The sequence below is a fragment of the Taudactylus pleione genome, unplaced genomic scaffold (assembly GCF_031769625.1).
Source record: "Taudactylus pleione unplaced genomic scaffold, aTauple2 ptg000760l, whole genome shotgun sequence".
NCBI classification, from domain to species: Eukaryota; Metazoa; Chordata; class Amphibia; order Anura; family Myobatrachidae; genus Taudactylus; species Taudactylus pleione.
This window is the reverse complement of record NW_028285162.1, coordinates 3,533,020-3,605,108: the sequence shown is the minus strand read 5'-3', so window position 1 is coordinate 3,605,108 and position 72,089 is coordinate 3,533,020.

The window sequence follows — 72,089 nt, the reverse complement described above, 5'->3', positions numbered from 1 at the left end:
TTTTATGAAGATTGATTTGATGAATATAAAAGGATTTTACTTATAACATTTTGTGTGCATCGTTATCTTTATGAAAGGAAATTATCCAAATGATTTAAAAGGTATATAATTCTGGTTAACACTTTGCGAAGTTTATATATTTATGTTACTTATAACCTGATAGTTATTATATGAAAAATAGAATAATTTGCTTCAGATATATTTGGATTAAACAAGCTGGCAATGGCCTGTGTGTACAAGTAGAAAAAAAGGAAAAACACCCCTCATCACTAACATTAAAAATTTTTAAATAGTCCTCAACCATTCTTTGAATGGTGACAATATCAGATGGAGTCACTGTAGAGGTGTCATTAATTGTAGGCAATTCTGACCTGGCCAGAAGTCAAAACTTGGTTTTGTTGACTCAACTGCATCACCAGTGGCTGTTTTGAAAGCTTAGTTTTTTCTCAGCAGATGCACTTGCTGGAGAAACTGAAGAAGAAGCCATCACTGCATCACGTGCCACTTGAGCTGACAATTTGCTTATCAACAGCTCTTTACATCTCTTCAGATAAGAGCATGGTGCTCAAGGATTCTCAAGAAAGACACAATGTAAGACTTAAACCTTAAATCTGAAATCTTGCATTTGCTCTGTCCATCTGTGCTGGTAAAGTGGACAGTGGGTACAACAGCAGTTTGAAGGCCACTGACTATGTTTTTTTTAATGTCCCTGTATAGGTTGGGAAAAAGTTTAAAGTGGAATCTTTGCAAAGGATTATTTCACAGTCAATTGTGTTTGGAAAGCACTCTTCCTGGTCCCCTTCTGGGATGAAAATCCACTCCTAGCAGCAGAAGCAGGTGCAGGATTCTCAAGAAAGACACAACGTAAGACCTTAAATCTGAAATCTTGTATTTGCTCTGTTCAACTTGTCCATCTGTGCTGGTTAAGTGGACAGTGGGTACAATGGCAGTTTGGAGGCTATTAACTTTTTTTTTTTTTAATGTCTCTGTACAAGTTGGGAAATGCTTTTCAAGTGGAATCTTTGCAAAGGATTATTTAACAGTCAATTGTTTTGGAAAGCACTACTAAAAAAGTCTTCCTGTTACCCTTCTGGGATGAAAATGCACTCCCAGCAGCAGCAGGCTCAAGGATTCTTCTGGGGCAAGGACTGATGTGAATGAGTAAAATATTTTTTGTAAATGCCTCCCCCTTCTGCCTCATAAATTTACTTCGGAATAAAAAAATGAAATTAAATTTACTACCAATCAACCCTTCCTGTTCTTGCCTTCAACTACATACTCCAACTCTCTCAGGCCTCTTGAATAATAAAAACATTAGTCTCCTGATGTGCCATGTTGGAATTTGAACTGCCACGTGTTTGTGCCGCCCACTGCTGCCGCTTAGCTCAGTCAGCCAGCTAGCTTGGTGCTAATTTTTTAGCGTAAACTGGATGAAAACAATATTATGAGCTGTGAGGTGGTCAAAATTGACTGGAAATTAGTGGAAATAAATGTAGGAACAAAAACAGGCCCAAATTATGTGATTTTAGCTGTTTTATGATTTTTTAGAAAAAAAATCCAGATCCAAAAACAAAGCACAAAACACGCAAGGGCGGTTTTGGCAAAAACAATCCAGATCCAAAACAAGAGGAGATCCAGATCCAGAACCAAAACCAAAACACGGGGGTCGGCACTAGAGATGAGCGGTTCAGATTCTGAGGAATCCGAACCGCTCCAAACAGGTGGAATCCGAGTCCACCCGAACACAAGTTCGGGTGTTCCTGCCTGACTCGGATTCCACCTCAAAGCCGAACGTCACTCGGCTGGCGTCGGATTCTCGCGAGACTCGAGTGACGTTCGGCCTCTATAAAAGGAACGGCGCCCGGGACTCGGCGCCATTTCGCAGACAGTGAGACAGAGGACGGATGTAGTTAAAGTATTAGTAGTCCTAGACTAGTTCTTACTGGGCATAAACCCACTGTGTGTACACAAGCTCTGTGACTGGGCATAAGCCCACTGTGTGTACACAAGCTCCATGACAGGGCATAAGCCCACTGTGTGTATACAAGCTCTGTGACTGGGCATAAGCCCACTGTGTGTACACAAGCTCTGTGACTGGGCATAAGCCCACTGTGTGTACACAAGCTCTGTGACTGGGCATAAGCCCACTGTGTGTATACAAGCTCCGTGACCTTACTGTGTGTATACAAACTCTGTGACAGGGCATAAGCCCACTGTGTGTATACAAGCTCCGTGACTGGGCATTAGCCCACTGTGTGTATACAAGCTCCATGACTTTACTGGGCATAGCCCACTGTGTGTATACAAACTCTGTGACTGGGCATAAGCCCACTGTGTGTATACAAGCTCTGTGACCTTACTGGGCATAGCCCACTGTGTATATACAAGCTCCGTGACCTTACTGGGCATAGCCCACTGTGTGTATACAAACTTCGTGACAGGGCATAAGTCCACTGTGTGTATACAAGCTCCGTGACAGGGCATAAGCCCACTGTGTGTACACAAGCTCTGTGACTGGGCATAAGCCCACTGTGTGTATACAAGCTCCATGACTGGGCATAAGCCCACTGTGTGTATACAAGCTCTTTGACCTTACTTTGTATAGCCCACTGTGTGTATACAAACTCTGTGACAGGGCATAAACCCACTGTGTGTATACAAGCTCCGTGACTTTACACACAAGCTCTGTGACTGGGCATAAGCCCACTGTGTGTATACAAGCTCTGTGACCTTACTGGGCATAGCCCACTGTGTGTATACAAACTCTGTGACAGGGCATAGCCCACTGTGTGTATACAAGCTCCATGACCTTACTGGGCATAGCCCACTGTGTGTATACAAACTCTGTGACAGGGCATAAGCCCACTGTGTGTATACAAGCTCCGTGACTTTACTGGGCATAAGCCCACTGTGTGTATACAAGCTCCGTGACTGGGCATAAGCCCACTGTGTGTATACAAGCTCTGTGACTTTACTGGGCATAAGCCCACTGTGTATACAAGAATTTAGACTCTGCTAGCCGTTCCCCACTGGGTGGGTGAGAGGGCCCAAGGACAATTCCTTCTTGCACTACCTTTCATTTCTGCCGCTGCTGTGTGGCAATGTTTCATAGATGTGCTTTAAACTGTGGTGTCTGTGCCACTGCGCCGCTCCTCTGACGCTTGGGAACCAATCAGCTCACTGCAACCTTTTGCCAATAATGGTGAAAACTATAATTTAAGGTGTGAGGTGGTCTAAATTGACTGTAAATGACTGGAAATTAATGTTATTAAGGTTAATAACACTCTAGGGGGGAAATAAGCCCAATTTATGTGATTTTAGCTTTTTTTGTAAATTTTTGTAAAAAATCCAAATTCAAATCCAAAGCCAGTTACCGCAGTTTGGCAAATCCAAAGCCGGACGACGAATTACAACCAAACCCAAATCCGGCAAAAATGGTCTGGCGCACATCTAGCCTAGGGCATCTGGAATGCCTAGGGGCATCCAAGCCTGCCTAGAGCCAGCAGAGGTTTGGGCAAGCATGACCAGGAAACCTGCTGACACTGTGCTGGGAGAGGGGGAGATGTGCTGGGAGAGGGGTGATGGATGGTGTGCTGTGTTGGTGATGAGTGTTGTGATCTGTTCTGTGCTGTGAGAGATTTAAGGAGTGCTGTGATCTGTGCTGGGAGAGGGGTGCTGTGATCTGTGCTGTGCGCTATGATCTGTGATGAAAGAGGGGTGCTGTGCTGGCTCCCACACAATGGGGGGAAGGAGCCACATAACTGAGGCCATGCCCCTTCTGTGAGGCCACACCCTCTTTTCAGGATCCCATGGGGGGGGCACACAAAACCTTGCCTAGGGCACTAATTAGGGCCGTCTCTGCACTTATCTTTCTGCGTTATGTGACGATGAGATGCATGACATGACTTAGATGCTTAGCTTTGTGTGGTGATTTCCAAACTTTCACAAGGTTATGATTTGTAAACCTTACTCTAAAATGACATTTAAAATAGCAGATCCTTAATAATAGAGACGAGCGTATATAAGCTCATTTGGGCCAAGCTCTCTTTACCTTTTGCTTCATGCCATTGTATGTAATTTATTGGTGTTTTACTCAATGTTCACCACTTTATAAATCTATATAACAAGTGAGAAAGCATGTCTGTCTGTCTTTTTGTCCTTTATGCATAGACCTAGCTCCATCAAATTTGGCATATTGGTGTAGTTTGACCAGGATTAGGATTTTGCGTAGGTTTGAACTTTGTCAGGGCCACACACTGTCACACAATCGCTAAAAATGGGGACATTCTTGAATTACACAGGTTCTGGGGCTGGCTCCAGTGGAAATTGGCAGTCTGCCAAAAACATCTGAAAAACCTACAAAAGTATACTTTTATCCTCATTCTGAGCAAACTTGATGACTCATTCAAGTTAATGGTAAATCCAGAGCCTCTGTGTTTGCATTCAAAGATGTAACTAGAACTTTGTGGGCCATATAGCAAGATCTTAAAAGGACCCCCCCAGAGGTAAAAAACACATACATTTGCCCTCGCACAGAGGGCCTGATTCAGACCCGCTCGCGAGCGCAGGACGCTCCCAAGCGGGTCGAAGGTGCCCTACTGCGCATGTGCACAATGGAGGTCCGTCGTGCGCATGTGCAAGACCCGGCTAGCGACGGGGTAGCCGTCGCTCCGGGTCTCGCACCAAAGGGGGCGTGCTGTCGATGTTGATTGACAGCACGCCCCCTTTGGTGGGTGTGCCGGGGGCGTGGCTGCCAGACGGAGGCGTTCCCATGGGAACGCCTACCGTCTGAAGCCGGCCCCACTGACATCAGTAGTGATGTCAGTGGGAGTGATTTTGGCTCTGTTAGAGCCAAAATCACTCCAGGGCTTGCATCAGCGAGACCCTACCACAGGGTCTCCATCGCAAGCCAGATGGTCGCGATGGTCTTGACCATCGCGACCATCATCATGGACGCTCGCTATAGCTGTGGGTGGTCACCCACAGCTATGCGAGCATCCAAGAGGCCGCTCCATTTTCATGTAGGAGGGCCCTGATTCAGAGCGAGCGCTCTGGTCAGAGCGTCCGACTCTGAATCAGGCCCTGAGCCCATTCATGTTATGCCACACAGACCCCATTCAGATTATGCCACACAGAGCCCATTTAGGTTATGCCACACATTAGTACTCCTTAAACACATTATGCCACACAGTAGTAGTGCCTTTTATACATTATGTTATACAGTAATGCCCCTTACACTACACAGTAATGCCCCTTACACATTATACCACACAGTAATGCCCTTTAGATATTATGCCACATAGTAGTAGTGCCCCATATAGCACATTATTCCATACAATAGTAGTGCCCCTTACACATGCCCCCCCAGCAATTTACCTGCCGTGTCCATCAAGCAGCCTCTTGCCTCTCCCTGTGTGCCATCAGTAGCCTGCAGTTGTCTATTTGGGGCCAGGGCGCCAGCTAATTACAGCTGGTGCACCAACAGGTGGCGGCAGACATGGACAGACTGCTCTGTCGCAATTTTAATCTGGCACTGGTCACAAGCCAATCGAAGCTCGTGGTCTGGCAGACAATCAGGAGCCACCACTGCTGATTGGCTGCCAGTCAGTAAGCTCTGATTGCCTCATGACTGGCGGCGCTGTCTCTCCATGACTGCCTGCCACTGCGCCAGCTGCAATCAGCTGGCGGGCTCGCACCAGATCAACATTGCTGACACCCATGCCCACCTCGACGGCCCTGACTGGACCGGCCCAATTTGTGTGCATTACTGGGTACAGAGGAGTGGTGAGTCACATAGGCAGCTTGGGCACCATAGCAGCCACACCCCTTGCACCCATGGTGGTTACGCCACTGCAAGCTTGTTAGCAAACAGTGGGGTCCTTTTCGGGATCAATGGAATGGGGTTATAGGCGAAGACAATGTAAACAAAGGCTACAGGTGTACTTCATGGTCCATTCTTCACACCGGGCAATGCCAAGAATCGCAGCTATAATATATAAAATGATTGTATATAAATTAAATTGCTATACAGTATCTGGACTAGAATTTTTCAGTGAGAGAAATAGAGTTTTTGCATCAGTGTGATTTATGACATTAAGTTGGGAATCTAATTACCGGCATTGGGAGATTCAATTTAGCCCCCACGTTAATCCACAAAGGTGGACTCAGCGAGAAAAGGAATGAGCGGAGGGTTGATGTGTGGAGAAAATCCATGGATTTTGCCATTTAAGCAGAATCAGTGGATTAACGTGCGTTAACCCCTGGTTTACTGCGTGCAGAAAATGCTATTTAATTGAATAACAAACCTGCAGCTAATTGGATTCCCCCTAAGAGCATGTGCCCAGAATACTTTAGTTGTAGGTGATAATTAGGGGTGAGCGGGTTCGGATTTCTGAAATCCGAACCCCCCCGAGCCCCCCCGATCCGAGTCCGATCCGAGTCAGGCTCGACTTTTCCCGCCTGACTCGGATCTGACATCGAGGCAAAACGTCATCATCCCGCCTTCCGAGTCTCGCGGGTTTTGGATCCTATATAAGGTACCCGCGTCGGCGCCATTTTCTCACTCGGCTGTGGACAGTGAAGAGGGAGGGTGGGAGTTAGTGCTGTGTAGTGTAGTGTAGTGTAGTGCTGCTGTTGTCCACTACTTCAAAGTCCATAGGGGCTGGCTGTGTTGTGCTGTGCTGCTGTTGTTAATAGGGGCTGTGTCCACTACTTCAAAGTCCATAGGGGCTGGCTGGACTGTGTTGTGCAGTCAGTTCCAAAGTCCTGTGCAGTGTCCCAGTCCTAAAGGGGTGCTGTAGTGTTGTCCAGGGGGTGCTCTGTCCATCAGGGGTGCTCCCCCCAAGTGCTAAAAAAATAATATATTTTCTGTGTTTGTGAATTGTGTGCGCAGTAGCCGCACGTGCATCAACAAAGTAGTGCCAAGCGTGCGCCTGTGTCATAAGTAAAGGGCCGGCTGGCTTGACCGTTAAGGGTGCTGTAACCCCCGAAAGTACACTCCAGTCCAAACCAAAAAAAAAATTATTTTCTGTGTTTGTGAATTGTGTGCGCAGTAGCCGCACGTGCATCAACAAAGTAGTGCCAAGCGTGCGCCTGTGTCATAAGTAAAGGGCCGGCTGGCTTGACCGTTAAGGGTGCTGTAACTCCCGAAAGTACACTCCAGTCCAAACCAAAAAAAAAATTATTTTCTGTGTTTGTGAATTGTGTGCGCAGTAGCCGCACGTGCATCAACAAAGTAGTGCCAAGCGTGCGCCTGTGTCATAAGTAAAGGGCCGGCTGGCTTGACCGTTAAGGGTGCTGTAACTCCCGAAAGTACACTCCAGTCCAAACCAAAAAAAAAATTATTTTCTGTGTTTGTGAATTGTGTGCGCAGTAGCCGCACGTGCATCAACAAAGTAGTGCCAAGCGTGCGCCTGTGTCATAAGTAAAGGGCCGGCTGGCTTGACCGTTAAGGGTGCTGTAACTCCCGAAAGTACACTCCAGTCCAAACCAAAAAAAAAATTATTTTCTGTGTTTGTGAATTGTGTGCGCAGTAGCCGCACGTGCATCAACAAAGTAGTGCCAAGCGTGCGCCTGTGTCATAAGTAAAGGGCCGGCTGGCTTGACCGTTAAGGGTGCTGTAACTCCCGAAAGTACACTCCAGTCCAAACCAAAAAAAAAATTATTTTCTGTGTTTGTGAATTGTGTGCGCAGTAGCCGCACGTGCATCAACAAAGTAGTGCCAAGCGTGCGCCTGTGTCATAAGTAAAGGGCCGGCTGGCTTGACCGTTAAGGGTGCTGTAACCCCCGAAAGTACACTCCAGTCCAAACCAAAAAAAAAATTATTTTCTGTGTTTGTGAATTGTGTGCGCAGTAGCCGCACGTGCATCAACAAAGTAGTGCCAAGCGTGCGCCTGTGTCATAAGTAAAGGGCCGGCTGGCTTGACCGTTAAGGGTGCTGTAACTCCCGAAAGTACACTCCAGTCCAAACCAAAAAAAAAATTATTTTCTGTGTTTGTGAATTGTGTGCGCAGTAGCCGCACGTGCATCAACAAAGTAGTGCCAAGCGTGCGCCTGTGTCATAAGTAAAGGGCCGGCTGGCTTGACCGTTAAGGGTGCTGTAACTCCCGAAAGTACACTCCAGTCCAAACCAAAAAAAAAATTATTTTCTGTGTTTGTGAATTGTGTGCGCAGTAGCCGCACGTGCATCAACAAAGTAGTGCCAAGCGTGCGCCTGTGTCATAAGTAAAGGGCCGGCTGGCTTGACCGTTAAGGGTGCTGTAACCCCCGAAAGTACACTCCAGTCCAAACCAAAAAAAAAATTATTTTCTGTGTTTGTGAATTGTGTGCGCAGTAGCCGCACGTGCATCAACAAAGTAGTGCCAAGCGTGCGCCTGTGTCATAAGTAAAGGGCCGGCTGGCTTGACCGTTAAGGGTGCTGTAACCCCCGAAAGTACACTCCAGTCCAAACCTAAAAAAAAATTATTTTCTGTGTTTGTGAATTGTGTGCGCAGTAGCCGCACGTGCATCAACAAAGTAGTGCCAAGCGTGCGCCTGTGTCATAAGTAAAGGGCCGGCTGGCTTGACCGTTAAAGGGTGCTGTAACCCCCGAAAGTACACTCCAGTCCAAACCAAAAAAAAATTATTTTCTGTGTTTGTGAATTGTGTGCGCAGTAGCCGCACGTGCATCAACAAAGTAGTGCCAAGCGTGCGCCTGTGTCATAAGTAAAGGGCCGGCTGGCTTGACCGTTAAAGGGTGCTGTAACCCCCAAAGTACACTCCAGTCCAAACCAAAAAAAAATTATTTTCTGTGTTTGTGAATTGTGTGCGCAGTAGCCGCACGTGCATCAACAAAGTAGTGCCAAGAGTGCGCCTGTGTCATAAGTAAAGGGCCGGCTGGCTTGACCGTTAAAGGGTGCTGTAACCCACAAAGTACACTCCAGTCCGAACCAAAAAAAAAATTATTTTCTGTGTTTAGCCGCACGTATATATCAAATCGATATAACATAAATGGAGGACCAAACTTTCTCCGATAAAAATAAAATAGAGAAAGATCAAGAACCACTTCCTCCTAGTGCTGAAGCTGCTGCCACTAGTCATGACATAGACGATAACATGCCATCAACGTCGTCTGCCAAGGCCGATGCCCAATGTCATAGTAGAGGGCACATACAATCCCAAATGGCAAAGTTCAGGAAAATGACCTTGAAAAAGACATTTAAATCAGCTGAAGAGAAACGTAAACTTGCCAATATGCCATTTACGACACGGAGTGGCAAGGAACGGCTAAGGTCGATCCCTAGTATGTTCATGACTAGTGGTTCAGCTTCACATGACGATGGAAGCACTCCTCCCACTAAAAAAATCAAAAGAGTTAAGCTGGCAAAAGCACAGCGAAGAACTGTGCTTTCTAAGAAGATATCACAAATCCCCAAAGAGAGTCCAAGTGTGGTGGTGGTTGCGATGCCTGACCTTCCCAGCACTGGACGGGAAGAGGTGGCTCTTTCCACCATTTGCACGCCCCCTGCAAGTGCTGAAAGGAGCACCCACAGTCCACTTGCTGATATGCAAATTGAAGATGTCACTGTTGAAGTACAACAGGATGAGGATACTGGTGTAGCTGGCGCTGAGGAGGAAGTTGGCGAGGAGGATTCTGATGGTGATGTGGTTTGTTTAAATCAGGCTCCGGGGGAGACAGTTGTTGTCCGTGGGATGAAAAAGCCCATCACGGTCATGCCTGGGCAGAAGACCAAACATTCCACCTCTTTGGTCTGGCAATATTTCTATCCAAATCCGGACAACAACTGTCTTGCCATATGTACCATATGTAAAGGTGAAATAAGTAGGGGTAGGGACGTCAACCACCTAGGAACATCCTCCCTTATACGGCACCTGCAGCGCGTTCATAAAAAGTTACTGTCAAGTTCAGAAACTTTGGCTCAGACCGTAAGCAGTCCAGGGACACCTAAATCCCGTTGTCCTGTTGTATCCAAGCGCCTGCAAACCACACCGTCAACTCCCTCCTCGTCAATTTCCTCCTTAGTCAGGATCGGAAGTAGTCCTGCAGGCCATATCACTGGCATGACTGACTCTCCTATCCGGGATTCCTCCGGAGGATCCTGCATTGCTACGCCTACTGCTGCCGCTGCTGCTGTTGCTGCTGCTGCTGGGAGTCGTTCATCATCCCAGAGAGGAAGTAGGAACACCACTACTTTTACTAAACAATTGACCCTCCAACAGTCCTTAGCGAGGAGGATGAAGTACGACAGCAGTCATCCTGAAGCAAAACGTATAACTGAGGCCTTGACTGCTATGTTGGTGTTAGACGTGCGTCCGGTATCCGCCATTAGTGCAGTGGGATTTAGACAATTGATGGAGGTAGTGTGTCCCCGGTTCCAAATCCCGTCTAGATTCCACTTCACTAGGCAGGCGATACCGAGACTGTACAGAAACGTCAGAAAAAGTGTCCTCAGTGTCCTGAAAAATGCCGTTGTACACAATGTCCACTTAACCACGGACATGTGGACAAGTGGAACAGGGCAGACTAAGGACTATATGACTGTGACAGCCCACTGGGTAGATGTATCACCTTACGCAGCAACAGCAGCAGCGTCACCAGTAGCAGCATCTCAGAAACGCCAGCTCGTTACAAGGCAGGCTACGCTGTGTATCACCGGTTTCAGTAAGAGGCACACCGCCGACAACCTCTTAGAGAAACTGAGGGAAATCATCGCCCAGTGGCTTACCCCACTTAGACTCTCCTGGGGATTTGTGATATCTGACAACGCCACCAATATTGTGCGGGCATTACATCTGGGCAAATTCCAGCACGTCCCATGTTTTGCTCACACAATAAACTTGGTGGTGCAGAATTTTCTGAAAAGCGACAGGGGCGTGCAGGAGACGCTTTGGGTGGCCCGAAAAATTTCTGGCCACTTTCGCCATTCAGCGACTGCGTGCCGAAGACTGGAGCGCCAGCAAACACTCTTGAACCTGCCCCGCCATCACCTGAAGCAAGAGGTTGTGACGCGGTGGAACTCAACCCTCTATATGCTTCAGAGGATGGAGGAGCAGCAAAAGGCCATACAAGCCTATACATCCACCTATGACATAGGCAAAGGAGGGGTATGCACCTGACTCAAGCGCAGTGGAGAATGATTTCCGTGTTGTGCAAGGTTCTTCAGCCCTTCGAACTTGCCACACGTGAAGTCAGTTCAGACACTGCCAGCTTGAGTCAGGTCATTCCCCTCATCAGGCTTTGCAGAAGCAGCTGGAGAAAGTGAAGGAGGAGCTAAGACGGAGCGATTCCGCTCGGCATGTGGGACTTGTGGATGAAGCCCTTCATTCGCTTTGCCAGGATTCCAGGGTGGTCAATCTGTTGAAATCAGACCACTACATTTTGGCCACCGTGCTCGATCCTAGGTTTAAAGCCTATGTGGTGTCTCTCTTTCCGGCCGACACAAGCCTGCAGAGGTGCAAAGACCTGCTGGTGAACACACTGTCAGCTGAAGCGGAACGTGACACGTCAACGGCTCCTTCTTCATTTTCTCCCGCAACTGGGGCTGCCAGGAAAAAACTTAGGTATCCTAAGCAACCCGCTGGCGGTGATGCAGGGCAGGCAGGACCAAGTTTGGACATCTGGTCCGGACTGAAGGACCTGGCAACAATTTCTGACATGTCTACTGTCACTGCATATGATACTGTCACCATTGACAGAATGGTGGAGGATTACATCGGTGACAGCATCCAAGTAGGCATGGCAGACAGTCCATACCTGTACTGGCAGGAAAAAGAGGCAATTTGGAGGCCCCTGTACAAACTGGCTCTATTTTACCTGAGTTGCCCCCCCTCCAGTGTGTACTCCGAAAGAGTGTTTAGTGCAGCCGGGAACCTTGTCAGCGAAAGGCGTAGGAGGTTGCTTCCACAGAATGTGGAGAAGATGATGTTCATCAAAATGAATTATCAGCTCTTCCAGGGAGACCAGCCTCCAGAAGGTACAGAGGGACCTGTGGTGGTGGATTCAAGTGGGGACGAGTTAATACTTTGTGAGGATGAGGATGTACACACTGAAGAGGGTGAGGAATCGGTGGATGAGGAGGATGAGGATGACATCTTGCCTCCGTAGAGCCAGTTTGTGCAGGGACACATTAATTGCCAGCTTGTTTTGTGGGGGCCCAAACGAACCAATCATTTCAGCCACAGTTGTGTGGCAGACCCTGGCGCTGAAATGATTGATTTGTTAAAGTGTGCATGTCCTGTTTATACAACATAAGGGTGGGTGGGAGGGCCCAAGGACAATTCCATCTTGCACCTCTTTTTTTCTTTGCATTATGTACAGTTTGGGGCCTAGTTTTTCTAACTGCCATCCTGCCTGCCACTGCAGTGTCACTCCTAGATGGGTCACGTGTTTGTGCCGCCCACTCGTGTCGCTTAGCATAGTCATCCAGCTACCTCGGTGCAACCTTTTGGACATAAAAACACTATTGTGAGGTGTGAGGTGTTCAGAATAGACTGGAAATGAGTGGAAATTAAGGTTATTGAGGTTAATAATAGCATAGGAGCAGAAAAACCTACAAATTCTGTGATTTTAGCTGTTTTTATGCTTTTTTTCAAAAAAATACAGATCCAAAACACAAAACCCAGAACCCAAAACACGGAAGGGTGGTTTTGGCAAAACCAATCCAGATCCAAAACACGAAGAAAGATCCAGATCCAAAACCAAAACACAAAACACGAAAAGTGGCCGGTGCACACCCCTAGTGATAATACAACACCATGCTAGACACTTTTCAACCACTTTCTCCTCCTTAGTTATAATTAATATCTGACTAGCATAGTCTACCTGGTTTAGTTGCATGACTTCAAAGAAGACACTGAGATAGAGGTCATCGCAGTAACATGGGTCAGTGCAACAGGTCCATGATGTCATGGGGCCAAAGTCTATACTAGTAATGATTCTAATGTTAGAAACCTGGAGATAGCAGTAAACAGATAAAACACTAAATATGGGTACACACTATACAATATTTTGTTTCGTTGTATAGCTTGTAATCCCGATCCATCGTTCACAGCAGTAATTCATTGAATCATCCCATCTGCTGTGCTGTGCAGTATGTAACAACACATCGCGCCATCGTACACCACATTGTGCAGTGTGTACGTCGTGTGCGATGTATCGTTACATCACTCGCTGCTTTCCTGGGTCACACCATCGTTTGAGGCTGTCCAAATCGAGATAATCGAGTTAATATACCAGCGAACAGGATGCCGGTCGCCGATATACCGCTGCCGGAAGCCCGCTGCCCAGCAAAATGCTGACGCTGTTTTCCCGAAGGAAATCAGGATATCGGCATCGGCATCACAAGCGTCGGAATCTCAAAAGTTAGGATCTGGGTCATTATTACAGTTTCCCTGGGGATGGGGGGGTTATGTTTAGGCACCCCTGGGGGGAGATTAGGGATAGGCACCACCCGGGGAAGGTTAGGGTTAGGCTACGGGGGGGGGGGGTGTTAGAGTTAGGCACCACCATGGGAGGTTAGGGTCAGGCACCCTCCTGGGAGAGTTAAGTTTAGGGTAGGGGGGTTTAGGGTTAGGCACCACCAGGGGTTAGTGTTAGGCACCACCAGGAGAGGTTAGGGTTAGACACCACCAAGGGAGGGTTAGGCACCACCTGTCAGGATCTTAACTGATCGGGCTTCCAGCGTCGGGATTTGAAACTATTCAGCCACCGGCATATCATACCCATCCCGTCCAAATCATATGTGTATGCATGGATTTTTTTTTTGTTGCCATTAAAAGGTAAAGTAATGAATATTTATACTAGATATGGATATAGGATTCTCGTGTTTAGCCTGATATAATATCTGTATTCCAGTTTGCTGAATATTTAGATTTTAAGCAGTGGCTGAACTTTATCCATGTTGCCCGAATGCATTATCTCCTCCTCCCAGTTCCCAATATATTTTTATATTTTGCCAGTGGCGTATCTACCCATTGGCCAGGATGGCACTCGCCAGGGGCGCCAACCAAAGGGGGTGGACAAGTCCCCAGCAGCCAAGGGGTGGACAAGTCCCCCGGCCCCGCAAGTGTAGGGCAGACCGGTAGTGAGAGCGGTCTGCCCTAAACAGTTTACAAACACACAGCTGCCAGCGCAGGGGCATCTTAACAGAGGAGGGGGCCCATGTGCACTCCCTGTGCGGGGCCCCCTCCTCTCTCCGCGGTGGCCGGCAGCCGACTGATGCAGCTGGCCAGCCACCAGAGCGTTGGTAGACTCCGGGCACTAGAGTGTGCCCGGAGTCTACTGCGCTTGCGCAGAACACCAGAAAAATGGCAGTGGCACCCATTTACCAGTGTTCTAAGCAACGCTGAGACCCGCCGCGGGACCACGGACAGGTAAGTTTAAAATAATATGGGTGCTGGGTGTGCGGTGTGGGGCCCCCCTAGACCCGGGGGCCCGTGTGCCCCGCACACACTGCACCCATTATAGATACGCCACTGCGTCAGCAGCGGCTGTGTGTTTGTAATAGCAACCAGCCAATAAGAGTCAGACAGACTCTCATTTGCTGCTGCGTCATCCGCGGAGGGAGCCAGCTGGAGCTCCATGTTCCGGTTCCCCCCACAGCATGTGATGGGAGAGACATCATACGTCATGACATCTCTCCCATGCAGGAGGAGAGCGGACCGGGACTCAGAACGGACAGCAGCGGTCGCGTCAGGAGCGGGGATCAGGTAAGCTGCGTTTTCTTTTTTCCCTTTGTGTGTGTGCAAGCCTGGCGGGGGGGATGGGGGGGCACTGAAATAGGGAGTGGCCGCTACTGAGTACACTGAAATAAGGGGTGGCCACTACTGGGGGCACTTTATGGGTCGGTGCCCACTACTGGAGGCACTGTATAGGGGTGGTTACTACTGGGGCAATTTAGGGGGGCTGGCCACTACTGGGGGCACTGTATAGTGGGGACTGCTACTGGGATCTACTACTGGGGGCACTGTATAGGGGTGGCCACTACTGGGGGCAATTTAGGGGGGGTGGCCACTACTGGGGGCACTGTATAGGGGGGACTACTACTGGGGTCACTGTATAGGGGGGACTACTACTGGGGTCTACTACTGGGGGCACTGTATAGGGGGGCTACTACTGGGGGCAAAGCAGCATAGGGGGGCGCCAGTCCATTACATTGCCAGGAGCGCTTGGACCCCTAGATACACCCCTGTATTTTGCTATGAAACAAACACGAGTACAGTGAAGCGTACTTACCTACTCTCCCAGAATATCCAGGAGACTCATGAGTGGGCATGATGGAGAGGAATTGTGGATCCATGGGGAAGGGATGAAACCAATATGATGTTATTCAATTGGAATCATGTCATTTTGGCCCCATCCCCTCATCACAAACCTGTTATTTGCGGCATTATGCCATGATGGGGGCTGGACTTAAGACATGGGGTGGGATGTACTAAGCATCGCATTCGAGATGCGGTACATCCCGCCTGACTTCGGGTATATACCGCAATAAATTACCGCAGTATGTATCTAGAATATCGCAAAGGACAGCTATCCTGATAAGAGCTGGCTTTTGCGATGGCTACGGAGAGAAGTCCCTCTGGTGTCCTTCTGTGCGGGCCATGGGGGGGTGATGGGCGGGATACAATTGGATCCCTCTCAAGAGAGGCGTCCTGAACAGAAGCCCATAAGCTTAGTACATAGGGAGTATGCGGTAAAACCCCCCAAAACTCCCTTTTTGGGGGGGTTTTACCGCATTTTCCCTTTTAGTATATCCCGCCCACGGAGCGCCTGCCCCCTCAGTGTTAAGTTGCTCCTCTCCAAGCTAGCCCTAGAGAGGAGTTGGAAAAAGCAAGCAAGCAAGCAAGTATGCAGTAAAAATTGGTTCACAATCAAAACTCCTGAAATAAAACTTTCTGTCAGTGTGACTTAAGACATTAAGTGGGGAATCTAATTAGCTGTGCCGAGAAATCTTTCCTGAAACAATGACTTTACTTGGGACTTATCTATAGTGCAAGTGTGTGTGTGTGTGTGTGTGTGTGTGTGTGTATCAACATTAGATTTATTCTTTATTTGAAGAAAAATAAATATAATACAATTAATAGAGAGCCTTTCAGAGATGTACTCTAATGCCATCACAGCAGCAATCCTGTGTGCAGCTGTTGTGTGAAAAAAATATGCAAATGTCGCAGCCGTTGAGGAATGTATTGAGATGCCCAACTGCGGCTTTGCAAATCCAGGCATCTGCATATAAAGATGCAGCATCGGTCGCAGTTCATTTGATTGACTGTTTGAATAATGGTCTTCTGAGTGGTCGAGCAGAAGAGGAGCATGTACTGAGACGCGGAGCAACTTTCACTACATATGGGATTGCAGATCTAGGCTGGAACATGGCTGCGGTCCTTGCTGCCACTGCCCGTTACCTCCCACAAACGCTCCATGACTGTAAATCACATTTTGAGTAAAAAGTCACTGCGAGCGCCTACACTTATTTTTATTCTATGTCAAGATATATATATATATATTATTATTATTATTATTATTATTACATATTATATTATTTTTTTTCTAATGTTATATGTGTCCTCATTTTCCACATATTTACTTCATTATCCCTATAGAAAGATAATTAAGCATTATTTTTTTCCTACTATTATTTTAGAATACTCCTTCATGTAGGACCCTAAAACACCTCTCCATCCACTTGTAGAGTGCTTCAAATATGCCCTAAAAATAAATGTTTCTTTGGACAGCACAGTATTTATATGTGAGAGGATCCATCTTGTGGTGATAAGCAGCAAATACTATATAAATGATCATAAATACTATATGTTCATAATAATAATGATTATTATTCGTGGCAAACACCAGCTAGAGAAGCAATTATTCACATACAGAGCATTAATGAATTTGCCTAACACTTTTCTAACTGTAATGAGGCCTCTCTTAGTTACATTAAAGATGTGACATTTGTGTATTAATTCTTAGTCCATGCTCCTTCCCCTATTAAGCATTGGGCACCCTGCTGGGGAAGACTTTACTGGGATGTATGTTAGGGCACTCAACTGGGAATCTCCTTCCTGAGAGTGGTAACCTCATCATCCCATTTGTAGTACATCCTTTGAAAGCATGAGTAGGGGGGAAAGGTAGAAGAAGATTGTGAAATTAGCAGGAAATGGATACAAGACCCTGTTGTTTTCCCACGCTATCTTATTCCCCTTCTTAACCTTTGAATAATTATTTATCTCTATGCCAAGCAGAACCATAATTGTTTAAATTAATTGGATTTAAAAAGGAAACTTTCATTGCTTAAAATGGACATGTCATGCAGATGTTCTCAGTTCAACTAAATGATTACATTTTACTCAATCTGATCAAATCATGATCACTTGCACAGTAGGCACCCAGGAAATGTTTTTGTGCACACCTAGGAGTACAGGACAATGCCGGTTTCTCAACCCCTTACTGTGCGTACATACGTAGCGATCATCCAGGGATACGATATCGCTGGCTGATCGTCATTCACCCACCCTGGTGTGCTTGATGATCTATATTGATCACCCAGCACACCACACTTACAGATGACTATATCGACCCACGATCACCGATCGCGGGTCCCTATAGTAACCTTCACGATATCAAGCAAGTTTTCATGCCTTCAGAATAGGGTTTGTTATGTTACATGAATTCATATTAGCAGCCCCACCTAGTGGTCAGGACAGTAGCAGTTTAAATCGGATCTATTTTGTCCCTCCTAACAAGCCTTATCAGTCTAGCAATGCTTTCTGGGCTAAAGAAGCTGTAAGCAGCCATTTCCTCCACACACATGGTCCCAAACAGTCATCACTTCATATGCTCAACCTGGTATAGCATCCGATGGTGAGTTTCTAAGCTTCAACTGTGCCATCATAGATCTGCTTTGTCAGTTATGTATGTTAGCTGTACTATGTCACACTGCAGCCTATACTTTGCTTACTGTATATTTCATGCTGTTTGCATATTCAATGTTATGTATATGTTTGCCTTGCATTTCCATGTATATATTATAATTGACTTTTATTGTTTACATTTACATCTGTGTACATTCATACAAGTTCCTCTATTGAATAATAAATTCCGTTCTACAGACCACATCTGACTGGATTATTGAAAGATAGAGTATTAGTTATGCTGTATGCTCCAAATCTGTCAGACACATAGTGAGGGGCAGAACAGTAAAACATTGGGCTCTCAGCGTGTGATGCATATATCTGACTTTGTCAGCAACATTTTCTGTCAGCAAGTGGGACACATACTGACTCACAGATCTGTTACACTGCCAGCCAGAGCTATCTGCATACGACAGCACAAGAGTTACTATACAGTCTAACCTTGACAGCTCAGCAATAGGAGTACCACCATTGACTACACAGGAATTTCACACTGTCAATACAGCCGCCTGTATATGGCAAGACAACAGTCCCTGCACAAACAGCCTAACAACAGTCCCAAGACCCTGACTACTCAGAGACCTGCTACAGTGTCAGCTCAGTTATCTGCACATTGCAATACAGCAGCCTCTACACAGTCAAGCATTTCCATTCCATCATCATGTCACAGTAAACGACATCTTCATACAAAACAAGGTCCCAAGTCTCTAGTACCTCCAAATCTTTATCTGTCATCAATGCAGCCATAATGGCACATGCAAAAGCGGAAGCTGCAAAAGTGCGGGCCACCTTTGCTGAACAAGAGATGCAATTGAAAATAGAAAGATCACGTCTGGATGCAGAAAAAGAAATGGAGAAAAATCTCCTAGAAGTAATTAGTGAGAATCTCACTGCCAAGAAGGAAGTGGCAGCCGCCATAGCTGAAGCAGATTTCTTAGAGTCTGTAGAACTCCCTGATATAAGGAATGTGCTTGACGCAGAGCTTGGATCTCAGAATTCATTGCAACGCACATCAGAATATGTCAATCAAGCATCCAAAATGGGCAGCAAACCTCAATCAGTACAAAACATGCATTCAGATTTCATCAGTGAAACAAGCCAAACACACTGTGCAGCACCCCCAATAGTCAACAGTGAACTGCAAACTTGCAAACAAGAGAATTCTAGACACAGGGGACCCATGAGGGACAACTCTTCCCACACCAGGTGTCTGAATCTGCAAACTACAACAAAGGCACAACTACCTGTACACAAAAGAGAAACTGAAAGATTGCATAAGAAAAGAGGTGTTTTAAACCTCTAGGATGGGGGCAGGCATGTATGCAAATTACTTGTGGGAGTTAGCCTATGGCAAGCAGGGGCGGGTTTGTAACAGGAACATTATATAGTGGGATAAAAGTGTGGGCCAAAGCCTCTTTGTTCCAGATTCCTCCAGGACAGGGAAGTGCATTTTGTCAGTTGTCATTTTCCTTAATAAAACTCTCTTAGTGCTTCTCCTTCTTCTCTCCTCCTTTTCCTTATTGTATTTAGTCTCTTTTCATTTACTTCATATCATTGCTTTTACTTTTCCTTTCTGTCCTCAATCACTGTCTTTTCTGATTTCTTGTTCTGCTGGGGGTGGGTGTAGCTATGTCCTGCCTAGTAATGAGCCTCCCCAGACCCTGGTCCCTGGCTCCACAGTGCCCCCATGTTATTAGGAGCTGCAGGTGTGGTTCCCCTATTGATAGTTCTATCCCCCCTCAGGCTGCTGCAGCAGCTTTGTGGAAGGTGTGCCAGTGCGGGGGAGGGGTGCTTCCCTTCAGTCCTTAATGCCCCTGGTCAATATCATCTTTGTGGCTGCAGTGGCCAGCACCATAGGCAAATGCAGGAGGGGTTTATGAGTGCCTTGCCTGAACCCCCCTCAGCCCACACCATGATGACTACAATAGAAATAGCATATAATACTAAAGTTGCATGTTTTTTAGGATCCCCTCAGTGTCACAAATGAAATAACTAGCACTACAGTCCCTGTTGATCTTTTAAATGTGTCAGCCAGTAGAAAAAGTTAAAAGCCAGTAATGAATATTGTTGTGCACCAACTAGATCTGGAAAACATGCACTGTACGGGGTGCACTGATATGGATCACCTATTGGATCAATTATTAATACTGGATAATACACCATCCAGTACATAAGGGGACCAATCTGTGCATCTATGTCCAGGACAGTGCATGGTTTCTTTTTCTGCCCTCTCCCAGATTCTCCAACTTGCTCATATGATCTGTAAAGGAGCCTGCACATGAAATAAAAAGATTCAGCTCAGACAGGATGGCTCTACTTCTACATATAATTGCTTACTGTGTTTGCTGGTCCTGTATATGCCAGAATTATATCATTCAGTACATTCGTATGATGTATTTTATAGCTGGTCTGTGCTGATTATGCCCTCTTAATGGTAGAAAACAGTTGCAGCAAACAGTGTCAGTATTATGCTGGGCATTGAGGTATCATTGGGGGAATAGAATGCTTTAGTGATGCGTTATCTGACAGTAAGGGGTAATGGCTTTGACACTGCTTTATTTATGTATGGCACCTTAGATCTAGCTTTTATCTCCTTTGAATCATATTATCAGTCAATAGAGGAGATTGTATTATATACTGTATTCTGAGCATTTAACTTACAAAATAGACAGAATACATGTGCTACAGTGAATTTCTACAGGGTGCACAGCTTATTATTGCAATCACTGCCCCAAGCAGCTATCACCGGGAAGCTCCATTCTCAGCTATGCTCCTACTTCGACAAATATACATTGCTGGAGGTCACGCAGCCTTCGCGTCCTGCCTATGAGGGGTACAACGCGAGCAAAGCAGCTAGTTCAGTTCGTCAGGGCTAACAGCAGGCGTCTGGGGAAAATGCTTCGCCTTTAATAATTCCACCTGTACGCAGGGACGAAAATGTCATTTTCGTCACCTCTGCTTGCGATGTGGTGGCAATCACCCAGTTGCCAAGTGTTTCAAGGGGGGTGCCCAGCAGCAGCCTGCACAGCCAGCAAAAGGCACAAGTGCTAAGTAAAGTTCCATCCCCTGTCCGTGTCACAGCGATAGCAAAATGGTTGAGTTGGTACCCGGTTCTGCAGGACGCAGAATTTTCGTTAAAAGGCTTCAGTTTTGGTTTTCGTTTACCTATTTGCAGGGATGTCGACACATATTCGCCTAGAAATTTGAAGTCTGCCTTTGAATTGCCTCACATTCTTAGGGAAAAAGTGTCTGGCGAGGTTAGCGTCAGGCGCATTGCAGGGCCTTTTGCAGAACCCCCATTAGGGATCTTGTGAATTCCCCGGTGGGAGTGGTTCCCAAGAAAATTCCAGGAAAATACAGGCTCATGCAACATCTGTCTTATCCGCCAGGCTCGTCAGTAAATTTTGCCATACCAGTTGAGGTTTCCTCGGTGGTGTACCAGTCTTTTGACGATGCTTTGGATGTCATTAGGTGTTATGGTCCGGGCGCACTGATGGCTAAGATAGATGTTGAGTCAGCTTTTCGTCTACTTCCTTTGCACCCAGAGTCATTCCAGTTTATGGGTTTTTAGCTTGGACAACAGATATTGCATAGACAAATGCTTGCCTATGGGGTGTTCTGTGTCCTGTGCGTTTTTCGAGCATTTTAGCACCTTCCTACACTGGTGCGCGGAATTTATTTATTTAATTTTTGCGGTAGTCATGGAATAGCCCACTATCTCGATGACTTTCTGTGTGTCGGCCCTTCCGGTTCAGGCAGATGCAGTTATCTTTTGTTTTCTTTACGAGCGCTGTTTTTTCATTTGGAGTTACCGTTGCTGCGGACAAAACGGAGGGCCCTTCCCCTTGTCATTCCTGGGTATCGAGATCTGTACCTCAGCGGGTTCTTGTCGCATTCCTCTCGATAAGCCTGTCAAGTTGCGTAATGCCATAGCGGAATGCACGGCTTCCAGTAGAATTACCCTGCGGCAGGCGCAATCCCTCCTGGGCCTGTAAAGTAATTCCAATGGGCAGAGCTTTTTCACGTAAATTGGAAAGGGCCACGGCTGGTGTCACTAACCGAGACATTTGCTACGTTTATCCTCAGAGATTAAGCAGGACCTCTCTGTCTGGGTCTCGTTTCTTCGGGATTTTAATGGCGTTCGGTTGTGGATGTCTCCAGCCGCTGACAATTTGCAGCTGCAGCTGTTCACCGACGCAGCAGGCACCACAGGGTTCGGATGTTACCTTGATGGCTCCTGGTGCGTTGGCCGTTGGCTGGAAGAATGGGTGGGAAAGGGTTTGACTAAGGACTTACTCCTTCTCAAACTCTTTCCCATAATGGTTTCCTTGGAAATCTGGGGGGAATGGTTACGCAATCGCAGCATCATTATCAGGTGTGACAACCTGGGCGTGGTCCATGCGATACAATCAGCAACATGCGGCTTCCCTGCTGGTTTTGCGCTTGCTAGCGCAGCTGTGCTCACATGTTTGCGCTGTAACATCATGTTTAAGGCAAGACACGTTCCTGGGGTGGAGAATGAGATAGACGATGCGTTATCACGTTTCCAGTGGGCTAGGTCCCGATCTGTGGCCCCTGGTGCTGACGTTGTGCTTTGCCCCTCTTATGTTTGGCAGGTGATCGAGCCGGTATGGAGGGCTTAGCAGAACAGTCTTTAGCCCCCTCCACGTTGCGAGCATATCGGCAGGCATGGAATGAATGGGAAGATTATTCCCGTAGCAGCAAACAGGCAGGTAAGAGTCAGCATCGTTCGATGCTTTCTTTTATTTGGAGTCTCCATTTGGCTGGCAGATCCAGGGCTTCTGTTGCGCGCTCTTTGGGGGGCATTGCATTTTATTGTAAATTGAAGGGCCAACCTGACTTTACTAAAAGTTTTCTGATTGTGAAGGTTTTAAAGGGTTGGGCACGGGTCTCCCGGCCAGTAGCTGACCTTAGGAGACCTGTGGACGCTCATCTGCTTCCGGCAGTATTAGGGGCGGTTCTCGGAGTGGCTCTTACTGCGTATGAGGCGGTCCTGATTCAAGTGGTGTTTTCAGAGGCTTTTCACGGCACCTTGAGGGTATCGGAGCTGGTGGCATCATCCAAATGGGTTGATGCCGCCATGCTCCTCTCGGATATCCTGGTCAGTGAGAGGTCTGTTCTCTGTAGGATTCGGCGGTCAAAGACCGACCAGACTGGTAGGGGTGGGTGGATCTCGTTGGGTCCATCTAGGTACGAACAGATCTGCCCCGTGGCACTAGCTATGCGGTATGAGTTATTGCGGCCGGATGTTCCTGGTTCATGACTCATGCATATGGACAGGACTCCGCTTACCAAATACCAGTTTGGTTGGTTTTTGAAGAGGTGTGTATCAGTTTTAGGCCTCCCGCCTCAAGATTTTGGTACACACTCGTTTCTGATCGGAGCCGCAACTTCGGCGGCAGCTGCGGGTTTCTCGGCATCAGAAATTAAGGCCCTAGGACGTTGGAAATCGGATAGTTATAAAGGCTACATTCGACCTAGGCGTGAAGGCCCTTTGTTTTAAAGTCATTTCACAGTCTGTTCCGGTTACGTTTATATTTTATGCTTGCCTGGTTTTTGTCTTGTCTCATGTACTGTCCTGTCCTGTCTGTTACCCCTGTCCGTCCTACTCGGGATTAGCTACTCGCCATTGCTGGCAATGGGAGTCTTGAGGGATTTTACAATTTTTACCTGAACTGACGGATTCAATTCGGCTATTCTCAATCATTTAATTAGGCCATAGTCCATCCCTCAGCAGGTTTTTATTTTACCTCTTGCCGAGTTCACCTGTTTTTTCCCAATTCCCCCCCACCCATTCTTCCCCTTTGTGTCTTCTGTTTGTCTCAGCCACTTCAAATAGTAAAGTCGGCGACCAATAGAAAATTTTTCTTTTTGGCAGATACTCACTTATGTTCTATCAGATCCCACTAATACACCATAAAATTTTATTGTTTTATGACAATTACTAATTTTTTATTTACTGCTTTCCTCCACCTTTAGGATTGCTCTTTGACACGCAGGACATTTGGGTTATAGGCCACTCATATATTTTCTGGGCTGCTAGGTTTGAGTTCAGATCAAGCTCCAATTTTTGAATATTCAGCTAGGGTCCGTTGCATAGGTTCCAGAGGTATGAGATGGCATTCCTTTTGTCCTAAACTGTTAGAGTATGCAAGGCTTTTTGGTAGGCCACGTATTTTGGTGGCTTATTTAGGAGGCAACGACTTAGGGCAGAGGTCCACTGTAGAATTACGAGTTGATATTGTCAACTATTTGGCGAGGGTGCTATCGGCCTGGCCCTTGTGTAAATTAATTTGGTCTTGCATTGTACCTCGACAGGTCTGGCGTGGGGTTAGGAGTTTTCCTGCTAATGACGAAGCTAGGAAGAAACTTAATTTCGCAGTTGCCAAATTTGTGATGGCCAATTATGGCCGTTTCATTTACCATAAGAACATTCAATTTCGATTTAGTTATATGTATAGACCTGATGGAGTTCATTTAACAGAGGAGGGTTGGTCATTGTTTATTGGGGATCTTTTTGAGGAGTTGGCGTTATTGGGGTAGTACTTGGTATGGTGGCGGTGCAGCGGTTCTATAAGCAGAACCTTGCTGTGGCGGGAAAGAACGGCAGGTCGCCAGTCCGGGTGCAATTATGATTTAAGGGCGCTCCCTTCGTTGACTGGTAGTTGGCTGTACCAACCTAACGGGGGGCAGTATCACCACCTAAACGGGTGGGAAGTCAAGATGGGGGTGAGCGTTACCTTTTGTTGATGATATGAGTTACATGGTTATGTGTATGCACTCTGGGCGATCTACGCCTACTATGCCTTTTGTTGTTTGTGTGTGGGCATAGCAGATCTGGCTGATTTCTGGCCGTCCTTTCTTTGCCACCATACATCCTTAAATAAATAATAATTATTATTGCTCCAATAAATCGCCATCAAGTTATCTGCCAAATCCACGTCTCAGTGTCTTTATTTTATGTTAGTATGATAAGTGGTTTGCACACATGACAACACCTCATCCGATAGAAGGTTTAGAGAAACCGAAAGATTGCATAAGAAAAGAGGTGTTTTAAACCTCTAGGATGGGGGCAGGCATGTATGCAAATTACTTGTGGGAGTTAGCCTATGGCAAGCAGGGGCGGGTTTGTAACAGGAACATTATATAGTGGGATAAAAGTGTGGGCCAAAGCCTCTTTGTTCCAGATTCCCCACCCTCCCTCCCCTATAAATTTTGGTATGTTGTGGGTTTGGTTTTGGGTGGCGGGAAAGAACGGCAGGTCGCCAGTCCGGGTGCAATTATGATTTAAGGGCGCTCCCTTCGTTGACTGGTAGTTGGCTGTACCAACCTAACGGGGGGCAGTATCACCACCTAAACGGGTGGGAAGTCAAGATGGGGGTGAGCGTTACCTTTTGTTGATGATATGAGTTACATGGTTATGTGTATGCACTCTGGGCGATCTACGCCTACTATGCCTTTTGTTGTTTGTGTGTGGGCATAGCAGATCTGGCTGATTTCTGGCCGTCCTTTCTTTGCCACCATACATCCTTAAATAAATAATAATTATTATTGCTCCAATAAATCGCCATCAAGTTATCTGCCAAATCCACGTCTCAGTGTCTTTATTTTATGTTAGTATGATAAGTGGTTTGCACACATGACAACACCTCATCCGATAGAAGGTTTAGTGGTATGATACAAGTCAACAGGAACTATACAATCCTAACAGGTATGACCATGCACCATTTACCCACCATGTTAATGCACAAACAGCATCTCCTAGAGCCAATCAAGACACATTAGACTTCGCCAAGTTTCTTGCGCGCCGTGAGCTGGTCACAAAAGGACTCTCAAAGTTCAATGATCGCCCTGAGAGCTTCAGAGCCTGGCAATCCTCTTTCCAAAATGTAATCAGAGGGTTAGGCCTTTCACATAGTGAAGAGATAGACCTTTTAATTAAATGGCTTGGGAATGAGGGCCTGATTCAGACCCGGACGCTTTGTTGCACTCGCTCGCTCTGAGCGATGGTTGTCCATTTGCACATGTGTATAAGTTGCAGTGCGCTTGCGCAAACTAGTACGAGCGATCAGATTTTGCTTGCTCACCCTGAAAAGACTGCCCAGTGGAATGAGTGACAGCGCCGTTTGTGGATGGTAACAGGGGAAGGTGCTTGTGAACGGGGGAGTGGATGTGCGAATGCAGGCATGTCTGAGCGTCAGAACGGAATGTAATGGGTGTGCATAATTAGCAAAGTAGCATCATTGAACACGTCACTTGGTTGTTTTTTACCCTGAACTGCTCGCAAGTGTTTGCAGGGGGATAAGGCTACCTCAAGCACTGTGAGCAGCTCCGATGGCTCTCGATGTTACCGATTAATCCTTCAAATATTATGTGTGTTGCGAGTGGCAAGGGGGTGTCTTTAAACACTTGCGAGCGCAATATGCCGTCGCTCGCTTAGACATAGAGGCATCCTTACACCGCAAAGAGCGAGCACATAATTTGCATAGACGGCCCCTTTTTGACAGCGAGCAGCCACAAATAGTGACCTGGTCTGAATCAGGCCCTGAATCCACTGAACATGCTAGAAGAGGTTAAGAGTGATCAATATTAACCACCCTGAGAATGGCCTTAAAATTATCTGGGATAGATTAAATGAGTGCTACGGCTCACCAGAGATAATAGAAAGTACACTATTCAAAAGAATTGATGATTTCCCTAGGTTACCTAACAAAAGCTATCAGAGACTGAGAGAATTAAGTGACCTACTAATGGAGCTTCAAGTAGCAGAGTGTGAGGGAGACTGCCTTCCTCAACACAGCCAGAGGCATTAACCCTATAGTGCAAAAGCTACCTTACAATCTGCAGGAGCAATGGGTCATCCATGATTCCAAATATAAGCAGCGGCGCAACGTGCCATTTCCACCATTCTCTGTTTTTGTGGACTTCATGCATCAACAAGCTAAGCCCAGGAATGATTCTAGTTTTGCCTTTACCCGGACTAGCTCAACCCCTATTCTACCTAACCCCCCGCAAAATGTCAGTCGCAGTTCACAAGACTAAAGTGCATTATACAGATTCTTCCCACAGGTTTACACATTCTACTCGCCAAGAGAACAGAGATAAAAATCCTGCCAAGCAGTGTCCTCTGCATAACAAATCGCATCCTCTCCTGAAATGCTGAGCCTTCAGAGAAAAGTCCCTGGGGAACCGCAAAGCATTCCTAAGAGAAAACGGCATCTGCTACAAGTGCTGCTCTTCTACAACCCACCATGCCAAGGATTGTAAGGTTAGTGCTAACTGCATAGAATGTGACAGCACAGAACACAATACAGCTCTACACCCTGGACCTTCCCCATTGACTTTACATCACAATTATGGTGACACACAGCATGGCGGGGAGCTCAGTGTGGAGCAAAGAAATATTACTGCAGTCATACCACAGATAACTTCTGTGATAGCTACCAAGAACATTTAGGGTTCCAAAGAACAAAAAGGGATGACCAAGTCGCAATGTCCATAGAGGACAATCTATTCCTGCAAATAATGAAAAAGGGACTAGTCAAAGACGATGCCAACAGCTGGGTTGCACCTCTACCCTTTAAAACACACAGACAGCACCTACCTAACAGAGAACAAGTACTTAAACGCTTCTCTTCACTAAAACGTAACTTTCATAGCAAACCAGAAATGAAAGATCACTTCTTCTCTTTCATGGACAAAATATTTGAGAATGGTCATGCTGAGATAGCTCCCATTCTTAAAGACACAGACGAATGCTGGTACTTACCAATGTTTGGAGTATACCGTCCAAAGAAACCAGGTTAGATCAGAGTTCTGTTTGATTCCAGTGCCAAGTTCGAAGGCATATCCTTAAATGATGTTCTCCTGACAGGACCAGACCTTAACAACAAACTCCTTGGAGTACTCATACGTTTCCATAAGGACTCTATTGCCTTCACAGCTGACATTCAACAAATGTTTCATTGCTTCCTCGTGAGGGAAAGTGGCAGGAATATCCTAAGATTCCTTTGGTTCAGAGACAATGACCCCTCTAAAGATATTGCAGAGTACCGCATGAGGGTACACATCTTTGGTAACAGCCCTTCCCCTGCAGTTGCCATCTACGGACTCAGATGTTCAGCTCAAGAGGGCGAGCTAGAGTATGGTTCTGATGTTAAACAACTTGTGAAAAAAGATTTCTATGTAGATGACTGTTTAAATTCTATGCCAACGTATGAGACAGCAATCAGCCTCCTCAATAGAGCTCAGGAAATGCTTGCCTGCTCTAATCTCAGGTTTCACAAAATAGCTTCCAACAGCAAAATAGTGATGGAAGCCTTCCCTTCTCAAGATCATACCAGTGGCTTAAGGGATTTAGATTTAGGAACCAATTATCCACCAGCTCAACGTAGTCTCGGACTCTTATGGGACTTAAAATCTGACTCCTTTACCTTCCAAGTGAACAGTGAGGAAAGACCCTACATCTGTAGAGGTGTCTTGTCTGTTATAAACAACTTGTATGACCCCTTAGGATTTGCTGCTCCTGTCACTATCCAAGGTAAAGTCTTGCTCAGAGACCTAACCTGCGAGTCATCTGACTGGGACGCACCACTGTCTCCTCAGAAAAGAGATTTGTGTGAGGAGTGGAAAAGTTCTCTGTCCACCTTAACCAACCTTTATATTACACATTCATATGCTCCTTTGCCTTCTACAGAAGTACAAAACCAGAGACTATGTGTATTTTCTGATGCTTCAATCCAAGTAATTGCCGCTGTTGCATATCTTAAAACTGTGGATATTAGAGGCCAGTGTCATATTGGGTTTGTCATGGGCAAAGCGAAGTTTGCACCACTTCCAGAGCATACCATACCCACACTAGAACTTTGTGCTGCAGTGCTAGCTGTAGAATTAGCTGAGCTCATTTCATCTGAGTTGCCAATTGAACACTCGGGAGCAGAATTCTACACAGACAGTAAAATAGTGTGTCACGACCAGGGTTTCTCGGCATGGTGGTCACCGGGTATTACCTGTGAGGTCATTATGGTGGGGGGTCTCTGGCAGCAGTGCTGGTGTTTGGCGAGGGGCATTGGCTGTGCATGGTTCTGTGCAGGCACATTGTCACTAGGCCTGGTGAGGTCTGGCGGTGTTTCCGTTCCATTGGCATGCGCGCCGCCATCTTGCTTGCCGCCATGTGATTCCTGCTGTCCAATCCTGGTAGGTCATGTGCTCATTCCAGCCAGTCACAGTGCAGCACTGAGTATTTAGGAAGGTCCAGAGCCTTCCTTCCTTTGCCAGTGCAATGTGTTTCTCAGCTGCGGCTGAGAGAGAGTACCTGTGCCTTACCCATCTCCTTGGAAGCGTTACTAGCCTGAACCTTGCCTGCTCCAACCTGATGGACTTACCCTGCACCCTCCATATAACTTTTCACCTGCCTGAGTACCTGAAACTGCTGTTTCCCTGCACCTTGCCTCCATTCACTCCCAGCTGGACTTCATTACCTCTGCCTGCATTTGTTACAGATCACCATACCTGTATACTGGACTGTTCCTGCCTGTCACTATCTGGACATTCTCCCATTAACCCCCACTACAGTTATCAAGTGCACTTTAGTGTTATACCTGGACTTTTTTCATTTGCATTTCCCATGTCTTCTAAGCCACTTATTAAAAACCCCACTTTTTCATTTAAGTCTGCTTCTGTGTCTGCTCCTATCACCACCCTGGGTCCACAACAAAATCAGAACCTCACATAGTGTTAGGATACATCTGCAATGAGACAAGGCAATTCCATGTTTACGTCAGCAACCGCACGCTATAGATCAGGAGGTTCATCAATCCAAAACAGTGGCACTATGTATCCACTGCTCACAATCCTGCAGATCATACTACAAGAGCCGTCTCAACCAGTCTCCTTAAAGACACTTCATGGCTCAGAGGACCAGAGTTCTTGTGCGAAACAGATGGGAACAATCCTGTAGGTGACACATTTGAGCTAGTAGACGCAGATACAGGTGTGGAAATCCATCCACAAGTGACTACGATCCATACCATGATCTCACATTGTCAACTTGGGCCACACAGATTCCAAAGATTCTCAACTTGGAAATCACTTCTTAGAGCAATTACCTGCCTAACTAACATAGCCTTACATTTAAATGTGCCACATCTCTAAGGGTGATTGAATGTAAAGGTTGGCATCACTGTCAAAATATTTATGCATCCAAAGAGCTACAAATTCGCTCAAACATCGACACTAAAGGTGTGGAGAGATACCTCAGTGAGCAAAGTTGTACATGGACTTTCAACCCGCCTCATTCTTCTCATATGAGAGGTACATGGGAAAGGATGATTTAGCATCATACACAGAATCCTTGATTCCATATTAATACAAGTAGGTATTGCAAGACTTACTCACGAGAGTTTAACAACTTTCATGGCTGAAGTCTCAGCTATCGTCAATGCCAGACCTTTGACTTCAGTTTCTAATGACCCAGAAGATCCGCTTCTGCTTACTACTGCTACTCTCTTACTCAGAAGACCGGGACTATCTATGCTCCTTCCAGAGAGTTCACCAACAAAGACTTATTCAAACGACAATGGAGGCAAGTTCAAAGTCTAGCAAACACCTTTTGGGACAGGTGGAAAAGACAATATATCTCTACCCTGCAGCCAAGGACCAAGTGGCAAGTGTCAGAGTTCAGCCGGGGATCAGCCATCCCTAACCATCCTGCCGGCTTCCTCTGACTTCCCGGGCAGTCGGGCGGCTGGTGCGGCGACTTGGGAGGAGCTGAGCATTCACCCTGTAGCTGTGGTGTCAGGCGACCCGGTGAGCGGGGATCGCAGTTTCCATCATGGGCGCCGCCATGACACTTTCCCTATGTCAGTACTTCCTTCCCTGAGTAGCCTGGCTGGTCAGCTGATGCTGTGGGCCTATCAGCAGGCTTCCAGGGGTATATATCCGGCTCCTGTGCTCCAGGTAGTTGCCTGAACCATCATTGTCGCTGCTAGTGTAACTAGAGGAGTCTCGTTCCAGGTTCCCATGCTTCCAGTGTGTTTCTTCCAGAGCTTCTGAGCTATCTCACCACAGTGCCTTTACTATCAACAGCCTTTGTGAAAGCTAACCTCCATCTCTCCACAGTGCCTTTACTAAGCAACAGCCTGTGTGCAAGTTTAACCTCCATCCCACCACAGTGCCTTTACTAATCAACAGCCTGTTTGCAAGTTAACCCTTCATCTCATCACAGTGCTTTCACCATCACAGCCTGTGTGCAGGTTAACCCTTCATCTCATCACAGAGCTTTTACCATCACAGCCTGTTTGCAAGTTAACCCTTCATCTCATCGCAGTGCTTTCACCATCACAGCCTGTGTGCAGGTTAACCCTTCATCTCATTGCACCCTAGTGCATGATCTCTGGCTGGCAATCCGGTATATACTTTGTGGGATATCCAGCTGTTACCTCAGCCTACCAATAAATCTCCACACCTCTCTAGCCAGCACCTCAAGTGCCTTTCTCCTGCCAGGAGTTCTATCCCACTCCCCACATGCCTATTTCAGGCATTACCCTTTGGCCACGGGTGTTTTGATTCTCTTTTCCCTGCAGGCCTTGGTCACCAAGTCAAAGGACCGCGACCTGCTTACAGGGAGCCGCACAAGCCCATATCCCACTTGGAGGGGTCACTGGCGAACATCTCCTTGTGAGTTAGACTCCGCACCATTGACTAGGTCTAGCCAATGACCAAGACTTGTGGATGCAGAGATTATACGTCCAGGCCCCTCGCCTTCGCCTCCTCCCGCAGCCTCAGACCTCGGCTTTCAAAAACCCACCTCCCAGTGTGACAGCAAGTTGCCAAACCCAACCTAAAACCTGGTGACATTGTGCTTGTCAGAGATTGCCAGTCACAATGTAATGAGTGGCCTTTAAGTCTCATCACCAAGACCTTCCCAAGCAAGGATGGGAAAGTTTGTAAGGTCGAAGTGAAGATCTGTAAGCAAGGAGAGACTAAGTTGTTTCTCAAACCAGTGTCTGAACTGTTTTTACTGTTACCTACTTGGAGTTTAAATTTGTGATATCAGTGATACCAGACGGGGAGTGTCATGCCTTCAGCATAGGGTTTGTTATGTTACATGAATTCATATTAGCAGCCCCACCTAGTGGTCAGGACAGTAGCAGTTTAAATCGGATCTATTTTGTCCCTCCTAACATGCCTTAGCAGTCTAGCAATGCATTCTGGGCTAAAGGAGCTATAAGCAGCCATTTCCTCCACACACATGGTCCCAGACAGTCATCACTTCATTTTCTCAACCTGGTATAGCATCCGATGGTGAGTTTCTAAGCTTCAACTGTGCCATCATAGATCTGCTTAGCCAGTTATGTATTTTAGCTGTACTATGTCACACTGCAGCCTATACTTTGCTTACTGTATATTTCATGCTGTTTGCATATTCCATGTTATGTATATGTTTGCCTTGCATTTCCATGTACATATTGTAAATGCCTTTTATTGTTTACATTTACAGTTTTACCGCTCACACTCGTTCATACGCACGTACCTGTGTACATTCATACAAGTTCCTCTATTGACCACATCTGACTGGATTATTGGAAGATAGAGTATTGGTTATGCTGTCTGCTCCAAATTTGTCAGACACATAGTGAGGAGCAGAACACAAGTTGACCGGCATCGCGGCCGATGGACGATAACGCTATCGCCCATACGTGGCCGAGGTATCGCTGGTCGATGGTAAGTTGGTAGGGATAATTTAAATGACCGATTTGAATGATAATGATATCGTTATCACTCAAATCGATCATTTAAATCGCTACGTGTGTACGCACCATTAATTAATCTACTGCAGATTTTCAACAATATTGTTAACAAATAAGCAAATAATTCTGCATTTAAATTATTAACAAGTAAGTGGCACTCTTAATTGTCAAATGCTTCAAGTGTATCATGGTGCAGAATCCATAAAATCATTAACAAACACCCTCACCTTTTCATGAAAACAATAGAGATCGGTGATCACATGATAGTACTGTACATCATCAGGTAGAATGTGTTTATTCTTAGTGGTGTAACAACTTAAGTTCAGTCCATTTGATGACCGATTCAATCACCTAAAGGGCCCCTGAAAAAAATCACCCATTTGGTCATCGGTAAGACTAAACTTATGTTGTTGCACTACAGAAAATACACAATTTATACCTGTACTATCAAGTGAGGATATATCAATCAGTCTCTTGTTGGCAGCTCCTCCTTGATCCATCCCAAGTAAGCAATTGGATTCACAGAAAATCTAAGATGATATGAACAAGGGAGTGCTCATAGCGCATTATACCCATGTAAGGCTCATGGTCATAATGTTCATTTAAATTTAAACATACTTGGAAACATATAGTATATCAGGGATACCTAAAATAAACCGCAACACCTCTCAAGTACATTACCATTAAAATAACTTTGAAAATAACCTTTTGGGCATATTGCGTAATGTTTTATTGAGACTAAAAGTTATTTTAAGGGTAATGCACCAGTAAGGTGTGTATTTTTTGTATCCCTGATTATGGTGAATAATTATCTAATCCTTGAGGTGGATTATCCGGGTACCTGTCCGAATAAGGAGTATGAGATACAGTAATGCTGGTACACACTGGCCGATATATTGGCCAATCAATTGATCGGCCAATATATATGCTGCCCGTCGGCCAGTGAGTACCAGCGATATGTCTGTAAACAATGTTGTTCACAGACATATCACATTGGCTGTGCTGCACAGCCAATGAACAGATATGTCTGCACACATATCTGTCCATCGGCAAGAGTACGGGCGATCAGCCAATTGCCCGTACACAGGGGTTGCCGAGAGGAGGGGGAGCCGCGAGCGGGTACTACTTACCTGGGTCCAGCACAGCTCCCTATCCACAGCAGCCCAGCACACGCTGCTGTGTGCTGGGCTGCACTGGGAGACTGTCTGAGGCTGCTAAAACAGCAGCCCGAGCAGTCTCCTATGCCAAAGGGGGGGAGCGATCATGCTTACCACCCACAAACTAACGGGCAAACCGAGAGGGTTAATCAGGAACTGGAGACCTTTATAAGACTTTTTGTGTCCTCTTCACAGGATGATTGGGTGGACTTACTACCTTGGGCTGAGTTTTCACATAACTTCAAGTACCACACTTCCTCCAATTCCACACCTTTTTATACTGTGTTTGGTAAACATCCCCGGATTCCAGATTTCCAACATTTACCTTCGGTGGAGGTCCCTGCAGTTACTGACATTGTAGAATCTTTTTCAACCATTTGGAAGAAGATACATGCCTCATTGAAACAATCATCCAAGAATTAGAAAAGATTCACTGACAGACAACGGGTCGCGGTTCCTCTGCTGAGAGTTGTAGATAAATTCTGGGTATCTACTAGGAACATCCGTCTGAAAGTTCCCAGTATGAAGTTGGCCCCATGCTTCATTGGTCCGTACCGCATTCACAGAGTGATCAACCCTGTTGCGTATAAATTGGAACTCCCACCTCAATTGAAGGTATCTAATACCTTTCATATTTCTCTATTGCGACCTTTGGTGTTAAATCTGTTCCAAACCACCTCTCCTAAACTACCTCAAGTACAAATTTCTCAAGGTACAGAATTCGAAGTTGGGAAGATTCTGGATTCTCGGTTCAGATCCAACATTCTCCAATACCTCATTGATTGGAAGGGTTATGGTCCTGAGGAGAGGGCCTGGATCAGAGCCACAGATGTTCATGCACCTCAATTAATTCGAGCCTTCCACATCAAATTTCCTGGGAAGCCTGGTGGGTGTCCTGTGTCCACCCTGAAAGGGGGGTACTGTCAGAGTTCAGCCGAGGATCAGCCATCCCTTACCGTCCTGCCGGCTTCCTCTGACTTCCCGGGCAGTCGGGCGGCTGGCGCGGTGACTTGGGAGGGGCTGAGCATTCACCCTGTACCTGTGGTGTCAGGCGACCCGGTGAGCGGGGATTGCAGTTTCCATCATGGGCGCCGCCATGACACTTTCCCTATGTCAGTACTTCCTTCCCTGAGTGGCCCGGCTGGTCAGCTGACGCTGTGGGCCTATCAGCAGGCTTTCAGGGGTATATATCCAGCTCCTGTGCTCCAGGTTGTTCCCTGAACAATCATTGTCACCGCTAGTGTAACTAGAGGAGTCTCATTCCAGGTTCCCGTGCTTCCAGTGTGTTTCTTCCAGAGCTTCTGAGCTATCTCACCACAGTGCCTTTACTATCAACAGCCTGTGCGAAAGCTAACCTCCATCTCTCCACAGTGCCTTTACTAAGCAACAGCCTGTGTGCAAGTTAACCCTCCATCTCACCACAGTGCTTTTACCATCACAGCCTGTGTGCAAGTTAACTCTTCATCTCATCACAGTGCTTTTACCATCACAGCCTGTGTGCAAGTTAACCCTTCATCTCACCGCAGTGCTTTTACCATCACAGCCTGTGTGCAAGTTAACCCTTCATCTCATTGCAGAGCTTTTACCATCACAGCCTGTTTGCAAGTTAACCCTTTATCTCATCAGTGCCTTCACCATCACAGCCTGTGTGCAGGTTAACCCTTCATCTCACCGCAGTGCTTTTACCATCACAGCCTGTGTGCAAGTTAACCCTTCATCTCATCGCAGAGCTTTTACCATCACAGCCTGTTTGCAAGTTAACCCTTCATCTCATCACAGTGCTTTCACCATCACAGCCTGTGTGCAGGTTAACCCTTCATCTCATCACAGAGCTTTTACCATCACAGCCTGTTTGCAAGTTAACCCTTCATCTCATCGCAGTGCTTTCACCATCACAGCCTGTGTGCAGGTTAACCCTTCATCTCATTGCACCCTAGTGCATGATCTCTGGCTGGCAATCCGGTATATACTTTGTGGGATATCCAGCTGTTACCTCAGCCTACCAATAAATCTCCACACCTCTCTAGCCAGCACCTCAAGTGCCTTTCTCCTGCCAGGAGTTCTATCTCACTCCCCACGTGCCTATTTCAGGCATTACCCTTTGGCCACGGGTGTTTTGATTCTCTTTTCCCTGCAGGCCTTGGTCACCAAGTCAAAGGACCGCGACCTGCTTACAGGGAGCCGCACAAGCCCATATCCCACTTGGAGGGGTCACTGGCGAACATCTCCTTGTGAGTTAGACTCCGCACCATTGACTAGGTCTAGCCAATGACCAAGACTTGTGGATGCAGAGATTATACGTCCAGGCCCCTCGCCTTCGCCTCCTCCCACAGCCTCAGACCTCGGCTTTCAAAAACCCACCTCCCAGTGTGACAGCAAGTTGCCAAACCCAACCTAAAACCTGGTGACATTGTGCTTGTCAGAGATTGCCAGTCACAATGTAATGAGTGGCCTTTAAGTCTCATCACCAAGACCTTCCCAAGCAAGGATGGGAAAGTTTGTAAGGTCGAAGTGAAGATCTGTAAGCAAGGAGAGACTAAGTTGTTTCTCAAACCAGTGTCTGAACTGTTTTTACTGTTACCTACTTGGAGTTTAAATTTGTGATATCAGTGATACCAGACGGGGAGTGTCATGCCTTCAGCATAGGGTTTGTTATGTTACATTAATTCATATTAGCAGCCCCACCTAGTGGTCAGGACAGTAGCAGTTTAAATCGGATCTATTTTGTCCCTCCTAACATGCCTTAGCAGTCTAGCAATGCATTCTGGGCTAAAGGAGCTATAAGCAGCCATTTCCTCCACACACATGGTCCCAGACAGTCATCACTTCATTTTCTCAACCTGGTATAGCATCCGATGGTGAGTTTCTAAGCTTCAACTGTGCCATCATAGATCTGCTTAGCCAGTTATGTATTTTAGCTGTACTATGTCACACTGCAGCCTATACTTTGCTTACTGTATATTTCATGCTGTTTGCATATTCCATGTTATGTATATGTTTGCCTTGCATTTCCATGTACATATTGTAAATGCCTTTTATTGTTTACATTTACAGTTTTACCGCTCACACTCGTTCATACGCACGTACCTGTGTACATTCATACAAGTTCCTCTATTGACCACATCTGACTGGATTATTGGAAGATAGAGTATTGGTTATGCTGTCTGCTCCAAATTTGTCAGACACATAGTGAGGAGCAGAACACAAGTTGACCGGCATCGCGGCCGATGGACGATAACGCTATCGCCCATACGTGGCCGAGGTATCGCTGGTCGATGGTAAGTTGGTAGGGATAATTTAAATGACCGATTTGAATGATAATGATATCGTTATCACTCAAATCGATCATTTAAATCGCTACGTGTGTACGCACCATTAATCAATCTACTGCAGATTTTCAACAATATTGTTAACAAATAAGCAAATAATTCTGCATTTAAATTATTAACAAGTAAGTGGCACTCTTAATTGTCAAATGCTTCAAGTGTATCATGGTGCAGAATCCATAAAATCATTAACAAACACCCTCACCTTTTCATGAAAACAATAGAGATCGGTGATCACATGATAGTACTGTACATCATCAGGTAGAATGTGTTTATTCTTAGTGGTGTAACAACTTAAGTTCAGTCCATTTGATGACCGATTCAATCACCTAAAGGGCCCCTGAAAAAAATCACCCATTTGGTCATCGGTAAGACTAAACTTATGTTGTTGCACTACAGAAAATACACAATTTATACCTGTACTATCAAGTGAGGATATATCAATCAGTCTCTTGTTGGCAGCTCCTCCTTGATCCATCCCAAGTAAGCAATTGGATTCACAGAAAATCTAAGATGATATGAACAAGGGAGTGCTCATAGCGCATTATACCCATGTAAGGCTCATGGTCATAAAGTTCATTTAAATTTAAACATACTTGGAAACATATAGTATATCAGGGATACCTAAAATAAAGCGCAACACCTCTCAAGTACATTACCATTAAAATAACTTTGAAAATAACCTTTTGGGCATATTGCGTAATGTTTTATTGAAACTAAAAGTTATTTTAAGGGTAATGCACCAGTAAGGTGTGTATTTTTTGTATCCCTGATTATGGTGAATAATTATTTAATCCTTGAGGTGGATTATCCGGGTACCTGTCCGAATAAGGAGTATGAGATACAGTAATGCTGGTACACACTGGCCGATATATTGGCCAATCAATTGATCGGCCAATATATATGCTGCCCGTCGGCCAGTGAGTACCAGCGATATGTCTGTAAACAATGTTGTTCACAGACATATCACATTGGCTGTGCTGCACAGCCAATGAACAGATATGTCTGCACACATATCTGTCCATCGGCAAGAGTACGGGCGATCAGCCGATTGCCCGTACACAGGGGTTGCCGAGAGGAGGGGGAGCCGCGAGCGGGTACTACTTACCTGGGTCCAGCACAGCTCCCTATCCACAGCAGCCCAGCAGACGCTGCTGTGTGCTGGGCTGCACTGGGAGACTGTCTGAGGCTGCTAAAACAGCAGCCCGAGCAGTCTCCTATGCCAAAGGGGGGAGCGATCATGCTGATTGCGCCCCCCATTGGCTGTGCGCTGGGCTGAGGGCCACACAGCGCCCCCCTTCCCCAGTGCGCAGTGCTGAGTCACAAATAATGAAAACATTTTTGATCTGAGGACGGGTAGGGGCGTGACCTAATCATGAAAGGCATGGCCACGCCCCTACCCACCCCCAGTTCATCCCGATCCGCTGCAGCATGCAGATGATGGTCGTTCAATGTGTATGAACGACCATCATCTGCAGATATATCTCAGTTGTGTACCCACCTTTAGATATACCTTTTTGAAGTACAGTACTATGAATAAAGGCATCTGGGAGCATTATCTTTGTGTCAGCTTCTTGTTTATTATCAGTTATTTATATAGTGCGCACATATTCTGCAGCTCTTTACAGAGAATATTTCAGTGATTCACATCAGTCCCTGTCTCAGTGGAGCTTACACTCTATGGGGTCTATTTACTAAGCAGTGTTAGGAGACAGAGTGAAAAGTGATAAGACTGTCATTTTTCAAACACAGCCTGTGAGATGGCAGTTGGGAGCTGATTGGATGGCACTTTATCACTTTTCATCTGTCTCCTAACACTGCTTAGTAAATAGACCCCTGTATTCTTGATTACACACATACAGTTAATTTTTGGAGTGTGGGAGGATACCAGAGTACCCACATAAGCTCAAGGAGAATTTACAAACTCCACATAGCCATGGTGGGAATTGAACCCAAGACCTCAGTGCTGTGAAGCAGGAATACTAACCATTACACCATCTATGATATCTAAATAAATGATTCTTACATGCAGGTATACAAGTTTATCTAGTTCTGTTTTTAATTGAAGTTGTCCAAGGCAGCAATTAAATCAGCTGATGTTGGGATTTAACAAGCCTATTAATGTTCATGAATTACAATTTAATATTTACAATATGTAATATAATTACTGGTAGTCTTGCAACAGATTGTTTAGATCTTTTCTTTAGATATCACATCAAGCCAATTTCAAGCAATAAATATAATGGATGATAATTTAAAATAACTGTGAGGAAATAACATGAGCTTGGCAAATGCAATTGACTGTCAAAAGGTGTAAAATAGGACACATGAGCTACAAACAACTATGGGCTGAGGAGAAAGTTAATGGCATGGTGTCAGTGTTGACAAAGCAAGGGACTTGCTGCCATTAGTAAAAGGATTGGATTGTCTATCAAAGAAACACAGAAAAATAGGGCAAAGTTACCCATATAGATGCCTTGAAGTAAATGTACTGAGGGTCGATTTCAATAGTTTTTATTCGATTTTAATTTATGACAAATTGATATAATCGATGTGTTTCTGGGACTAAAAAACACATTTATATTAACACTTAAAAAACCAAATCAAAAATTGTCTGTTAACAAATGTGTGATTTAGTCCCCCGAAACACAACTTCGATTTAGATCGGTTTGAATCAATTAAAATCAACCTTTAGTAAGTTTACCCCCGAGTCTGATGTTTTTTGCTATTTTGTTTCTTTCTATTAGTTTATTTTGTTTATATTAGTTTTTAAAATACCCCTAAAATACCCCTTACCACTTCAATTATTTGATACAAGACCTATACTCCTTTTACACCAAAATCCCGGGTCTGACTAGTGATTTGGATCATGGTTCAACTTCTAACATGGGTCAGTAGTGGGACAGACCTCTTTCAGACCTTGGGTCTGAGCCGGGTCGGCGTCATTTACACTGCACACGGATGCAGTGGTTCTCTCCTGCCGGCGCTTGGATCCGCATCTTCCTATGCTGTGAATGGGATACGGGTCGGATGACCCTGGTCACCCGTTCACACCGCAGGGATACACAGGTAGTTTTTGAGATAAAGCTCTATCCTTGCAAACCCCCTCCGTACACATTTCACTGTATTTTATGTAAAAAAAAACAATGAGTTGTCCACATATGCACTGCCAGCGCAACCACCCACCCCTCTGCATTTGCCACCCCCACCACGATTCCCCACCACCACGATCGCCCCCTGCGATTCCCTCCACCACTGTTCTGATCACACTTACCTTGGCGATCGGTGCTGGGAGACCAGCTGACCAGAGGACCTCACCGGAGCACCGATCATTGGCTCATGGATGTAGGTGTTTGTTTTTTAACAATTTTTTTATTTTTAAGTGATCAGCTTGTGGTCAATTTAAACATCAGTGCTGATCACAGTGGTCGGTTCCTAGCTCTGCTCTGCCTGTCAGAGCATAACAGGATTTGGGAGACCTAGGGTAATGCCTGATAACGCCATCTGAAGATGGCGTTATTATCACAGGGCTTTCCCACTTACTTTTGTACAATTTATTTTTAGTAGATTTCAGGCAGATCGCATTTTCTATTACAAGCATGGGAAATGTGATCTGCTCACTAAAAATATGTGAATTGAAGATATTTGAGTAGTTTTTCATGAAAACTGCTCCAATTGCCCTTTAATACATTTATGTGATACTAAATTAATGTGAAAAGGGTCTGAAAGCACAATTTTTCACCTATATTTTGTAAAAATAATATTCATAAATATTTGCAAACTCTCCTCTGACACTCATTAGTGCTTTAATAATTGCTAGGGCATATATTATACTTTGGTGAGCATATCTAAGAACTTATTTTTTTTTAACTTACATGAGACAGGGAGTTACTTTTGTTGTATAATACCTCTTTTGCACTTGAAAGGCGGGACGCACCCGGGATTATGTTCCCACGTCAATCTTGTGTGCGACCCGGCTGAGACCCCTTTCAGACTGGCGGCCTGACCCGGCACTAATGCTGGGTCGATTACGTCATCGGCATCATGAGATGAGTCGACGCTTGGAGATTATCTCATCTCCAAGTGCCAGCTCTTTCTATGCAGTGAACAGGATCCAGGTCGCATCGACCCGGGTTACCCATTCACACTGCATAATGAGCAGGGTTAAACACGCATTCAACCCCTCTCGTGACCAGGGTTGAAATGCCGGATAGCTCGACACAGCTTATCTCAACTTGGCCACACTGCAAAGTAACCTAGGTTGTTGCGCGTTCACGTGCAATAACCTGGTTTAATGCTGCAAGTGTAAAAGAGGTATTAGAGAGGTTTATGTTGTTCAATTAATGCCAAATAATAAATTCGGTTATTGTATATAAAATACTGTAAATGGTTACAACATGGGTACGGGATGTAGTTGAAAGACCGGTGGACTAAATGCCGCTGGTCTAATTCCCAACAGCAGAAGCCAGACAAGGAAATTAAAATAGGCGTCGAAATACAAACGCCTACTGTGTATCTTAATCCCGATGCAGGAATGTCGCAGGAAGCCGGACCGATTTGGGTAAGTCCAACCGTCCATAGCACTTAGCCGCGCGAAGGGCGGTTAGGTTTAAGCACCCGCAGGGGGACCTTAGGGTTAAGCACCCCCCGGAAGGGTTAAGGTTAGGCTAGGGGGAGGGGGGTTTGGATTAGGCACCACTGGGGGGAAGGTTAAGGTTAGGAGCCCCCCCTGGAGATTTAGGTTTAGGGTGCAGGGGGGAGGGTTAGGTTTAGGCAACCCCCGGGGGGGTAGGCACCATCCCGGGAGTTTTAAGGATAGACACCCCTAAGGGAGGGTTAGGAGGGGAAGAAGGGTAGGGTTAGGGGACTTACCTGCTTTGTCGGGAATCCTCTCTGTTGGGCTTCCGGTGTCGGCATTTCATCTCGGTGGCTATTGAGACGCCGGGGGTTTCATACTCAACCCATGGGTAAAAGTGGGACATACTGTAAGTAGCTAGATGCATAAGCTACTGTTGCCAACCTGAACTCTGCGTACTGCATGTGTGGAAATACAATAATTATGTGTTTACTTTTTTTTGCAGTAGTTTATGTCCATTTTGCAACTAACTCTGCCTCAGTCCCTATGTGTGCATACCTTTTAGGCAGTGTTCTCCTAGTTGAAAAAATGCGAACCAGCGCTCACCAAGTGTGACACAGAATAAAAGGATAATACAATAAATGTATATTAAAAATGTATTTCTAATTTAAAGAATAAATCAATAGGTAAAGGTATTTAAAATCAATTCAAAAATACAATTTGTAAATAATTAGTAATAATTCAAGAAAAGAGGATTATAGGACCCAGTCGAACATCTTGCTGGAACAATTTATGAAGAAAAATTACAATGAAAAGAACCTCAAAATGGACCAAGAGAGAATGAAACTTCTAGATAGAAGAGACCTCATTACATACAACAAAAAAGAGAAAAACAGAAGAGAACCAAGAACACATCATGTTTATATCCAACTTCTCAGGACAGAGAACCCTTTTGGAATAAAGTTTCAGGGATCATTGGCATATTCTTCAGGCAGACCAGGAATTGCAGTCTATTCTACTTAAGAAACCAAGAATAGTATATATTGTAGAAGGGCCCCAACCACTGGCTGACTCCTTCTGCATAGCCACCTTAAGGAAGAACAGATAAGGAACAACATGTGGCTACCCATGGACCAGTCAGGCTTCAGAAGATGTTGTATGTGCATATCATGCCGGAAAACCCGGACCAATACCAAATGAACCAAAAAAGTTGTATCCACCAGCAATGGAAAAGAATATATAATAAAAGACAACATAACTTGCCACTTCAAAGTAGGGATGAGCGGGTTCGGATTTCTGAAATCCGAACCACCCCAACCGAGCCGGGGACCAAGTCTGGCTTGGGTTTTCCCGCCTGACTCGGATCTGAAATCGAGGCAAAACGTCATCATCCCGCTGTCGGATCTCACAGGTTTTGGATTCTATAAAAGGTCCCCGCATCGGCACCATTTTTCACTCCGGCTGTGGATAGTGAAGAGGGAGGGTGGGAGTTAGCGCTGGCTGGGCTGTGTTGTGCTGCTGTTGTCCATAGGGACTGGCTAGCCTGTGTTGTGCTGCTGTCATAGGGGCTGGCTGCGCTGTGTTGTGCAGTCAACTGTCCATAGGGGCTGTGTCCACTCCAAAGTCTATAGGGGCTGGCTGGGCTGTGTTGTGCAGTGTCCCAGTCCTAAAGGGGTGCTGAAGTGTTGTCTAGGGGGTGCTCTGTCCATCAGGGATGCTCGCCCCAAGTGCAAAAAAAAGATATGTTTTTTTCTGTGTTTTTGAATTGTGTGTGTAGTAGCCGCACGTGCATCAACAAAGTAGTGCCAAGCATGCGTCTGTGTCATAAGTTAAGGGCCGGCTGGTTTGTCTGTTAAAGTGTGGTGTAACCCCCAAAGTGCACTCCAAAAAAAAATTCTTCTTTTCTGTGTTTGTGAACTGTGTGCGCTGTAGCCGCACGTGCATCAACAAAGTAGCAGCGTCAAGCGTGCACCTGTGTCATAAGTAAAGGGCCGACTGGTTCGTCTGTTAAAGGGTGGTGTAACCCCAAAAGTGCACTTCAAAAAAAAAATTCTTCTTTTCTGTGTTTGTGAATTGTGGGCCTGATTCAGACCCGCTCGCAAGCGGGTCGATGGTGCCCTGGTGCACATGCGCACCATGGAGGGAGCTCCGGGGAAGCCGTCGCTCCAGGTATCGCACCAAAGGGGGCGTGCTGTCGATGTTGATTGACAGCACGCCCCCTTTGGTGGGCGTGCAGGGGGCATGGCTGCCAGACAGAGGTGTTCCCATGGGAACGCCTACCGTCTGGGTCCGGCCCCACTGACATCACTAGTGATGTCAGTGGGAGTGATTTTGGCTCTGATAGAGCCAAAATCACTCCTGGGCTTGCGGTCAACAAGACCCTACCGCAGGGTCTTGTCGCAAGCCCGATGGTCGCGATGGTCTTGATCATCGCGACCATCATCATGGACGCTCGCATAAGCTGTGGGTGGTAACCCACAGCTATGCGAGTGTCCAAGAGGCCGCTCCAAGATTAGGTAGGAGGGCCCTGATTTAGAGTGAGTGCTCTGGTCAGAGCATCCGGCTCTGAATCAGGCCCTGTGTGCGCAGTAGCCCCTCGTGCATCAACGAAGTAGCGCCAAGCGTGCGCCTGTGTCTTAAGTAAAGGGCCGGCTGGCTCGTCTGTTGAAGGGTGTTGTAACCCCCAAAGTGCACTCCAAAAAAATATATATATATTTTTCTGTGTTTGTGTGCGCCTTAGCTGCACGTGCATCAATATCACATAAATGGAGGACAAAAATTTTTCCGATAAAATTAAAATAGGGAAAGATCAAGAACCACTTCCTCCTAGTACTGAAGCTTCTGCCACTAGTCATGACATAGACGATGAAATGCCATCAACGTTGTCTGCCAAGGCCGATGACTAATGTCATAGTAGAGGGCATATAAAATCCCAAATGGCAAAGTTCAGGAAAATTACCTTAAAAAATAAATTTAAATCTTCTGAGGAGAAACGTAAACTTGCCAATATGCCATTTACGACACTGAGTGGCAAGGAACGGCTAAGGTCCTCCCCTATGTTCATGACTAGTGGTTCAGCTTCACATGATGATGGAAGCCCTCCTCCCGCTACAAAAATCAAACGAGTTAAGCTGGCAAAAGCACAGCAAAGAACTGTGCTTTCTAATTCTAAGAAGATATCACAAATCCCCATGGAGACTCCAAGTTTGGCGACGGTTCCGATGCCTGCCCTTCCCAACACTGGATGGAAAGAGGTGGCTCCTTCCACCATTTGCACCCCTCTGCAAGTGCTGAAAGGAGCACCCACAGTCCACTTTCTGATATTCAAATTGAAGATGTCACTGTTGAAGTACAACAGGATGAGGATATTGGTGTAACTGGCACTGAGGAGGAAGTTGACGAGGAGGATTCTAATGGTGAGGTGGATTGTTTAAATCAGGCACCTGGGGAGACAGTTGTTGTCCATGGCATGAAAAAGCCCACATAAACTGTGGCTAAGACCGTAAGCAGCCCAGGTACACCTAAATCCCTTTTTCCTGTTGTATCCAAGTGCCTGCAAACCACACCGACAACTCCCTCCTTGTCAATTTCCTCCACAGTCAGGATCAGAAGTAGTCCTGCAGGCAATGTCACTGGCATGACTGACTCTCCTATCCGGGATTCCTTCGGGGTATCCTGCATTGCTATGCCAACTGCTGCTGCTGTTGCTGCTGGGAGTCGTTCATCATCCCAGAGAGGAAGTAGGAACACCACTACTTCTTTTAATAAGCAAAAGACCCTCCAACAGTCCTTAGCGAAGAGGATGAAGTACAACAGCAGTCATCCGGAAGCAGAGTGGATAACTGAGGCCTTGACAGCTATGTTGGTGTTAGACGTGCATCCGGTATCCACCATTAGTGCAGTGGGATTTAGACAATTGATGGAGGTAGTGTGTTTCACGGTACCAAATCCCATCTAGATTCCAATTCTCTAGGCAGGCGATACCGAGAATGTACAGAGATGTCAGAAAAAGTGTCCTCAGTGTCCTAAAAAATGCAGTTGTACCCAATGTCCACTTAACCATTGACATGTGGACAAGTGGAACAGGGCAGACTAAGGACTATATGACTGTGACAGCCCACTGGGTAGATGTATCGCCTTATGCAGCAACAACAGCAGCATCTCCCGTAGCAGCATCTCAGAAATGCCAGCTTGTTCCAAGCCAGGCTACACTGTATATCACCGGTCTCCGTAAGAGGCAGACCACCAACAACCTCTTCGAGAAACTGAGGGAAATCATTGCCCAATGGCTTACCCCACTTAGACTCTCCTGGGGATTTGTGATATCTGACAATATTGTGCGGGCATTACATCTGGGCAAATTCCAGCACGTCCCATGTTTTGCTCACACAATAAATTTGGTGGTGCAGAATTTTCTGAAAAAGCGACAGGGGCATGCAGGAGATGCTTTGGGTGGCCCGAAAAATTTCTGGCCAATTTCACCATTCAGCAACTGAATGCAGAAGACTGAAGCACCAGCAAACACTCTTGAACCTGCCCCACCATCACCTGAAGCAAGAGGGTGTGATGCGGTGGAACTCAACCCTCTATATGCTTCAGAGGATGGAGGAGCAGCAAAAGCCCATTCAAGCCTATACATCCACCTATGACATAGGCAAAGGAGGGGGTATGCACCTGACTCAAGCACAGTGGAGAAAGATTTCCTAGTTGTGCAAGGTTCTCCATCCCTTCGAACTTGCCACATGTGAAGTCAGTTGAGACTCTGCCAGCTTGAGTCAGGTCATTCCCCTCATCAGGCTTTTGCAGAAGCAGCTGGAGAAAGTGAAAGAGGAGCTAAGACGGAGCAATTCCGCTCGGCATGTGGAACTTGTGGATGAAACCCTTCATTCGCTTTGCCAGGATTCGAGGGTGGTCAATCTGTTGAAATCAGACCACTACATTTTGGCCACCGTGCTCGATCCTAGGTTTAAAGCCTACGTGGTGTCTCTCTCTCCGACCAACATAAGCCTGCAGAGGTGCAAAGACCTGCTGGTGAAAACATTGTCAGCTGAAACAGAGCGTGACACGTCAACAGCTCCTTCTTCATTTTCTCCCTCAACTGGGGCTGCCAGGAAACAACTTGGGTATCATAAGCAACCCGCTGGTGGTGATGCAGGGCAGACAGGACCATGTTTGTACATCTGGTCTGGATTGAAGGACCTGGCAACAATTTCTGACATGTCTACTGTCACTGCATATGATACTGTCACCATTGACAGAATGGTGGAGGATTACATCAGTGACAGCATCCAAGTAGGCATGTCAGACAGTCCGTACCTGAACTGGCAGGAAAAAGAGGCAATTTGGAGGCCCCTGTACAAACTGGCTCTATTTTGCCTAAGTTGCCCCCCCTCCAGTGTGTACTCCAAAAGAGTGTCTAGTGCAGTCGGGAACCTTGTCAGTGAAAGGCATAGGAGGTTGCTTCCACAAAATGTGGAGAAGATGATGTTCATCAAAATTAATTATCAATTCTTCCAGTGAGAACAACCTCCAGAAAGTACAGAGGGACCTGGATTCCAGCAGGGACGAAATAATACTCTGTGAGGATGAGGATGTACACAACACTGAAGAGGTGAGGAATCGGTGGATGAGGATGAAGATGACATCTTGCCTCCGTAAAGCCAGTTTGTGCAGGGCCAGATCAATTGCCAGCTTGTTTTGTGGGGGCCCAAACGAACCAATCATTTCAGCCACAGTCGTGTGGCAGACCCTGGTGCTGAAATGATTGGTTTGTTAAAGTGTGCATGTCCTGTTTATACAACATAAGGGTGGGTTTGAGGGCCCAAGGACAATTCCATCTTGCACCTCTTGTTTTTCTTTGCATTATGTACTGTTTGGGGCCTAGTTTTTCAAGCTGCCATCCTGTCTGCCACTGCAGTGTCACTCCTATATGGCAAAAATTGTTGCTAAGAGGCAACGCAAGACAAAAACTAGCTTTTTGGGGCACTCTTGAAAAAATAGCAATTATAATAATAGATACTAATAGTCCAAAAGATAAATAATAAATGTAAATAAGTAAAATTTAACCTTTATTTTATCACCTCTAAAATGAGTAATATTAAAACACTCTAATAATTAGACAATTGACAATATACATAACAAAAGGACATCAATCATGACAATTAACAATACACATAGCAATTGACAATACACATAACAAAATAAGACATCAATCATTGATGTATTAAACAGACGACAATATTCTCTAAATAGGTTTCTATAATGAATCCTGAGGTGAGAAACCAATGCATGTATAAGAATAAATATAAATATACTCTAATCCTCGGGATTTAGATAGACAATGACAATACACATAACAATAAGACATAAATCTTTGATGTATTAAGAAGGTGAAAATATTTTCTTAATAGGTTGCTAAAATAGATGCTGAGGTGAGAGATCGATGCACATATAGAAATTGATTATAAATATAAATATGAATATACTCTGATCCTCAGGACTAAACCACTCCACTAGAACTAATAAGAAACCTCTTAATAATGACACAATAATCACTGTGATAAGAACAAATATATATATATACATACATGTGTCAACACAGTACGCTGAAACCAAAGTACCTACTCTATAGAAAGAAATATATAGATGAATGGATGAGTAAGTGATGCATCTAAATCATAATGTAATATTGCAATAGAATCAAATGACCTCATTCGTCAAGGGACCCTGACTAGAATTAGAGATACTATCTAGATACTAGTACAATAAATGAAGAAAAAATGCAATAGAACAGAGGATAATAGATTAGTATCTTGATAAGCATGATCTGTCCTCACAAGGGTGAGTTAGTGCACAAACATATATAACTGGTGTATACAAAAGCTGAGAAATAAACATATCATAGGGCAACAGAAAATGCAGTAATGATCTGATTGGAGAAATTGAAACTATGATCACTCATCCCTATAGTAGCAGATCTGTAGTATAAACAATATATCATGCAGATAATAAAGACAAAAAATTTGAATCACTTGCACCAGATCCAAACTGTAATCATCCTCCCAATGGTAATATATGGGACATGATACCATAAATTAGAATGTGAAACCTAAATCAACTGTGTAAGTAAAAGAAATAAGTAAGATCCAGGGTGATGCAAGAAGCGACTCTCCAATTCTGCTGTCCCTTGTCAGTGATCAAACAAGAGATGAGAGAGAGGAAAAGACGCTGACCATGGAGGAAACAACAGAAGCACTTCTGCTTTTTGGGAATTCAGCCGTGTCTAATTCCTGTTACCAAGTCAGCATTACAGGAAAAGTCACTGGCATCCACCCAAATGAGAGAGCGCTGTGAGGGAAAGTGAAGAAGGTACCTGGTGGTCAGTAAATCATGAATGAAGGTTAGCTGGAGTGGTGTGTATATCAGCTGCTGGCCATGCAGCAGATCGGGAGCGGGAGGACGCGAGTTTCGCCTGTAGCTTGGTCACCTGATTGCGATAACAGGTAACAGGAATTAGACACGGCTGAATTCCCAAAAAGAAAAAGTGCTTCTGTTGTTTCATCCATGGTCAGCGTCTTTTCCTCTCTCTCATCTCTTGTTTGATCACTGACAAGGGACAGCAGAATTGGAGAGTCGCTTCTTGCATCACCCTGGATCTTACTTTTTTCTTTCACTTACACAGTTGATTTAGGTTTCACATTCTAATTTATGGTATCATGTCCCATATATTACCATTGGGAGGATGATTACAGTTTGGATCTGGTGCAAGTGATTCAAATTGTATGTCTTTATTATCTGCATGATATATTGTTTATACTACAGATCTGATACTATAGGGATGAGTGATCATAGTTTCAATTTCTCCAATCAGATCATTACTGCATTTTCTGTTGCCCTATGATATGTTTATTTCTCAGCTTTTGTATACACCAGTTATATATGTTTGTGCACTAACTCACCTTTGTGAGGACAGATCATGCTTATAAAGATACTAATCTATTATCCTCTGTTCTATTGCATTTTTTCTTAATTTATTGTACTAGTATCTAGATAGTATCTCTAATTCTAGTCAGGGTCCCCTGACAAATGAGGTCATTTGATTCTATTCCAATATTACATTATGATTTAGATGCATCACTTACTCATCCATTCATCTATATATTTCTTTCTATAGAGTAGGTACTTTGGTTTCAGCGTACTGTGTTGACACGTGTGTATATATATATATTTTTTCTTATCACAGTGATTATTGTGTCATTATTAAGAGGTTTCTTATTAGTTCTAGTGGAGTGGTTTAGTCCTGAGGATCAGAGTATATTCATATTTATATTTATATTCAATTTCTATATGTGCATCGATCTCTCACCTCAGGATCTATTATAGCAACCTATTAAGAGAATATTTTCGCCTTCTTAATACATCAAAGATTTATGTCTTATTGTTATGTGTATTGTCATTGTCTATCTAAATCCTGAGGATTAGAGTATATTTATATGTATTCTTATACATGCATTGGTTTCTCACCTTAGGATTCATTATAGAAACCCATTTAGAGAATATTGGCCCTCATTCAGACCCACTTGCAAGCGGCTGTCCGCTCGCAAGTGGGTCCATGGTCTGCACTGCGCATGCGCACGACGGAGGGAGCTCCGTCGTGCGCACGCGCGAGACGCTCCGAGCGAAGGACTTTCCTTCGCTCGGAGTGTCTCATCAAAGGGGGCGTGCTGTCGATGTTGACTGACAGCACGCCCCCTTTGGTGGGTGTGCCGGGGGCGTGCCTGCCAGACGGAGGCGTTCCCAAGGGAACGCCTACCATCTGAAGCCGGCCCCACTGACATCACTAGTGATGTCAGTGGGAGTGATTTTGGCTCTGATAGAACCAAAATCACTCCTGGCCTTGCGGTTGAAAACCTCAACCGCAGGCTGTTGCTCGCAGTTTCGATGGTCAAGACCATCGCGACCATCATCCTGCACGCTCGTATATGCTGTGGGTGATGACCCACAGCTATACGAGCGTCCAGGAGGACGCTCCATATTAATGGAGGTTGGCCCTGATTCAGAGCGAGCGCTCTGGTCAGAGCGTCCGGCTCTGAATCAGGGCCATTGTCGTCTGTTTAATACATCAATGATTGATGTCTTATTTTGTTATGTGTATTGTCAATTGCTATGTGTATTGTTAATTGTCATGATTGATGTCCTTTTGTTATGTGTATTGTCAATTGTCTAATTATTAGAGTGTTTTAATATTACTCATTTTAGAGGTAATAAAATAAAGGTTACATTTTACTTACTTACATTTATTATTTATCTTTTGGACTATTAGTATCTATTATTATAATTACTATTTTTTCAAGAGTGCCCCAAAAAGCTAGTTTTTGTCTTGCGTTGCCTTTTAGCAACAATATTTGTATGTGTAATACACAAATTCTTTGGGTACACCACCAACAAAAGGGTCAACTAATAAATATCATATGATTGACCATTATTTTGGTTTTCTTTATACTAATTATATTTATACTTTCGGTGCGGATTATCTCTATCTATCAGATCACTCCTATATGGGCCATGTGTTTGTGCCGCCCACTTGTGTCGCTTAGCATAGTCATCCAGCTACCTCGGTGCAACCTTTTGGCCTAAAAACAATATTGTGAGGTGTTCAGAATAGACTGGAAATGAGTGGAAAGTAATGTTATTGAGGTTAATAATAGCATAGGAACAGAAAATCCACAAGTTCTGTGATTTTAGCTGTTTGTATGTTTTTTTCCAAAAAAATACAAAAACACAAAACCCAGAACCCAAAACATGGAAGGGTGGTTTTGGCAAAACCAATCAAACACAAAGAAAGATCCAGATCCAAAACCAAAACACAAAACACGAAAAGTGGCCGGTGCACATCCCTACTTCAAAGGAGTTGTCTATATGGTACAGTGCCTGCGTGGCCTGCAATACATCGGAAAAACGATTTGAAAACTATCTATGAGACTCATCTGTGTAATTTCAAGAACCGAAAGGAGAATCACAACACCCTAGTGCTGTCACGGCTGGGCGAGGGTTTGAACCCGGGGTCGAGTCAGAAGGTGGTTGAGAGGACGCTGTCTGGTACTGGAAGGCAGCCGGTCTTAGTGGGGTATGACTCATTAATGGGACGTGAAGTCGGGGTAACACATAGGATGAGGTACAGCTGTGGAGCCACTCACGGGCCAGCCAAGAGCTGAGACATTGGAAGTTTTTCAAGGACAGAAGATTCCGGTGACCTGTGTAGACTGTGATAGGAAACGTGACCCCTTCGAGGAGATATCACCATTCTCCAAAGGCTAACTTCACCGCTGACAACTCTTGCTCCCCAATGGGGTAATTCCTTTCAGCCAGAGAAAACTTTTTGGAAAAGAATCCACAGGGATGGTATCTATTATCCTCAAATCTTTGTGAGAGTACCGCCCCCACTGTCTCTGAGGATGCGTCCACCTTTAGAAAAAAATGATTATTAACATCAGGTTGTCTCACAACAGGAGCAGAGATGAAAGCTTGTTTTAAAATGTGAAAGGCAGTGTCGGCCTCGGGAGGCCACTGGGATGGGTTCACTCCCTTGCGAGTTAGTGTGGAAATAGGTGCCACTAGGGTGGAGAATCCTCTAATAAATCTTCGATAATTAGCGAAGCCGAGAAACCTTTGTACCGCCTTTAGTGAATTTGGATGGGACCAATCCAGGATAGCCTGCACCTTCTTGGGGTCCATTTCTAGGCTGGTGCCTGAGATGATGTATCCTAGAAATGGGATGGAGGACACTTCAAACATGCATTTCTCTACTTTACAGTATAGATGGTTCTTTTGTAGGCGAGTCAGGACTTCTTTGACTTGAGAACGATGTTTATACATTGTGGATGAAAATATCAAAATGTCGTCTAGATAGACCACCACAGAAACATACAGTAAATCCCGGAAGATTTCATTCACAAAATTTTGAAAAACCGCAAGAGCATTGCAGAGACCAAAGGGCATCACCAGGTATTCAAAATGCCCGTCTCGAGTGTTAAAAGCAGTTTTCCACTCATCACCGGCATGTATCCTAATAAGATTGTATGCTCCTCATAAGTCCAACTTGGTGAATATGGAGTCTCCTTTCACCCGAGCGAACAGCTCCGCAATGAGGGGTATCGGATACCGGTTCTTAATAGTGATGTCGTTTAGGTCTCGGTAGTTGATGCAGGGACGCAGGCCTCCATCTTTTTATAGACACGAAGAAGAAGCCCGCTCCCGCTGGGGAAGAAGAAGGTCGAATAAATCCTTTTTGAAGGTTTTCCTGAATGAGTGCCGACATGGCCTTGATCTCAGGTAAAGACAGCGGGTAAGTATGATCACGTGGCGTAGTCTTGCCGGGGACCAAATCGATGGGGCAATCCCATTCCCGATGTGGAGGCAGGGTATCCACCCCAGTTTTACAGAAGACATCACCAAAGGAACAATACTGGCTGGGAATTTGTGTGGTGGTTGAAATGTGGATCTCTTTGATGGGCCTAATTTGAGGAAGGCAGGATCCATGACAAGCTTCTCTCCAGGATAAGATCTGCATGGTACCAGTCAATGTTGGGAGAGTGCTGACATAACCAGGGATATCCGAGAATGACTTTGTGGGAGGCCTTGGGGATAATTAGAAATTGAATTTCTTCTGTGTGGAGAGCCCCCACTCGAATCTTCACTGGTTGCATACCTGGAGATACAACTCCATTGGAAATTTGGGTACCATCTACTGTAGACAAGGTGACTGTATGCTTGAGGGGGGGAAACAGGAATCTGAAATTTCCAGACGAATTCAGCGGTGATGAAATTCTCGCCCGCCCCTGAATCAAGGAGAGAAAGAACAACTTTAGGACTGTGTAAAAGTTCCAGAATAATGGACAAGGTAGACTCAGTTTTAGCTGGAGACGAGGACATAACTCCCAGCCTGGTGTCTCTGGTGTTGGTTAGGAGCGGAAGTTTCCCGGAGGGCGACGAGGGCAAGAAGCAACTAGATGCCCAGTCTCTCCACAATACATAGAGAGGTTCTCCCGGTGGCGCCTTTGTCATTCCTCAACCGTGAGGCGGGCCAGTTTAATCTGCAGGGGCTCATCGCCTAATGGTATGGGCAGTGGAGAAGCTGGAGAGTTAGTAGGCCGGAATCTGAACCGATCTCCCCTGGTTTTCTCGCCTTGTCATTCTCAATAGCAAAGATCCACTTTGTTGCAGAGTGAACTAAGGTCATTGAGGGTAGCTGGTAGATCTCGAGTGGCAAGATCATCTACTATACGATCAGACAGCCCACTCCAGAAGGCAGAGATCAGAGCCTCCTCGTTCCATTTAAGCTCCAATGCTAGTGTCTGGAATTGAAGATATACTGACTGACCGGATGATTGCCTTGACGAAGACGTAGGATCTCGGCAGCCGCCGAGGTAGTTCTTCCAGGTTCGTCAAAAATCCTCTGAAAAGATGTCAAACTCGGAGTAGTGATCCAACAAGGGGTCAGACCTCTCCCAGAGTGGCAAAACCCAATCCAGAGCAGTGCCGGATAAAAGGGACACAATATAGGCCACTTTGGACTAGGGTGATGGAAAGTTCGTAGGCTGTAGCGTGAAGTGGACATCGCACTGATTAAGGAAACCTCGGCACAATTTCGGATTTCCGTCAAATTTATTGGGTGTTGGGAGATGCCGACGGGATGGCGTGGAGAGAACGGGAACAGCTGGAGTTGGTGGCTGGTTTGTGACGGCAGGCATATTGACTGTGACTAGGGAAGCCTGCAGAGTGTCCTGGCGGATGGACATTTCCTGTAAAAACTGGGCTATTTGCCGCTGTGAAGCCACCAGTCCCTCTAAGCGGCTGATGATACCCTGGAGCAGGTTGGCCCCCAAATCCGATCCACTGGCCGAATCAGCCAGTGCAAACTGTCACAGCTGGGCGAGGGTTTGAACCCGGGGTGGAGTCAGAAGGTGGTTGAGAGGACGCTGTCTGGTACTGGAAGGCAGCCGTTAGTGGGGTATGATTCATGAAACGCAAATCTGGATCTGGCTGGTCAAGCGGGAGTTGCGAACCAGGAAACGAACTGCGACTAGGAGCTGACTGGTACCAGGCGGAGTGGTGACGGGCAAAGATACACTGGAACTGCAGCACATAAGGAATAAGGGAGCACAGAGAACTAGCTCACAGCATACGCTGTGATAGACGTTACACTGGCAACCAAAGGACCTCTTGACAGCCCTTTAGTACCCTCAGGTAGTGCAGGATTGGCTGCTAACTTCTCTGAACCAGGCTGCCCTCTGATTGACCAACCCAGGCACCTGATGGCTGCGCCCAGTGAACTACAGCGCGGAAGTGCTGCCCAACTCACCCCCTCTCACCTGCTTCCAGATGGATGCCTTCAACCTCTGGAATTTCATAGCACCCAGGGCTCTCCAGGGACCCGCACCGCCGCCGTACGATAATGCCAGAGTGCCCGGAGAGGTAAGGTGCTCAATCTCGGCTGCCTCTCGGCCCTGATCATGACAAGTGCACTTCAAAGAGAAGAAAGTTTTTGGAATTTATAGGACTGAAAAAAATCAAACAGAGGAGACTTCAACAGCATATTGAGCAGAGAAGAAACCAAGACCATTTATTAATTAGGAACTCTAACCCCCTAAGGGTTAAATATTGATTTCGGAATCACCCCATTCCTCAGCTGATTTCTTGAGATGTTTTATGAATGAGGTTCCTTCACGATGCATTCCGATAATGATTATTTAAAATAATTTTAAATAATAATAATCTATATACATCTTCGAGATAAGAGGCATCTTCTTCCCATGCTTCCCATGTCTCCAGAGCCTCCCCTCCCTTGTGTTACATAGAGTCTCTTGTGACCAAAAGAGCTTTTTTCCCCTACCCTGTGCCTTATCATCTCCCCCCATGCCCTATACTTCATATGGTCCCTGTTTTGTTATCCATGCCCCTGCCTTCTTTGCTCCCTTTTACCTCATGTTCTCTATATGCTCTCCTATGGCTTTCCTTTTTGATTGCACCCATCATACACTTTGAATGGTCTTGTCACATATTCTGTACATTATGACTCATTCCTATACAACACTATTAGCATCATGATGATACATTAAGTCTTCAAAGAAGGGACTCCCCTTTCTTCCCCCCTTCACCCTTTTCCCCTCCCCCCTTGCAGACACACTTTGTATTTAAGGTAACAATACCAGAATAATATTGTACCCATCATTTATATGCCCATATTGAGACTCTGGACTCTCCCAAATTATCTCAGTAGTTATTTTATCTTATTAACAATGTATCCAACATATCCAATACTGTATATCCACCTTTTTGGAATTTCTGCCTAATTTATATGTATATAAATTAGACATGAGTGGGTCCGGTTCCCTGAGAACCAGACCCACCTGAATTTCGGGGATTCGGGGCGATCCGAGCACAGCTCGGATCTCCCTGCCTGCCCCATATCCCTGACCCGAGGCAAAACCTCGCGACCCCTCTGTCGAGTCGCGAGGTCTTTGTTTTCAGCAGGCTTAACGCTGATTGGCTGAGAGAGCTGTCTGTCACGGCTCTCAGCCAATCAGCATTAAGCCCATTGAAAACACTAGAAAGGAGTAAAAAAAGATGGCGCCCGCCATCCCCCGCCGCCTGACACTGCCAGCACCCCCTGCTGTCGACACCACCGGCACCCTCACTGGCAGCATCCCCCACTGCCGACACCACTGCTGCCGACACTCCTGCACTGCTGTCCAACGTGCTGAGGACACCGTCAACAACCCGGACAGTGCCGATACTCCCACAGTGAGGATGCCACCAGCACCTCTGCACTGCCAACACTGTCAGCAAACCTGCAATGAGGACACCGCTGCCACCTCCGCTCTGCCAACACCGCAGGTACCCTTCACTGAGAACACTGCCATTCCATATACTGAGGACACCTCCAGCAACCCCCGCACTGCCGACACAGTCAGCAAACCTGCAATAAGGACACCGCTGGCACCCCCGAACTGTCGACACAGCCAGCAAACCTGCACTAAAGACACCGCTGGCACCCCCGCACTGCCGACACAGCCAGCAAACCTGCACTAAAGACACCGCTGGCACCCCCGCACTGCCGACACAGCCAGAAAACATGGACTAAGACACCGCTGGCACCCCCGCACTGTAAACACAGCCAGAAAACCTGCACTAAAGACACCCCTGGCACCCCCGCACTGCCGACACAGCCAGAAAACCTGCACTAAATACACCGCTGGCACCCCTGCACTGCCGACACAGCCAACATACCGGCACTAAGACACCGCTGGCACCTCGCACTGCCGACACAGCAGGCAAATGTGCACTAAAGACACCGCTGGCACCCCCGCACTGACGACACAGTCAGCAAACCTGCACTAAAGACACCACTGGCACCCCCGCACTGCCGACATCACCCGTACCCTTCACTGAGAACACTGCCAGCACTACAGCACTGCCATTCCATGTACCGAGGACACCGTCAGCAACCCTGCTCTGCTGACACTGCTGTCACAGTAAGTGCACTATTGGTGTATCCAACCCACACTGTATAACACACTGTATCTGTGTTGGAAATTAGAAACTGAACTGCCACATGTTACACATGTTAGTGCCGCCCACTTAGTCAGCCAGCTAGCTGGATGCAAACTTTTGGCCTTAATTAGATGAAGCAATATTGTGAGGTGATCAAAATTGATTGGAAATTACTGGAAATAAATGTTAACTAAACACGGAGGTGAGGTTTTGGCTAAACCAATCCAGATCCAAAACCAGGGTTGATCCAGATCAAAAACCAAAACACGAGGGTCGGCGCACATCTCTAATATAAATATATTAGTATTACTGTCTATTTTTTACTTTACATTTTTTTTTTTCTTTGTTTTTGTCTGTGTATATATGTATATATGTCCCATTGTTTATTGGTTTTACAATATAAGGTCTGCCTATACGGAATAGGTCACTCCCAGATTATATGGAATATACCTTTAAGAGAAACACCAGTGGCATAACTACAGCCCCCGTAGTGGCTTGGAGGCGCGTAGGCTTGTGAGGCGCTGTGGCTTGAGGGCTGCAGATTCCACGTGGGCTTACAGTTTGCATGGAATCTACTGAAAATGGACCTCCAAAATGGCCACCGCTTATGAGGAGACAGATGCTAGAGGTCCTACTGGACCTCTAGCGTCTGCTAGGCTAGCGCATAGCGCCAGAAGCCAGGCCATAGCTAGGCTGCCCCATGTGCTCTGCCTCCTTCTCATCCTGTTTAATGTATAGTGCTGGAGGAAAGTGCCCCTATTAAACAAGACTCCCCCCAACCCTGGTGACCTGGCCTCCCCAAATTACTTTGAAGATCGTTGCCTTCAGCCACCTCAGTCCAAAAGGAGCAAGTGTGCAGGGGGAAGAGACAGGAAGCAGCAGTGCTGAGGAGAGCAGAACAGGAATGGTAAGCAGCTAAAGAGGGACAGTATGGTTGGGGTGGGCAAGGGGTAGTGGTGCTAACCTCTCCTTACCCTGCACTCTATGCTGTACATGTGCCATATTGTCAGTGAGGATCACAGTAACAAGCAATGTGTACTTGTGTGAGGAGGATCTTATTAGTACTGGCAGCCTGGATTCATGTGTACAGTATCTATCTATCTATCTATCTATGTATATATATATATATATATATATATATATATATATATACTGATGTATATAAATATATAGAGATGTATGCGGTTCCACTGCCTTGCATTACCCTCCTGTTCACCTCCATTTTAATTGATGTTACCCCCTCCTTTTTAATTTGTTAAATTTACAAGTGGGGACAGGCCTGATAATAAGTGTAGGGGTGTACTGTCATAGGGGAAGGCCGAAGGAGTTGGGACCCCCCTTCTTGCTATTTCATATTCAGTACCTAATTAGATTTCAGAGACTGGGGGTCATAAGTGCCCTAGGCCCCCAAGGGCTTAATCTGGCCCTGAATAAGGGGCACTACTGTGTGGCTAATGTTATTTGGGGGTACTATAGTGTGGACATGCTCTTTTTTTGGTCTGCGAAACTGCAGCACGCATTATACCTATTTACAATCTGGGGGGTGGGGGCACCAAAGCTTTTTCTGCCACAGGGCACCAAAATGTCTAGTTATGGCTCTGCCGGGAATGCTGGCCCTGCCGGGAGAAAATGCAGAAAGCTGCATCTTCTCCTGTGAAACCCCTGGCAACAAGCGTAGAACCCCTGGCAATGAGCATGGAACCCCTAACAATGAGCTTGAAACCCCTGACAACAAGCATGGAACCCCTAGCAACAAGCATGGAACTCCTGGCAATGAGCACAAGACCCCTGGCAATGAGCATGAGACCTCTGGCAATGAGCAAGAGACCCCTGGCAATGAGCATGAGACCCCTAGCAACAAGCATGGAACCCCTGGCAACAAACATGAGACCTCTGGCAATGAGCATGAGACCCCTGGCAATGAGCATGAGACTCCTGACAATGAGCATGAGACCCCTGACAACTAGCAGGTAATTTTTACTCTTTCACTGGGAGCCAAATTGCGTATAAATGGCCCTGTATTCATTTTACCAAATTGTCGTGGGGGGGGGCGCCAGAAACTTTTTTGGCAGGTGGGAGCAAAATTTATAGTTACACCACTGAGGAACATATAGGTACCAGTTATCGTGAGCATATAAGGATGTAACTACGGGAACACAGTATCCCCTAACAAGCCTGACGAAGCCTGCAATGGTGGGTGAAACGCGTTGCATTGTGGAAATACAGAAGTACACCCTAAGCGGCACTAGCAGCGTGTAAAAGTCTGCTGGCGGATGCCCGTACTTTACATCTACAATCCCCAACAGTGGCTGCGCTTGGATCATTTACAGCGGACAGCCACTTCCAACTTAAGAGCAAAGATCTGCTTTTCTCCCCCAAACCAGCGCACAAGGTGGGTGGAAGCACAGCTACATTCTGGAACAAGCGGCACTGAACTTTACACTGTAATAACTGGGTGAGTAAGGTGCCAATTGGCATGTCACCCCCTTGCAAGTGTTTTTTGTTACAAGACTGTTTTCTCAGCTTGAAGTGCATAGTTTGCATTAGGGACTATCTCCAAATTCTATCCTATGTTAGGAGTGCTTCATTGAAACATGGTGTCTTACGGAAGTTGGAAGTTGTAATATTCACCATAGACATCCAGAAAACCTGACCTGTTCTTTTATTGCTATGAAAAGGGATTATAAAAAGGATTCATATTCTCTGTTATAGGTATTGTTTGTGGTGTTATGTGTCAGTATACCCATATTATAGAAATTTAAGGCCCCCACATATGGTACAATTTTTTAACCAATATTGCCATTTTCGACCAATTGGAATGACATAGCATTTAAAAATGTGCCATGTGTAGGCACGATAATGATGCGATGTGGCCTCCCGCTGTTCGTTGATCGTGGTCGGTGATCTCTTCAACATGCAGAAAGATCACCAACCTGTTTTTCATGATTTGCCACACATCATTCTGTGTGTATGCCTGATGAACGATGCCATGGCTGACACAGATGCATGTACGGATCAGTGCAATCCGTGATGCATGCATTTGTGTGAAAAAAAAAAAATCAGACACAGATGCATTAGATAGATCAGCCCCCCCCCCCAAAGCACAACCAGACCTGGGCTTTGGAGACCCAGTACTGTTTGTGCTAAATACAGGGGACAAATGAGGTGGGGGTCCCCTGTATTAAGCACAACCAGTACCAGGCTATTCAGAGCCAGCCCTGATTGCTAAAATACAGGGGACAAATGACGTAGTGGTCCCCTGTATTTAGCTCAACCTGCACTGGGCTCTGAGATGGTCCTGGTTATGTAAATACAGGGGACAAAAAGTGTAGGGGTCTCCTGTATTTTCCATAACCAGCACCTAACTCTTTCTAGCGGGGAAGCGCTGGTGCTGGTTGCGCTAAATACCAGGGACTCCTACATCTTTTGTCCCCTGTATTTTGACAACCAGGACTGACTCTGAAAAGCTTGGTGCTGGTTGTACTAAATAAAGGGGACCACTACGTTGTTTGTCCCCTGTATTTAGCACAACCATCCCCTGTGAAAAGTCAGGGTATGGTTGTGCTTTGGGGTGGGGGGGGCAACCCATTTTTTTTTTTTACACTTTAATAAAAATATTTTTTACAGATGCACAGACGTGTCTTACTGATCCGTCCCTGCATCTGTGTCTTATTGATTCTTTTTTTACAAAAATGCTTGTAGCACGGATCGCACTGATCCATGCGTGTATCTGTGACAGATGCTTGCTTCACAGTTCTCCCTGATCCGAGCAAGCATCTGTCTACTACCATGCACGATCTGAAGATACAGTATGCAAATCATTAGATCATGCACGATAGATCTTGTGTCCTGGAGTGCCGGGGAGAGTACAATGGAAATCGTTAAGGAGATTAGATTGTTACCTACATCGTACCGTGTGTACCCACCTTTAGTGATTTATTATACTGCCCCTACTTTTGGATATTAACTTTTTTCTTGATGCATTGTAACATAACTGTTCTCCTCTCTCTTCTTCACAGAAGGGCATTATTCATCTTCATTATATATTGCTACCACCTAATATATGAATTATTACTAATTATTTACAGATTGTATTTTTTTATTGATTTTAAATACTCTTATCTTTTGATTAATTCTGGAAATTAGAAATACATTTTTATATATATATATATATATATATATATATATACACCTTTATTGTGTTATCCTTTTATTCTGTGTCACACTTGGTGAGCGCTGGTTCATTTTTTATATATATATATATATATATTTATATATATATATATATATATATATATATATATATATACCTTTATTGTGTTATCTTTTTATTCTGTGTCACACTTGGTGAGCGCTGGTTCATTTTATATATATATATATATATCTTTATTGTGTTATCCTTTTATTCTGTGTCACACTTGGTGAGCGCCGGTTCATTTTTTTTTCAAATATAATCTAAATTGTTGGTGGTGGGGTAACCTACATCCTTCCAGCAGCCCCGTGGTGCTCTATGATCATAAAAAAAGCTTGTTTCTGAAGTGTTCTTCTAATGACAGCCAAAACTTTACAGAAGTGGTGCCTACAGTTGTGGAAGTGTGGGGACAGCAGGCTAATTCCATATGGTTTTATTTACTCAATACATCAATGTAATTTCCTGAAGATTTGACAAATTTCCTATCACCATAAACAGGTCCTACAATAAGAAGTGATAATTCCAATCACAACTGTTGCCACATACTGTTAAAATAACTGTACCTCTCACTGATGAATTCCTGGTATAGAATTCAGATAACCACTCTTTAGCCTTCTTATGGTAACTTGATAGGACTAATGATCTCCTTAATATGTTTATCCCTGAACACTAATCTCTAAACTAACTCCAAACACTAAACACAGCTCCAAGGGTTTTTTTTTTTTAAAGACATTAGTGGGCTACAAATCCTCTTATCTAAACACAAAAAAAGGAAATTTTGATTCAAAAGTTAAATGTCATTTTCTTGAGAGTAATGACATTCCCACTAGTACAAATTAGACTGTATTAGAGCTTACATTAAGGACAGCATCAATTTAGAGATCAAGTCTAATTTATTTAGACTGGGCTTGTACTAGTTATAGGGCTAAAAACGTGAAGTATTATATTTAAAGTATAATGTTGACTCTGATATTTAATATGTTTTACATTGCACTTGAAATAAATTTTCTTTTTCAAAGAAATGGTCTACGATCTTCCTACGACACCAATCGACTCCCCAATACAGATTTAATTACTAGGAAGGGACCCTGTTTTAGTGGGTCCAGGGCAGTTTTCACTTTTGATCAATTATAAATCAAGCCAACAGTACTTCACTATAACAAAACATATTATGCTACCAGGTTAACTATTAACCAAAGGACCAACTAAACAGTTTATGGATGATTAAAGAGTTTGAATTCACCAGCCATAAGGCTCACTCACACTTACATTTAATTTTTCTCCTCACTGTGAATGTCTGCATCCTGCATTATGTTCTAAGCTTCCTATGAATATAATTCCTCACTATGGTGTATAGTCTGCTTGGGTCGTATTAATATATTCTACTGTCGGCTGGTGGGAACAGACTGTAGTCTGCATCATGGAAGGTCAACTTTGCTCACAAGTTACTGATCACCACAGCAAACATACCAGTGCAAGCAATCCCTTAAATATGTGTGAGAGCAGCATGTCAGGGAGATGATACCAGCGCAGCACCAGAGCTTACATGTGCCATCTGAAATCAGATTTCACATTTAGGGGTATATTTACTAAAGGTCAATTGTAATCGATTTAAAACCTATCAAAATTGATCAACATCGATGTTTTCTTTCTAGGGCTATATCACACAAATACTTAAAAAACTAATTCAAAAGTTGACTGTTAGTAAATGTGTGATTTAGCCCCAGAAACAACATCGATTTTAATCGATTTTGATGGATTTTAAATAAGATTAAAAACAACCTTTAGTAAATATACCCCTTAGATATACTGTGCATCGTGGCTATGCACAGCACTATCACAATACAAGTATAGTATTATTTTTGAAGGTTAAGCTACTAACTCATAGGGGTAAATTTACTAAAGTGAGAGTTTTTAGAAGTGAGTTTTAGAAGTAATATTGCCCATAGCAACCAATCAGATTCTAGCTATTATGTTCTAGAAGGTACTAGTTAAATGTTAAGTAGAATCTGATTGGTTGCTATGGGCAACATCACTTCTAAAACTCACTTCTAAAAACTCTCACTTTAGTAAATTTACCTCATAGTATCAGAAATAAACACAAACAAAAACTATGTGACTGGCAAAGAAGTAGGAGAGGTGATCAAATATTGTATAAAACAATCACTTTTTATTAAAATGTACATTTTAATGTTAAATTTAATTTCCATAGAATTTAATGTTATTATGTTCACATAATAGTAAAGTTGTAAAACAGTTGTAATCTCTGAAATTCAAATACTGATAGTGTTTGTTGTTCACTAACATTAATTTTCATTTCTTATAGCTGCATATTGCAGCAATAAAAAATTTTTTTTAGTTTGCAATTTATCAACTGCCTCATGAAGGAGCTCCCATCCCGTCATAGAGTAGGAAATAAAACGATAGCTTACGCTGTCACTTTACTTCAAAGTACAGACCCTCTTCTAGGGGTGATCAATAAGCGGCCCTCCAGCTGTCAATTAACTTCATATCCCAGCATGCCCTGCAAGAGTTTTAGCATTGCCAAATAGCAAAACAGTGGCAGGGAATGCTAGGATGTGTAGTTCTACAACAGCTGGGGGGACACTTATTGTCCACCCCTGCGTCTAGGCCTAATTCAATGCCCTGCCACCAGGCTGCACATGTGCCAGTACAGCACTAATATCAACAAAACAAAGAAAATAAAAACATGCCTCGACTCCTCTTCCGTAACCATCTAAATTTTGCTCCGATGTGTTGAATCGTGGAATATATATTGTTCTTAACTTACTGCAGCCAGGACTGCAACTGGGGGGGCAAATGCCCCGGGCACTGGATTTGAGGGGGTGCCGAGATGGTTGGAGACAAAAGGCAGAAGATTTGTGAAGCATGTTGTGGTAGGGGTAGGCTTCAGAGGGTAGGCCAGGGCTAAGGGGGGGCACACTGGGGGAAGTACTCCTGGGACCCCCTCTCTCAGGGGGCCCCCTGACCCATCTTTAGCTGATGTCTTGTCCGGTGTTTGTGATTAATCTGCAGGGCGCAGACATAGAGGGACCTGGATCACCGACACAATATAAAAAAAAATATTTTCTGTGCTGAAGAACAGTGTGAGGGAGGTGGGAGAGAGAAGTGGGGAGGAGGGGAGAGAAGTGGTGGGAAGGGAAGAAGAGGAGGGGAGGCACCGGAACCATTGTATGTTGCCCCCCCAACATAAAATTGTTCCGACACCGCTGTGACTCATCATAAGATAAGACTTTTCATATGTGTTCTTATAATATTTAATGAAGTAAATATTTGTTAAGCTGCCACAACAATAAAAATAAACGTGTATATTTATTGCATACTTATAAAGTGATATTATTGTCTCAATAAACACTTTTTTGCCAGACACTGATTTTATCGCTATCTGTGTTTTTGGTCACATTCATTATGTCTGGTCCTTTGTTAGTTACATAATTATTATTTGAGCATTTACTTAGAAACAGTACAATAAATATGGTTATTTCTTAATTTAGGCATATTCATTATTTCCATGTTGCACCTCAGCATATGATGTAAAGTCATAGCCAGATTAACAATGGGGAAGATAGAGCTCCAGCTCCCGGCTTCCAAATAAAAATAGTATTAAAATTGTATTTCTATTTTATTTACTAAATTCTGTAATTTTGCTATTTTTAAGTATTTAGAAAGTAGTGAGGCTATTAGTGTAAGGGGTGTACACACCCACATGGCTCTGGCCACACCCACACTGCACTGGTCACCGCTCCTCCCCTATTCAGTATAGGACCTTGAACATTTTCAGTCCCAGACCCATATGGCCCTTAATATTGCACTGTGTAAATCAAATTAATTTAAAGACTGTCTCTGACATCACACATACACACTTATTTTTCCACACATTGCAAAAATGTTCCTGCATAATCAGACATTCATCAAAAATATAATAATTACCTTGCTGGGTAGATTGAGGCCACGCCCATCTCCTGCTACTCAGCCATGGTCTCTGCTTGTCTGGAGTGTGGCTTTTCATCCAAGTATTTAGGTTCTACTTGCAAGGAAGAGTCACTTCCTTGAAGTTTGTGTGGCTTCTCCTTCAGTTGTTGTGGCTTATCTTTCAGAGGGTGCTGGTCCTTCTCCTTGGGGGGTGGGGCTCATTATCCCGAGTGTTTCTGGGTCATTGTCCTCAGACTCCTCCTCCACCACAAAAGTGTGTGTACCCTGATGATGTTCTGTAAAAAATAATAAATAACAATAACATTTAGATGTTTGTGTTGGTTGTATAACATTACAAGAATACTGGAACACATTTTCCACAAAATATGCTACTCATAATAAGGGTCATCATTTTATGATACTTCTTTGCAGTATCTGTCACCTTCTTTGCAGTAGACATCTATTTAATTTACAATAAAACTAATAGATTGTTTATGTACCTGTCTGGGATTAATGAGTGGGTTGTGAGGAAAAAGTCTGCTCAAAAACTCAGTTTGGTTGTGTGTTTTTTAAAGTATTATAAATGAATAAATTGCACCCATCAAAATATGAACATATCCAGTGTGAATAGAGGGTACGGTCATCGCTACCCATAAGACTTATAGGCCCTGTACCCCTCGCCTATCTCGCAAGCACACTGTACAATGATATTCATTGAAAAACTTGGAAACTAAATGATTATGAGATTTACTTACAGGACCCCATACTTTATTAATCAGAGCAACTTTTATCAATCCCATCCTCCCACAATTAATTAGTAGAATTAACTGATTTGCAGACACCAAGGATATACAGACAGGCTATTGTATGTACATTGGTCCATATTGCTCCTTAAAGCTCCACTGCACAACGAGAGTGTTGTGATTGTGCAGCATTATTAGAAGACGTGGTGTAACTAAGTAGTTCAACTGTGGTACCACAGCAGAGCAGATGGGTTGAGGGTACAATCCCAAGAGCTGCAGTCTCTTTGTTGATCAGTTGCTGGCTGGGCAGCCCTGCTGCTCACAATGTCCACTAGGTTCCAGACAGGAATCTAGGTTGCCTAACAGATGATCTGTCTCTGGTATTGATATAGCCTACTGAATTTATGCCACTCAAACTCAAAAAAGCAATGAAATTCCAATCGTTAAGGCTGACGCCTTAATGGATGTGTTTCTTGCACAATACAGATGTGGTATGCCATCACACTCTGTGTGTTAACTGCAGATTCAGCACTCTCACATAGTGAGTTTGCTGTCACTCACAAAATGGTGGAGCTGCTATTTCACAGAATTGTGTGCTCATTGGAATACACACATGCAGTCTATGCAACTGAGGTCTGAGCAGAAGATAGAGCTGCGTAGATGGGATAAGAGTGTTGTGGATGGGGGAGGAGACAAATTAGTGTGGATTGGGGAGACAGAAAGGTGTGGGGAGTGGGGAAGAAAAAGCAGTACAGATGGGGGGGAGCCAAAGTGATGCAGATGGGTGGAAAACAGTGGCTGGGAGACAGCAGTGCAGATGCGGGGGGACAGAGTGGCACGGTTTGGGGGGACAGAGTGGCATGGACGCGGGAAGATAGAGCAGCGCAGATGGGTAAAGACAGATAGGTGCGAATGAGGGAATACAGACTAGCACAAATGGAAGAACACACAACAGTAGGAATTGGGGAAGACAGATTGGTGTGGATGGGGGGGAGACAGAGTGGTGCGGGTGGGGGGTAGAGACAGAGTGGCACGGTTGGGGGGGACAGAGTGGTGCAGATGGAGGAAGAAAGAGTGGCACAGATGAGGGGAAAAAAGGGGAGGAAGAAAAGCATTCTTCTACTGACACTTCACACAAGGGGCTGCTGGAACTAAGTAGGATACCCCACCTACATAAAAATTAGAAATAGATACAGAAGACCAGCGCTCACCAAAATGTGATAGACAAGGAAAATAGGGATTTGAATAGTGACAGTATTAAAATAAATTAGGGATGAGCGGGTTCGGATTTCTGAAATCCAAACCCCCCCAATCCAAGCCGGGAACCAAGCCAGCTCGGGTTTTCCTGCCAGACTCGGAACTGAAATCGAGGCAAAACGTCATCATCCCGCCTTCCGGATCTCACGGGTTTTGGATTTCCTACTCCGGCTGTGGACAGTGAAGAGGAAAAGTGGGAGTTAGGGCTGGCTGGGCTGTGTTGTGTTGTGCTGCTGTTGTCCATACGGGCTGTGTCCACTCCTCCAAAGTCCATAGGGACTGGCTGGGCTGTGTTGTGCTGCTGTTGTCCATAGGGGCTGGCTGGGCTGTGTTGTGCAGTCAGTTGTCCATAGGGGCTGTGTCCACTCCAAAACTCTATAGGGGCTGGCTGGGCTGTGTTGTGCAGTGTCCCATAAAGGCTGTAGCCCTAAAGGGGTGCTGTAATGTTGTCCAGGGGGTGATCTGTCCATCAGGGGTGCTCCACCCAAGTGCAAAAAAAACATTTATTTCTGTGCTTGTGAATTGTGTGCACGGTAGCTGCACGTGCATCAACAAAGGAGCAGCGCCAAGTGTGCACCTCTGTCATAAGTAAAGGGCTGGCTGGCTCATCTCTTAAAGGGTGGTGTAACCCCCAAAGTGCACTTAAAAAAATAAGAAATTCTTCTTTTCTGTGTTGTGAATTGTGTGCACTGTAGCTGCACATGCATCAACAAAGGAGCAGCACCAAACATGTGCCTGTGTCATAAGTCTGTTAAAGGGTGGTGTAACCCCAAAGTGCGCTCCACAAAAAAGAAACAATTCTTTTTTTTCTGTGTTTGTGTGTGAAATGTATGCGTAGTAGCCGCACGTGCATCAACAAAGGAGCAGCGCCAAGCATGCGCCTGTGTCTTAAGTCTGTTAAAGGGTGGTGTAACCCCAAAGTGCGCTCCACAAAAAATAAACAATTCTTTTTTTCTGTGTTTGTGTGTGAAATGTATGCGCAGTAGCCGCACGTGCATCAACATAGGACCAACGCCAAGCGTGCGCCTGTGTCATAAATAAAGGGCAATCTGGCTCACTGTTAAAGGGTGGTGCAACCCCCAAAGTGCACTCCAAAAAAAATTATTTTCTGTGTTTGTGCGCACCTTAGCCGCACGTATATATCAATATAACATAAATGGAGGACAAAACTTCTCAAGAACCACTTCCTCCTAGTGCTGAAGCTGCTGCCACTAGTTATGACATAGACGATAAAATGCCATCAACGTCGTCTGCCAAGGTCGATGCCCAATGTCATAATAGAGGGCATATAAAATCCCAAATGACAAAGTTCAGGAAAATGACCTTAAAAAATACATTTAAATCATCTTAGGAGAAACACAAACTTGCCAATATGCCATTTACGACACAGAGTGGCAAGGAATGGCTAACGTCTTTCCCTATGTTCATGACTAGTGGTTCAGCTTCACATGACGATGAAAGTTCTCCTCCCGCTACAAAAATCAAACGAGTTAAGTTGGCAAAATCACAGAGAAGAACTGTGCGTTCTAAGAAGATATCACAAATCCCCAAGGAGAGTCCAAGTGTGGTGGTGGTTGCGATGCCTGACCTTCCCAACACTGGATGGGAAGAGGTGGCTCTTTCCACCATTTGCACACCCTCTGCAAGTGCTGGAAGGAGCACCCACAGTCCACTTGCTGATATGCAAATTGAAGATGTCACTGTTGAAGTACAAGAGGATGAGGATACTGGTGCTGAGGGGGAAGTTGGCGAGGAGGATTCTGATGGTTATGTGGTTTGTTTAAATCAGGCTCCGGGGGATGAAAAAGCTCATCACGGTCATGCCTGGGCAGAAGACCAAACATTCCACCTCTTTGGTCTGGCAATATTTCTATGCAAATCCGGTCAACAACTGTCTTGCCATATGTACAATATGTAAAGGTGAAATAAGTAGGGGTAGGGACGTTAACCACCTAGGAACATCCTCCCTTATACGTCACCTGCAGCGCATTCATAAAAAGTTACTGTCAAGTTCAGAAACTTTGGCTAAGACCATAAGCAGTCCAGGGACACTTAAATCCCTTTGTCCTGTTGTATCCAAGCGCCTGCAAACCACACCGTCAACTCCCTCCTCGTCAGTTTCCTCATTAGTCAGGATCGGAAGTAGTCCTGCAGGCAATGTCACTGGCATGACTGACTCTCCTATCCGGGATTCCTCCGGAGGATCTTGCATAGCTACGCCCACTGCTGCAACTGCTGCTGTTGCTGCTGGGAGTCATTCATCATCCCAGAGAGGAAGTAGGAACACCACTACTTTTACTAAACAATTGACCCTCCAACAGTCCTTAGCGAGGGGGATGAAGTACGACAGCAGTTATCCTGAAGCAAAATGGATAACTGAGGCCTTGACTGCTATGTTGGTGTTAGATGTGCGTCCGGTATCTGCCATTAGTGCAGTGGGATTTAGACAATTGATGGAGGTAGTGTGTCCCTGGTTCCAAATCCCGTCTAGATACCACTTCACTAGGCAAGCAATACCGAGATTATACTGAAACATCAGGAAAAAGTGTCCTCAGTATCCTAAAAAATGCGGTTGTACCCAATGTCCACATAACCACGGACATGTGAACAAGTGGAACAGGGCAGACTAAGGACTATATTACTGTGACAGCCCACTGGGTAGATGTATCACCTTACGCAGCAACAACAGCAGCGTCACCAGTCGCAGTATCTCAGAAATGCCAGCTCATTCCAAGGCAGGCTACGCTGTGTATCACCAGTTTCAGTAAGAGGCACACCGCTGGCAACCTCTTAGAGAAACTGAGGGAAATCATCGCCCAGTGGCTTACCCCACTTAGACTCTTCTGGGGATTTGTGATATCTGACAATGCCACCAATATTGTGCGGGCATTACATCTGGGTAAATTCCAGCACGTCCCATGTTTTGCTCACACAATAGATTTGGTGGTGCAGAATTTTCTGAAAAACGACAGGGGCCTGCAGGAGATGCTTTGGGTGGCCCGAAAAATTTCTGGCCACTTTTGCCATTCAAGCGACTGTGTGCCGAAGACTGGAGAGCCAGCAAACACTCTTGAACCTGCCCTACCATCACCTGAAGCAAGAGGTTGTGATGCGGTGAAACTCAACCCTCTATATGCTTCAGAGGATGGAGGAGCAGCAAAAGGCCATTCAAGCCTATACATCCACCTATGACATAGGCAAAGGAGGGTGTATGCACCTGACTCAAGCACAGTGGAGAATGATTTCTGTGTTGTGCAAGGTACTTCAGCCCTTCGAACTTGCCACACGTGAAGTCAGTTCAGACACTGCCAGCTTGAGTCAGGTCATTCCCCTCATCAGGCTTTTGCAGAAGCAGCTGGAGAAAGTGAAGGAGGAGCTAAGATGGAGCAATTCCACTCGGCATGTGGGACTTGTGGATGAAGCCCTTCATTCACATTGCAGGATTCCAGGGTGGTCAATCTGTTGAAATCAGACCACTACATTTTGGCCACCGTGCTCGATCCTAGGTTTAAAGCCTATGTGGTCTTTCTTTATGGCCAACACAAGCCTGCAGAGGTGCAAAGACCTGCTGGTGAAAACAATGTCAGCTGAAGTGGAACGTGACATGTCAACAGCTCCTTCTTCATTTTCTCCCGCAACTGGGGCTGCCAGGAAACAACTTAGGTTTCCTAAGCAACCCATTGGCGTGATGCAGGGCAGGCAGGACCAAGTTTGGACATCTGGTCCGGACTGAAGGACCTGGCAACAATTTCTGACATGTCTACTGTCACTGCATATGATGCTGTCACCATTGACAGAATGGTGGAGGATTACATCGGTGAAAGCATCCAAGTAGGCATGTCAGACAGTCCGTACCTGTACTGGCAGGAAAAAGAGGCAATTTGGAGGCCTCTGTACAAACTGGCTCTATTTTACCTGAGATGCCCCCCCTCCAGTGTGTACTCCGAAAGAGTGTTTAGTGCAGCCGAGAACCTTGTCAGCAAAAGGCATATGGGGTTGCTTCCACAAAATGTGGAGAAGTTGATGTTCATCAAAATGAATTATCAACTCTTCCAGGGAGACCAGCCTCCAGAATGTACAGAGGGACCTGTGGTGGTGGATTCCAGCGGGGATGAATTAATACTCTGTGAGGATGAGGATGTACACAACACTGAAGAGGGTGAGGAATCGGTGGATGAGGAGGATGAGGATAACAATTTGCCTCCGTAGAGCGAGTTTGTGCAGGGACAGGTTAATTGCCAGCTTGTTTTGTGGGGGCCCAAATTAACCAATCATTGTGTGAGGCAGACCCTGGAGCTGAAATGATTGGTTTGCTAAAGTGTGCATGTCCTGTTTATACAACATAAGGGTGGGAGGGCCCAAGGACAATTCCATCTTGCACCTCTTTTTTTTCTTTGCATTATGTTCTCTTTGGGGCCTAGTTTTTCAAACTGCCATCCTGTCTGCCACTGCAGTGTCACTCCTAGATGGGCCACGTGTTTGTGCCGCCCACTTGTGTTGCTTAGCATAGTCATCCAGCTACATAACGCCCTTAACCCTAACCCTCTTTAGGGGTGCCTAACCCTAACCTCCCCCCTGTGCCTAACCCTAATCCCCCCACTAAGTGCCTAAACCTAACCCCTCCCTTCCCAGCTGCCTAAACCTAAGTCCCCCGGGGGGTGCCTAACCCTAACCT